At 38.4% G+C, this 63,482-nt stretch overlaps 1 protein-coding gene across 1 annotated transcript; it reads right to left on the minus strand.

Annotated features, from left to right (window-relative positions):
* Positions 1 to 16,151: 16,151 nt before the first annotated feature.
* LOC113480283 (cytochrome c oxidase assembly protein COX16 homolog, mitochondrial-like) lies at positions 16,152 to 60,694 on the minus strand. The gene is made up of 4 exons (XM_026848939.1): positions 60,596 to 60,694; positions 51,965 to 52,042; positions 30,782 to 30,844; positions 16,152 to 16,532 (listed from the first exon to the last, which is right to left on the minus strand). The coding sequence occupies exons 1-4, from the start codon at positions 60,659 to 60,661 to the stop codon at positions 16,416 to 16,418; spliced, it is 324 nt and encodes a 107-aa protein (XP_026704740.1). The 5' UTR covers positions 60,662 to 60,694; the 3' UTR covers positions 16,152 to 16,415.
* Positions 60,695 to 63,482: the final 2,788 nt, after the last annotated feature.

A 63,482-nucleotide genomic window follows, 5' to 3' on the forward strand; every position in this document is an offset into this window, starting at 1 on the left:
TCCCTAAAGCAAATGCTTATGTGTACACAGGGCTGCTCCCTAACTTGGCCAAGATTTGCTGGGGAGCTGGAGAGACCTGGCTTGGGTGGCATTGGGGATGCCGCTTTGGCAAGTCACCATACTGATGTACATGATGTACAAAGCCATGCCCCAAATTTGTACGGCAATCTCATCACTGAGAGAGCAATTCTGGATGAGAGTAACCCACTTTTAGTAGAAGAAGGGTAGATGTGGGGACAGCTGCAGGCTGAGGGCTGCCCAGCCCCATCCACACACTGCAGCAGGGAGCCCTAAAGCCTCCCCCAGCAACTCTGCACACCTCCAGCTGCCAAGCACTGCCCCAACAGCTGGCCAGCTTACCTCTGCTCAACCTGGCACAGCTGTGCCTCAAGAAATTTGTTGCACAAACCTGTCTACTTCTTAGTTTCACCATCTATAAAATTAGGTTAAAAATAGATATCGACCTTTAGAAAAATATCTGGAGATCCTTTAGGTGAATGCTGTGCAAATAGAAATTGTCATTGTTAACAACCGGGTAAGATGAAAAAAGAAGCTAGGGAAGGGAAGAGTTCTGCACTGAGCTTTTTGATGGATCTGAATTCTCTGGAGGGGGGAAATAGTCTATTAAAGCCACATTTACTCTTTAGAAAAATTTCCTTATCTCTGATCAGGCTAAAAAAAAAAAAAAAAAAAAAAAAAAAAATTGGCAAGGAACGCTGGGCAGGCAGCCTGACTGTGGCTGCCTCTGAACCCACACCCCTCCCCAGGTGTCAAAGAAATGTCACCTCATCCTGGGAGATGGGGCAGGGCACATATCTTGTCTCAGGAGCTCCAGGGGCAGCACAGTGGCTGCAGGACCAGGCTGCCTTCCCACCCAGGTCAGCTCCCTCCACTGGTGTTTGCTTGCTGTTCTCAAGGAGGCCCCCATACTTTAAGTGTGAAGTTTTCCATTTCTGCCTTCAGTCAAGTCATGAAGCTGTGTATCAAGTGAAAATACACAGGAAAGAGGAGAAAGTTACCACATGGCTTAATTAATCTTCCGGGTGGCTGTCATGCAGCAGGAGGTAGTGTAAACAAGAGACTAAAGTCTTGGCACACTGAAGAAACATCACATTTCTGCTGGTGCCAGTACAATGGAGAATGGATTTAATATAATGTTCAAGGGAAGAAGTAGAGGGAGGAAGGGGAAAGAAGTGAGGGCTGTCTGCAACTCTCAGGCACACAAAGGGGGCTCCAGGACAACAGGACCCATTTAAAAGATGACAGCAGTAATTGCACATCCGCCCTGCTCAGTAAGGAAGGTCACCTGCACCACAGATGGCACCTTCACCAAGGCACAGAGCGCTGCAGTGAACGGTCTGGCATGCAACAGTCAACCCTCCTGAAGTAATTGTATCCCTTCTGCTTCTTTACCTTCCAGGGGTGAAAACATCCCGCTTGGTGCCAAATGATGTGATGAAAAAACAGTGCAAACCACTCCTCCAATTCTCACAGCTGATGCCTGCATGCCCCCGCCGGAGCTGAGCTGGAGGTACAGGGTGAACAGCTACAAGTGACCTCTAACAGCTTGAGCTGCATGCTAACAGCACCATGGAATTTATCCACTGCAGAGGATCGTTATTCTGGGTCTTGTGTAAATTCAGAGAAACTAGGTTTTTGCTTTCTTACCAGCCTATGAAGGCTAGGCAAAGGGTGGGAACAACAGGGAGTTATTCCCTTTTCCTGGATGTAGCAGAGCAATGACATGATCTATCCATTATTACAGAAGGAGACTGTGACAGACCTTTTCTACCTCCTTAGAAATAAAGGACAATTTCTTTCAAGATCGGCATCAGTAATTTCTCCAAGGCCAATAGTCAGTTCAAAGTAGACAGCACAAATGCTCATTGGCATTTCAGAGGTGAACAGCAAATAAACATTCAATGTTGAACAGATGCCCTCCTCTCTTCCTCATGTTAGATCTGCTCTCTTTTTTAGGCAAAAAGATAAAGGAAAAAGGCATTGCTAAGTAGCTTTCATTAAGGCATGTAATGTCATGCCCTTGCAAGGGCTGCCTACCCCCTGAGCAGGACTGTAGGTGAACATCTCAAAGCATCTTGCATGTGCTGGGTTTTACTCCAGCTGGATATAGTTTGGAGGGTAGAAGAATCACCTGGGAAAAGATGCATGAGGAGACAACCAGTAGAGATGTATGAAGGAGGAAGCCAAATAAAACTGAGGAGATGGAAGTGGGAGGGAGTGTGCAGCAGGGAGGAGATGGGTCTACTCTGGCCAGCACCAGTATCAGTCAGTCAATGTGTGACTCAGTCAATCCACTCTGAGCATGACATTTCTCTTGGTAGAACATGTCCTCTCCCCAGTTTCTCTGCTCTAATGCACTGATGCTTTCATTTCAAAGGGTGACATGATTACAGGGGATGCTAAAAATACACATGGGCTTTCATTCCACTCCCCCGTCTCTGGTGGAACAGAATTTCCAGCTTTCCTCTTAGCCAACAAACAGTGATTTAATCAGAAAGATGTTGGCGGGGGAGGAGGCAGGGGGGACGGACACGACAAGACCACATCTTTCTTTTCATTATCTCCTTCCTGTATACAACATTTAACAACCAAGGCTCAAATTCACAGCCCAGTCCAGTTCTTTGGGTGACCGTCAGTTAGCACTCCCAAAGGAAAGAGAGCCTTTCTGCTGCACATCCTTCAATGTGCCAGCCCTTCAGCATGATTAAAGGTCTAGGCCAGTAATGCCCAAGTTTCCCATGCTGTTGGCAACCTTAGGTACTCCCTGAGTATACAACAAATACACAGAGCTGGGGTTCACCACACGTGCAGCAGCCAGATGGTCCCCTGAAACACAAGCCTTAAAGCAGATAGGCACCAACAAAGCTCTGCCAACTACCTGCCACTCCCGGGGGGCCCTGGGGGAGAGGAGCCTGGGGACAAGTACACAGGCTGGGTAAGTTGTCCTTCCAGCTCATGGATGCATAGATGAGGTACTCCAGTTCTCATTTCAGAGCAGAGATGAATGTCCAATCAGCCTCTACTGCACAGAGCCCACTGAGCATTTAAAACCAGGATGTTTTAGATAATAAAGAGTTAATTAAACAAATGTTAAACTTGTCTTGCTCCAAAGGCTCAATGTACTTCCAATTCTGCTAAAATAAAAGTGTATAAATTATATCAGACAGACTTTATGCAGGGAAGCTCTTCAAACTGGTGGGAAATTATTTAATAAAGTTACAGTTTATTCCTATAACATTAGGTCAGTATAAACTTTCTCTAGCTTTAAATGCTTTTAACTCACATCTGAAACATTTTCTTTTTCTGCTATGGTTTAAAAGACATAACCAAATACTAGGTTACAGTCATTCCTGCTTTTGCATTACGTATTCAAAATAGAGGTCTTAATTGCAAGTTGCAAATGCTATAAATGGCAGGCAATAAATCTCAACAACAGAGGATCAAAAGGGAAGAAAAACCAGTAACATGGTTATTTTTTTCCTAAAACCAGGACACATTAGTCTGGTTACAAGACCTCAGTTGTTAGAGGGAGAATTTTACCTCAAGTGACAGATTCTATGAAACAGTTCTGTATCGGGAAGATTAAGAAAATACAAACATTTCTACTCAGGATCATTGTCAGTATCCCAAAACTCAGGGACTGACATTGGCTTTTCATTGTCATTTCAGAAGAAAGTGCCCTTATGTCTCTGATCTGTACACACAAGAAGTGTGGGATATTAAAAGATACTTCATTTAATAAGCACTCCAATATTTTAATTTCAAAATTTCATAGAAGAAATAGATGACTGAAAGCATTTTAGCCACATCTTTTGTGGTCTCCAAATTTTTAATTCACTCAAAATCAGACATTTACCCTTACACATCAGAAAACCCTTTTGAGGTGGATGTTTTGTAGGAGCATGCAAGCCTCACAGAACAACTTAGTGGTGAGGTTAGATGAAGACAACATCTTTATGTACAAAATCATCACACACACTTTATGTTCTAGTTACTGATCAGAGATCACTTAAGTATAAAATTTGTATTAAGAACTAACGAATTACTCCTTTGGGAACATGGAAGCAAGTTCCTTAGGAAACGCAGAAACATGAGTTACCCCTCCAGAAGAGTTAAGCAGAGGGAAGATGGCCTTCTGTTTCAGTTACAAGATAGAAAAGTTCATTACTTTTTAAGGTGACTTTGATTTAAAGACACTTTCATATGTGCTTGGACCAACTGAAACAGTGAACTGGATATATATTTTATATGTTTTTGTATATGTATAAATAAATGCTAAGAGAGTTTCAAAACAATTCCAAAAACCTGCAGAGCTGCTGCCACGCAGCCAGGGCACCCTGCACTCTCTCTGCCCCCTGCTCATGGTGAAGGAGTCCTGCCAGGACCGAGGCACTGAGCTGTGGTGCCCGTGAGACACAGACAGCAACGCTGCCAGGCCCCCGGTGCATGGTATATTCCATTTCCTCAAAGACTTGGAGAAAGCAGATGTTTTTCTTCTGCTGAGCAACGGGCCGCGCTCTGCCCGCCCAGCACAGGGGCTCACCGTTGTGGCACTATGCCCACTCTCGCCGCTGCTCACCCCAGCCCACCTGCGGCCCTGCAGCCAGCCAGCACTGTGAAGTGGCGGCTTCCCAGGTCGGCACCATCTCCTGATGCGAAGACGTCCTCTGACCGCAGCATCAGGAGAAGCAAGAGGCTGGCAGACAGGGCCAGCAGCTAGCGTGACACTTCTCTAGCTCAGCTTCTAATGGGATAACGAAGTGCGATTTCAGGTAGTAACAGCTCCTGTTGGACATCGCAGGCCTGAGGCCATGTACTCACAGGGAGAAAGAAGCCACCCTCAGTAAACAGATTTCACTTGGACTGACAATTTTCAGTGTTTATTCGCTGATTTGTTTCAGGAAAGCTGTTTCAGTGGCTTCCCTGCCATTATTGATTCAAATACTTTTGCTAATTATTTGGAACACAGTTGAGATTTGCCCAGCTGCTGCAGTTATCTGGGATTTACCAAACCAGAGTCACCAACTGGTGAATGCGGTTTTTCTGTCAGAGAACTCATCAGATTACTTACACTGGAGCAAGGCTCACTGCCACATATGGAAATGAGAGTTTTGCTGTCCCCTAAGGAGAGCTCAAATGCTCCTAGATCTGTTCAAAGCTCTTCAAAGAGACACAGAGCCAGATATTGCCTTCAAAGTAACCACGGTTTGTTATTTATTTCTACCTTTTCCCTTTTTAGTAACAAAACAGTCATAATTAATAATCATTATTGTTTTGAGTGAATCTAATTGCAGTGTTCCCTAAAGCACAGCAACACTCCCTCCATGCCCAGCCAACTGAAATAGAAAAAACGCATCCCAAAAATAGCAGCAAGAGACAGCTAACAAAACCTGGCCTCCCACAGCTTGTGTCATTAGACCAGACAGATCTTTGAAACAAAAATCAGCTGAGACTAAGACTCTGGAAGACATTGCTGCCTTTCTACAAAAGCCAGACAGAGGTTTCCTGCAGCAGAAGCCTCCTACACCCCTCTCTATGCCAAGGGACGTAGAGCTGGCTGGTGCTGCCCCAAAAGTGGGTTTGGAGGGTACATGGGCAGACCTCCCTAGGTAGAGGGCAAATTCACAACATCCTCCATGTACCTTCTCTACAAAGGGTAACTGCAGAGACAAAGGTAGAGTTTTTAAGTGATCTCTGCCAATGTAAAGACTGGAAGATACCCTGTAGTTACTGGGTTTGATCTAGGAATGCTGGAGTGAAATTCCTTACGCATGAGTTACACGTGAGGTTCCGCTATATCGTTTTATGGTCTCTTCCAGAGATAACACATATGATTTCCTGTTTCATGAGTGACTTAGGCAAAAAAACCCCAAGCCCCTTGTGTCTCACGTAATCACACTGTTCCATAAAATCCCTGAAGCCAGTCCACTACAGAAAGCAAACCAGGGACTGCTCTGAAAAGAATCTGCCAGAAAAATGTGCACAGATCTCTAGCCAAAATCTGCTAGAGGAGAGCTCCTCACTTGGAGGTTAAACTGCTGCAGTTGCATCAGGGTGAAAAACAAACTGGGAAGGGACATGCCACCTGCATTGTATCACAGGCTCTAACAGAGGCACCCATCTCCTGTCATAGTAGTTAGAATGGGTCACAGCTCAGGAAAGCAAAGCAGGGAAAAACCCAGCATCCCAACAAAATCCCCAATAAAATAACATCCAAATGTTTTTATCTGGGACATCAGCATCTTTCCCTACCCCCATTCTGATTGCCCAACAAACTCTTTTTCATTGCAAATCAATAGATCTGTGTGTAAAAGCCAGGATTAGATGTGGTCTTCAGGCACTAAGGCTGGCTGGCAATTACAGTGTCCCTTGGGGATACTTAGCTTTGGATTTCAGAAGTTTACTTCTACCAAAACTATAAAAATATGGGTATGTTATCACAGTATTTTAAGGTCTTCCTATTCAAGATATGTTTTTTGTCTGATCCTAGAACCCCATTGATGCAGAGGTGCAAAGCTCTCAGAGGACTTACCGGTATCTTCCAAAATTTTCTGATTTATATTTCCTCTAAGCATTAAAGTAAATAAAAAAGGAAAGACTCTCCTGTTACAGATAAATGTTTTTTGTTGACCTTCAACAGACAAGAGCCAAACTTTCCAGCTATACTATAATTTCTCCTACTCCAGAAAGTGGAGGCCCACCTGCCTTTTGAAACAGAAGCAATTCAGGCCAATGCATCTCAGCTGTATTTGCAAGGCATGTTAAAGGGAACTTGACTACTAAAAGCTGCCAGGTCTCTTAAAGAGCAGGAATGAGGTATTCACAGACAAAAAAAGAGCTAGGAGGTCACTGAGCCCAGCCTGCTGCCAGGGCAGGTTACAGTCCCCAAAGACAGAACATGCCAAGACTTCAACTGATACTACACTTGGTCTTAGCCAAAAGGCCAAGAAGTGATAATGGGAAGGGGACTGAGGATAAAAGCGACTGGCAGCTGCCTCTACATGCTCTGCAGAGAAGATTCATGCAAACCTCTTTGGAGTAATACTTAGAATTTATCACATTAGGCAGATGGTATTTGACTTGCTGCTCTTAATACATAATCCTGAAAGGTCTGTGCCAGTTTGCTACTGTAATAATAATGCTGGTTTGCATGTTACAAGAAACCTTAAGCAGCATCAATAAAGTAGTCTCACAGGGCCAGTCTGCTGACACACTGTTCATGCCCTTGCTGTACACAAGGTTATCTTTAATGGCAGAAAATATCTTTTTATTGTTCCCTGTTGACTTGGAGGAGACTATAGATCCTGTGACCTTATTGCCCATACAACATGAGTTTTGGCTGAAAGATGGTCTAAGCAAAACTTTGCTTTTGAAGTAGGAAAGATGTATTCCCTTAGGTTATTTCATCCAGCAGACAGGACTGCATTCAGTCCTGGCTAAGAAAGCCTATAGTATGACTTCCCCTTATCCGTGCCATGATTTCCCTTGTCAGAAAGGTAGCTTAGATATGTTACCCCTGTAGTAGGCAATGCTGGCACTGTAATTTCTATCTAAACACCAGTGTGACAGAGTAAGGTATTTGCTGACCTTTGTAATAATTTGCTGAGATAATCTTTATTTAAGCTGTCAAGAAACTCAGCAGATTTTCAAGAGAAACAAGAAATAATACATTAAAAAAATTATGGCAATATCAGAGTTGCCCTAATTTCAAACTCATTCAGAGCCCTTAACCCTGTTCCAGAGAGTTCAGGGAGAGAAGCTTAAAGGTATTAGCAGAGGAACACAGGCCCTTGCTGTTTTTGCAAGCATCCATCTGAAGGTTTTCTCTTAACTTTCATGAACGCCGAAAGTGGAGCACCCCAGACTGCTTACTAAATGAGGAGACTTCTTGGGATCCAGCTCACCTTTATAAACTACCCTTAGAAAGGTAAGGTGATCAAACCTCAACTAAGTGCCTTCCAAGATCAGTGGAAGGGAAGAAGCAGTGGAGCACAATTGAACACCCACCTTGTCAGACCTTAAGGTATCATGTATTTTCCGAATTTCAGATCTTCCGCTACACCTCTTCACGCAAAGAAAGCAGAATGGTGAATCCTCCGAGGGCAAAAGAAACTTCTCCAGTGACAAAAGAACTAGGCACAGGAACACGTTGCTCGAGTGCTGCAGGGGTTCCTAGATCATAGTATCTCTGGGCAGAGAGCACAGGAGAGAAGTAACACCTGTTTTGCTAGCTGCTTGGCACTACCTGAACACACAGAAAGGGAAATGCAAAAAGACTGTATAGAATATGTGGCAGTTAAAGTGTTTGTCAGCAACAGAACTTAAAAACATTTTTTGAAGAAAATATCCTTTTTGGGAGAAAAATTATTGATGTTTTTAACCTGAGGAGCTATAGAAAATCCTGTACATCCTTCTACTACTAGTGAAGAAGACAGGGGGGAAACAATAGACACCTCAGGGATAAATAACTAGGAGACCCAGGTATGAAATGATACATGCAGAGGATGCTATCAAGTTAGTGAGGTTAATCTAAGGGTAGTAATGTGCAAATCTGGTTTCACCAGGAAATTATATCTGCACTTTTAAGATCATGTGCAGAATCTGTTAGAAAAATGGACCTTTCAGATAACATTGCATAACCCTGGGTAGCTTCAAGGGACAAAGACTGCTCAGTTTTTAATTTCTGTTGTGAATAATTCATTACAGGGGTAAGAAATCTTCATGGATAGATGAACGATAAGAGATAAAGGTCTCCTCCTCCTAAGCTGGGTCTGGCCATAGAAAGTGCAGCTTCCCATATCCAGCTTTTCTTGCAAAGTCTAAATAACCTGGACTAGTCAGAAACCTCAGTCCACTTAACAAAAAAGTACATGTTCTATGCTGGTCATGGGAGATACACTAAAATGGACATTCAAACAAGCATTTAAGACATTTACATTTGAGATTATTTAAAATATAGGGGGTTTATATAAACTGAAACATATCATGAATGTTCCCACTGTTCCTCTGCAATGACTTCCCTAAGTTGCAAAACACTATCTGTCATAATTCACTTTTAAAACTCCCCAAAAAAGCCCTTATCAGGGGCCAGGGTGAACTTTAAAAAATTTGATCAAACTGCATTCAAGTTCATCTTGATTTAAAGGATGATAGAAATAAAACATACGATTCTGATGTCTATTATTCCAGTACAGCCAATAAGGCTGTTGGCACTTCACAGGGAGCACACAGCCCAAAAGGCCCATTATAAGAAATGTGTAATCTCAGACTTTTGTACTGAAAATATGCGTTTCAACTTTAATCACGTCTACACCCAGTCAGGATGTTCACAAGCATCTGCTATGGGGTGGAAAGCCAAATAACGGTAAGACATGACTTCAAAATTGGATGGACTGTAGTCACTTCAAGTATATATGAACATGAGTAGGACTGGAGTCTCTCTGTCTTTGCCAGTCTGTTGCTAGACAGGTAAGTTAAAATGATGGGAACGCTAGACCTAACACTTAAACAGGGGTGCGGCCTTTTTTCAGACTGGGAAACATGTTGGGTTTCTTCTTCTTATATTATGTCATATGAGCATGCTGTTCAACTATCTAATGAAAAAAATGACATTATTTAAGATGAACTAAACAGAAATAAATTTAGGCTGTAGTATTAGCGACAGCTAATGTTGCTAGGGAGGAAGGGGATCTAGTTTTTAGAGGCAACTTCATTGTAAAAACAGTTTATGTAAAAGTTAGTGTCCTTACCTGGAATAGCAAAATAGTGGATGAAGTAAGGGGTAGGTCTTTTATTACCAGTTACTGAGTAGCAAAATCCTCTGTAAAATTGCAAGCATACAGCTTTCTGAATGCAGATGTGTGCATCTGATGGGAAGAAGGACGGTGTTGGCAGCCACAGAGGTGTGCACTCGCACACCCGCCAGCAAGCAGGATCAGCACTCACCAATTAACGAAGGAACTGACAAGTACAGTGATAAAGGGTCTTTCTCAATATTTGTCTTTTTTTAAATCTGGTTGACTGACATTTTGCAACCTGTTCACTGAGAGGGATCTATTTTGATAGATCTTTACTGTTATTGTGAACAATTTTTGTGAAAAGTTTTGGAAACTGTTGAAACATTTTATGCTGACAGTCTTTTAAGTGAAAAAGCATGCTTTTAAGATCAGAGGTGTTTTTTTGTTACCTGAGGAAAAAGAATCAAGAACTGGAAAAACACAAAAAGCAAACTAAAACACTGCAGTTCACCCAAACAAAAGTATTTCTAAAACCAGTAGCTTGCAAAATAGTATACTTGACTTTTCATTCTGACTTGAGACAAGTATTTTTGAGCTCAAAAGTTTTTCCTGAGACAGAAACAATTTTCCTCTCTACTCTATCCAGAGGGACCAGTCAGAAAGAACACTCTGTTTTCTATTATTATTTTTGTCCCTACGCTTTTTTCTTTCCACATTTCTTCTTTTCTCTTATTTCCTTTTTTTTTTTTTCTTTTTTCTTTTTCACTTTCATTTTCCTTCCTTTTCTTTCTTAGAATGCCCTATCTATTGCAAAACAGAAGAAACTTGAGTCTGGAACCCAAGACTCTTTGCTCTTGCTTTCCTCTTTGCCTCTGTTTATTCAGAAGGAGTATGAAAAGAACTATATTAAGCTGAAATTTTATTCTGCTGTCCTCTGTTCAACAGAAGATAGTCCACTAAAGCCACTAAATCACAGATAACACTTCTCTGTGCAACATTATTAGGAACTGACAGCTAGTGATGGATGAAGATCTCATCTTTTAAAGAAAAAAGTACATTTCATTTCCTTTGTACATAAAATAGAGAGCACAGCATTGTGTATCTAAAGATAAAAACAGACCCAGTGTATTCTGGGTGCCATACTTAAGGGGATATAATACTGGGTCTGTGTTTCTGGGCTTACATTTTACAGGATATCTTCAAATTAATTTAGAAACCGCTATTATTCAATTCATGGTAGACAATGAACTTTTAAAAAAAGAGGGTGACATTTTACAGCCAGCTCCATTAGGAAAGAGCAGCTCAGAGACTGAGCTGTTACTTTTTAGGAGGAACACTGGAAGAAAGGACAGAAATAGGAGGGAGAATGGATTTGTAGGGCAGAGACAGGTTTACCCCTGATCCTGCCTGGGATTAAGCCATATTCCTGGGAGCTACTGGGCCTCCTGAGGTTGATACCACAATGGATGTGGTACTGACCATGCACAATGGAGTTGGTATTGAACATCAAGGATCTCATCAACTACCTTGGAACAGACATGCTAAGTAAGTATGGTCATTTTTTTCCATCAACTGAAGCACAGCAAGCCAGACTCCAAGTATGCTGGGTGAAAGTCCATGAATTTCTTTTACAGAGGCACTGGCAATACACAGTATTCCCTTATTTCTGTTTTTTAGAGGTTTTAATTTTTTTTCTTTCTCAAATGACCTGTGACTATGACACATATACTACTTTTCACATTTGCAACGTATAAACATATTTAACACGTCCTTTCTGCAGCACTACCAGCTGTTGCTTTGGTTGAATCTAATTTTAACACACCTCCCAAGCAGCACAGAGATGGTGAGGGTGAAACTTTAATTGCTTGTCTGTGTTAAGCAACACAGTTAAACATGCACTTAAAGCACATGTCCAACAAGAAAATACAGTCGGTCCAATTCCTGTGGTATGAAAGACTGCTTTGAGCTCCTGGGGTGAGGACAAGTTTAAGAAAAACATGGAGGTTTTGTTTCTAAGTCTAGAGACTATTGTGTATTGGCTGGGTCTGGCTGCAAGTCCTTGTAGGAAAAGGCCTACCAGTGAGCAATTACCTTCGATTACAACCTTCTAGTTAGCTAGTCTAAAATAGAATGGGCATTTTTTGGTGAACCTTACTCCACTGAAGGATAAAAGGAGGTTTTCCACTGAAAACACTGACTAAAAGCAGCCTTTCTAACCATAGAATTTTATGGAAAATTCTTTGACCATCTTCATATAAAAATAGTTATTCAGTTTTCCCTAAGACTTCAGGTAATTCCCTCTTTTTTTTTTTTTTCCTTATTGGACACAAAGTAGTTATTACCAAAGTATAATATTAGGCTTTCCTATTTCTTGCAGAAAGAAAAGGTTCTGAAAAATACAAGATATAAAAATGAAAGTTGTCCTGAACTTGTACTGGAAATTCAAACATAGTGACTCAGAGCAAATAAAAGAATCACCAAGAAGTACAAGGGCTTATGTAGTTATTTCAGAAGGTGAAACCTACTGATTTAGGTTCCACCTATACACAGGCACATACAGTTAAACAAAAAGTGTTCATGTAAACCATCCAATGAACAGTGACCTCTAAATCACTCCAAGTTGCTGCTTCTCTGTGAAGAAATTGATTCCTTCCTTTGCTTTTTGGGATTGGTCCCCAACTGATGATGGGGTATATTTAAATTATTTTTCAAAAAGTTCTGCATTCTATATTCTGGTCTAAAACTTCCATCACTCATCTTTTATTATGCCATAACCTACCATTTTTTGGGGTAGCTGGAGCCATTTTCAAGACCATGGAGGATCACTATTGGCAAATTTGTTTTCTGCACCTTGATTCTAGAAGTTTTTAACACTCAGGTGCTCATCCAGATGCATTTAGGAGCTTTGAAATTCAACTGCTATGTTATTGAGCAGGTTTTGAAACCATTTTTTGACCATAGTACCTACAGCTTTCACTAAGCCTCTTTTATCTGTGTTATAAGATATTGAGCATTTTCTCTTTTTGGTCACCCATGAGTTTATAATTCAAAGTGCTATAGGAGAAACACACTCAATAAGCAGGATCCACAGGCTGATAATCATGAAAAGATCTTGTTAGTATTTTGGGTGGCAGATAGCTGTTGCTGGAAACCATCCAGCTGGATACCCACTGGTGCTGCACTGAGCTCTCCCTATCCCTGGGGACGGTGCCCCACATTCTCTTCACTTCTAGGCCCTACTGCTTTTCTTGTTACAGAAGATCCCAGAGACCAACCTTGCACAGTTTCTTTGAAAGAAAAACACTTTCTCCTTTATTGTCAAAACAGATATTTTGATTTTTAAGTCCACATACACCGAGAAACCTAGCCAAACTTCCTTCTTTTATTTCTAATTTCATCAACACTGGAATATCTGGCTTCTTCAGTCCTCTCTTTTACCCCTTTAATACTTCACACCTCTCACTAAAGCCTTGTTTTCATTCCCCTCAGACTGGTATACACCAGTTACCAAAGAGGATGCAAAAATGTCAATCAGTGTCTGAGACTCACAATTGCATTTATTTACCTCTGACACCACCACCACCCCACCACCCCACCCCCAGTCACAGATATTTAGAATAACAATTCAGGAATTCAGCAAGGTTGTCCGCAGGTGCCTTAGAGATAACCAGAATGCTGTATCATGGCTTTCAAAAGGATAGTTCAAATAAGGAGCCAAACTAAGCATGAGTCCTGAACCAATTTAAGTTTGCCTTTCTTGCTAGTGTTGTGAACAATAATTCTCCACATTTCTGGAGTGCCTTCTACTTTAGGACACATGACAACTTAAAGAGACTTTAACTGACTCTCAACACACTTTTTGTAAGTATTATTTCCAGTTCAGTGGCTACACAGCATAAACTGTGAAGCCATTGTCCACGTGCATGGCAAAAAAAGATAAATTGCTGAAACAGTTCTCCCCATTTTATGAAAAGTACAGCTTCTGTACCTGGCAAAAATTATTGCTGGTTTTTTTTTTTTTTTCCCTTCATAAATGAGTCAACAGCATTAAAAAAAAAAAGGATTTTTTTTTTTTTTTAGTGGAGTGTCAATTTCTTAAAAGGGAAGTTGAAGAAAAGGACAAGTTAAGAAGTTTTCCAACTGCATGTCAATGTTTCTCAGAGATGCTAAGATAAATCCATCTCTTTCCAGAGATGCCACTTCCAAGGTAGTTACAAATATGCCATCAGAAACTACAGGAAATTTAGTGCCTATGAAAAAGGAGGGGTGGGGGTCCCCACAACCAGCAAGCAACCAACTAAAACTGGGTCCTAAGTTATGACATAAAAAGTGTTCTTTATAGAAGTAATTATTTACAACTACACTCCAGCCCTGCTGAAGTAAGATGACCATTCCCAAAACAGCCCTTGTGGGATATCAAATTACTAAAAATACCCAGGATATTTCAGTGCTTTGTTCATCAAGAAAACTGATAAGCCCAAGGGCTTCGTGAAAGAGAAATATCTGTGCGTCTTCCCCTAGTGGTAGCGGTGGCTTTTCCTATACATGTTGTTCCTAGAATGCCACATGTTATTTCAGGGGTTGTGTTGGTCCATGCTGTGAGGCAACGCTGCAAGACTGGGAGCTGATCATGCCTCTCCATATGCAAAGCAATGGTAACCTCCCCTCTCCTTCAGTCAAGGCTGGGAAAAGGAAGATATGTATCCTCTGGAAAAGAGATAGTGAACTTGCAGAGTCCACACAAGATGGGTCTACACCAGGGAAAGTAACCAGAGAAACATTTCCAGTAGTCCAGCTAGTACTGCAACAGCAGCAGTGGTGCTGCAGGAGCCCTAACTCAGAGAATACTCTGTCAGTGTAGTCAATGCACTGGTGTCCTTTGAGCAATCAATTTTGCTGCTGTCGGTGGAAATGCACCAGGATTTGAATTTAAAAGTTGAAAAAAAATGCTAAGCAAGGTATGAAGTTCTAATTACTCCTTATTCGTCCTATTTTATATCTTATTTGCCTTGTAGGTAAAACTAATGACAAAACATTTAAACCAATTTCCTTCTTGTTTAGGTCTAGCACAGCTTAATGTCTCCATATTCTAGTTTTTCAGTTGTTTCCCTATAGCTTTTATGATTACCTTATTCTTTTATTGCTCCTCTTGTTCCTCTCCTGGTTCGTTGAATTTGATAATGCATTTATTTAGAACCAAAGACATATATGATATTGAACAGGGCAACACACAAATACACAGCTCCAACCTTGTTCCAGATAACATGCAACACTTTCTGATGGTTTTTGCAACTCTATCAGGAGAAAACATGCACAAAATATGGTTATTTCATGTAATGCTTTATGAATTGCTTTAAAACTCTCTCAAAATCAGCGTTGATTTTTTCTTCCTAAAAGATTGGACCTCATCACTGAGAAACTGAAGAAAATTAAGTGCCGAGGGAAGTTTTACCTGAGGGCAAGGAGGCTACCCTCAATAAAGTGTCCAAAAGGACATTTAGATTGAAACTGACTCTTGAAGAGAGGAGCAAGTCCACACCTCTTCTAAAAACAGTTCCAAAAAGATTTACATATAGGTGTCACTGAATGCTTTGAAACTAGAATCTACTGTTAATCTGTGCCCTGCTACTCCATTACTCTGAAGAGGAGCTCTACAAGTCTGTTCTAGCCCCTCATCAAAAGTTTCATTTCATTTGAAAAATCGACTAGGTGCTTCTCTTCACTGAACTGTCTCAGCAGAAGGGCCCTGAATTAGCATGGTTTCCTCTAACAGCAAATCATTGAGCACACAAAGACAAATATAAAAAGAAAAGCATTTCAGAAGAATTCATCAAAAGATAAAAATTTCTGTGCACGTGCACAAAGACACATGTAATAATACAGGTAAGATGAGCTTTGCCACTGTATAGTGGTTCAAGAAGATTCTGATACAATACTTACTGAGAAACAGCACAGTTCTAAGTGAGGAAGAATTCTTCCAATTTAAACTGAGAAGTTCCAATGCAAAGGTCCTGCCTGCACGAAGGTATGAAGAATCACAAAAATCTAATCACATCTAAACAAATCTCATTTGACCAGTTACCAGCTGACACTCTGTATATGCCTCTTGTACACTCAAGTTCCTGGAAATGAAACACAAGAATATTATTTGGCCAAATATGGACTCACTGTTCTGAACAGCTCATATGCCTCTGAAGTTCCTTCCAAGCTTAAGTCTGAAGTCACACAGGGGCTCCCTGAAGCAGCATTTAGCTGGTCACACACATCTAGATGACAGCACTGTTCTCATTACAACAACTTCTGGTACTGACAAGCGACTCCTGCAATGTTATTCCTTGCTGAAGCATCTCAGTTTTGAACAATAAGGATTGAAAAACAATGGGATATTCTCAGTAGAATAATCAGCTTTTTTTTTAATTGAGAATTCATATATACAGCCTCCATGGAACTCCGTGCAAATGAATGCAAACAAAGAGTTTCAAATAACACAGTGCATTTTGGTCTGATCTCACAGTTACTTAAATATACACCAGCATGAATTGCTCCGTGCAATATACCCCTCTCATGTCTATTCCTGATACTGGATTAAAAAATAAGGCAGTCCAGCCTGAGACTTCTTTTACTTTTTTGCAGAGGCACCAAAGTAGGCTTGCTCAGTCATTCTGTCTTGAGACGGATTGCCTCCCGCTGTTGCTTCTGAACAGTCCTGGAATCCTCCCACAGACGGGGTCCTCTGATGTTCTCCCAGTTATCCAAGTCAGACTTTTCCAGCTTCTGCAGATAAACAGCAAAAAGAAGTGTGTCACTTTGACAGCCCCATGGTTTAAAGTATGTATGATTCTGAATTGTTTTACTTTTGCACAAGAATCTCGGTATCACTATTGGGTTGATGAACTTTTATCTATCCTGCAACCAAAGTTCAACAGCAAGAAAAAGAAATGTAGCTGCATAAATGACTAAAGTGGGCATTACTGCATCTGCTTATCACCAGATATGACTGAAGAAATCTTGTATTCACTTTTTCTTTCTTCTCTCACGTTGTCTTCCAGATCTGTTTTTCAACTGCAACTCTGCCAAGTACTGAAGTAGTAGGAGTGATAAGCATTGGTATAGCTCAAACAGTGACCTGAAGTATCCTGTCAGCGCAGATACCAAAGCATACTGGAAAAGATGAATTATCTAGCATAAAGAAAGACGGTAATAATGCAATCCCCTTCAATCAATGTGGTTTTAACTTGAAAGGTATGCAGTGGTTTCTGCTGCCGAGTTTCTCATGGCACACAACCATCACAGATAGGTCTCTCACTGTCATACATGAGATATGCTAACGGGCTGAACTGTCAGATACTTAAAAACTATCTCAATTTTAATTACCTCCTTGCCTACTCCTATCATTCCCACTCAGAAGTACCAATGACTGCAGTATTTATCTAGCCTTAGATGGGCACAAAAACGAAGAACAGGTGCCCTCCTGAATCACCTACCAAGTGCTCAGTTGAAGACAAACATATACTGCATCTTCACAGTCCTACTGGCAGAGACATCGAAGCCCCTTCCCAGCAGACAAAGACCTCAAGTCTCACATACCAGCCTGCAGTCTGGAATGATACATCAGACATGATGGGGCTCTGCTGACAGGAGACTGAGGAGAGTGTCTGCACCACTGCCAGGAACAGGGCTATTCTACATGCTACTGAGCAGGGCAATACTGCATACCATTAATGACATGTACTGCAGTGGGATTTAAACCTCTGATTTGTGATCAGGGCCTCATCTCAGCAAATGCTGTAAAAATACACCAGAAAATACTTAACCCTGCCCTGAGCCTGTGGTCTAATTTGTCTGCCATCCATCATCCAAATAAATGGCAAATACTGAGGGACCTGAATAATAGTCACAGAATAATTCAACAGGACAGAACAGACCTGCTGCTATTAGTTCATGTTATGTAAAAATTTTCTGCCACTTCTACAATGGAGGAAATTGCAATGAGTTTAGTCAGATATCAAAAGAAATTAGGCAACATTCAACAGAAGATACATGAGAACACATGCACAAACACAGCAGACTTTCACAAGGTAGAAGCAACTGAATTTTTTATACAGTGGAGTTGGCATAGGTCTTTCTGAAGAATTGTCTCCACTACTTCATATGTTTTATGATTAGCTGGTACTTAATTTCAGCCGGAAAGGATCTGAGCTGACATGGAAGGAGAGAGGAGGGACGGCACCAATCATCCCACACAGCAGCAACTATCCACTCTGTCTGCAAATACAGAATTTAATGTCTGATGCTAATGGAAGCTTCAAGGAAACTACACTGAAAATAACCACGTGCTTTAACAAAAGGGAAGCATGCTGATTTTATTGAACACAAAGGTACCACACAGCTGTGAGGATCTAAACTATTCCCAAAGGCGCTCAGCTCCCAAAGCCTGAACAAGAATCAACATTTAAAATATATACAAAATCTGTAGTATCTAAAGACAGGCTACACTGATAACTCTATCAAAAGAGTCAGGTATACCAGAGATCTTTACTAAAAGTTCATGTTAATCTGCCCTGAAATTTCACAAAGGCTTTTCAGAGAGGTTTGTACAAAACAGGACATGTTTCAAAAACACGATCTAAACAAACCAGTACAAGAAAGTATTTTGGCAGTTTCCAACAGAAAGTGTAAGGTACGTGGGAAAACACACTGTGATATACTGACAGAATAAAACAACCAATGGTTATGTACAGCATTGCCTCAAACTACGGAACAGGTAAGATGTATTGACAGAGTTAATTTTTGTCAATTAAAGCATAAAGAATTAAAGATTCTAATGAATACACAGAAAGACTGTATTTTTATTTTTTATTCTCACTATATTTCTATAGATTGTTAACATTTTGTGTCATGTATAAAGATTGTGTTTGATACCTTGCTGCAATTCAAGAAGAAAGCACCTTCCCTACTGGCACGTGACAGTTTCTGCAAAAACCAGTGGCTTAACGGAGAGGTGGATGTTTAGTTGTCAGAAGGCAGCATGATTAGACAAACCAAATTTCTAAACTGATGCTATCAAGTATTGAAAGAATAAAGGACTTCTGTTGCATGTCGATAAGCATAAGAAGGAATATCACCAGTGAAAGAAGACCCAAAAATCTCTTCCACAATGATTTCCTACTGTACAGCACAAAACCTGTGCTGATTTTGGCTGGGATAGAGTTAATTTTCTTCACAGTAGTTAGTACGGGGCTATGTTTTGGATTTGTGCTGAAAACAGTGTTGATAAGACAGGGATGTTTTAGTTACCTTTGAACAGTGCTTATGCAGAGTCAAGGCCTTTTCTGCCTCTCACCCCACCTCACCAGTGAGTAGGCTGGGGGTGCACAAGAGTTTACGAGGGGACACAGCCAGGACAGCTGACCCTAACTGATCCAAGGGGTATACCACACCATATGGCTTCATGCTCAGCGTATACAGCTGAGGGAAGAAGAAGGGAGGGACGGACACTCAGTTATGGCGTTTGTCTTCTCAAGTCACCATTACACGTGATGGAGCCCTGCTTTCCTGGAGGTGGCTGAGCACCTGCCTGCCAACGGGAAGTGGTGAATTAATTCCTTGTTTCGTTTTGCCTGTGTGAGTGGCTTTTGCTTTACCTACTGTCTTTATCTCAACCCACGAGTTTTCTCACTTCTACCCTTCTGATTCTCTCCCCCATCCCACTGGAGGGGGAGTGAGCAAGCAGCTGTGTGGAGCCTAGTTGCCAGCTGGGGTTAAACCCCCAACACTACCTCAGGTACAATTAAACAAAACCTAACCTTTTGCTTGACCGCTGACATGAAAATTCTTACAACAGTAACACCCCAGAATAAATGGCTACATTAGATATAGGCCAAAGACACACATGTAGATGAGAATATGTCCTTCTATTGATTAGTTGCAGCACAAGCTAAAAAGTGACACAGCTCCTTCAGACTGCCTGAGCTGTACAGTGAGAATTCAGGCAAGCAGCTAGTTCTGTTCTCAGATGAAGTCAGCCTCTTTCACTCTGACTGTCTGGTTCTTTTTAATTTCTTATTTCTTTTTAGCCACCTGGACCCTGCATACCTAGCTTCATGGAGACATCATCAATACGGTAAACTACTTCCAGCTTTCACTAAACTGAAATCCATATGTACTGGCAATCTAAAAACCAAAAAGCTATTTCTTCCAATTCAAATGCACTAAATAGTCAATCACTGGAGACTACAATGAAATGTAATCAGATCAGACCAGCACCACTTTTCCTCCTTGTCTCAAATAGCCCAAAGGATACTGAATATTAGCTGTTTAAAGTAAGATCAGTGTAGTCCATTAAATCTACTGATTCACTTCCTAAATCAGCTAAACTGCCTCTTAAAAGTACAGGACTGACAGAAGCTGTAAACTCAAGAAAAAAAAATGCAGCTATGCAGACAGGCACAGGAAAGAAAAAAAAACAACAAACAAACAAACAAAAAACTTCAACTGTTTGCCACACACTTGTCTTTTGAGACTTTTGTTAAACAGCTTGCCTGGTGCAATAAGGTTGTATTGGTTAATTGCTGATTCAAATGCCTGGCTTGATATTAAGCAAATGTCTGGCTTGATATTAAGCAAAAGCCATAACCCTCTGAAGCCTTAAAATAAAATAAAATTTTAAAAGGAGTGTGAATTCTACTCTTGCAGGATAGTCTTCATGCCACAGTAAACAAACTGAAACCTACAGAAATTCATTCAGAGATACTGGTGCTCAGGATGAATTAATTCAAGGCAGGCACTTGCAAAAAATGTTTGACTTTAGTCTCTGTTTCCCGCATGTGAAAGGAGGGATAAAAAATCCTGTTTACTTTACAGATTGATGAAATAAATTCTGTGATGAGCACCACAGAAAGAAATTGCTCTAATTCAGAGACACAATTATTTCCCATCGTTACAGTAAGCAAACCCATCTGTGGATAAAACATGTGCCAGGGAAGAATATCCTCATCGCTGAAAGATGCAGCAAAAGAAATTCGTTTAACAAGTCTGTTTTTGCAAAGGTGTCAAAACCAGCTTGAAGATCATAACGGATATATTGAGGAACTCTATGATGATGTATAGATGCAGAGGTACAGAATTAAGGCTAACACTGAATCTGTTGTCTTGTGCGTGACTCAAAATCTTAACTTTAGCATCACACTTGTATAGTCTTACTGGGTTTTTTTACAACTCTTTCCCAGAGCCACCTTTTTGACATCTTATTTTCTTAATATAAACTTGGTGCTACTTGCTTTGTTTAGCATGTGATAAAATGTAATATCTACGACTAGTGATTTAATAGCCCATGATTAGTGATTTAATCCTCAGATTAAAAAGAAGTATTTTTTCCAACTAGAGAATGTCTAGTTTTTATGTTACTATATACAAACAAGTCAGCAAGCAGCATGCTATGGCCAGAGTAAGTTTTTTTTGTTCATTAAGGGAAGAAATGGGGCCATTTTTGCATGTAAGCATCCAAACTGCTGCTTCTATTTTTGCCTTTGCTGAAGACTGGCAAAACCAGAAATGATGAAACCAAGAGAGGTTTTGTTACTTACTTCAGTGGCATCCAATACCATGGCACAATAAATTAACCGATGGTGAACTGGTTTAAGAGACTCTTTCCCCATAGGTTATTTTCCCTTTAATTATGCCAATTCAACATGATGTGGGGCTGTGTCCCAAGTAGAAAAAAATAAATAGATTTGGAAAACAAATACATACTGTTTAGGAATGAATCCTATTTAAGCATAAGACTGTACAAACACCTGAACTGGCACAGCTGAAGGAATCACTGGGTGGAGAAAGAACAAAAACATCTTTAAATGGCCACGTTGTAAAAGATGTGTATCAAGGAACTGCACCAGCAATTTGTCTGGGCATCTTTTTTGCAATTTGAAGAATAAGAACAAGACTTACCTCCATCTCAGCAGTGTCACAGAGTTTAATTAATGTTCACAGAGTGTTCTCACAGTTTTGCGTGAAGATGCTACAGTGATACCAATTACTCAGTACAGCAAACAATTACAGCACTCAGTTAAAACTACATGATTACACAGCCTTCAATTTTTAAAGTAACAGAAAATACCATTAGGCAGATAGACTTCCACCTAGGAATTGGGGTTTGTCATGATTTCCTTCTAACTAACAAGCAGTTTCCCTTCTTAAAATGAAGAATGTCTTAAAAACCACATAAAATCTCAGAGTATAACCCAGTGCCATTTATACATTACACCTTCAGGTCACCCAAGATGGACTTCTCAGTCCAAAGGATTCACAAGCTCTATATGGGTAAAGTCAAGAGAACTCATGCATGGGTCATTTACTTTCAGCTTATCTTCTTCTCTTGAGCAAAAAATGAAACTCTGAAACATCCAACATAAAGAATAGCATGACTCCAACAGTACACCTTCAACATCAAACATTCAAAACTCTGCAAATTCCACTTTTAATTAAGCACTAAGTGGATTTAGGATAGTTTTCATTTCCCTTGTATATGGAACTTTTTTCAAGCTATGGTTAATGTGCCCCAGAAAGAGAAGTGGTGCTTATTATGGTTTATCTCAGAATTTATAGATTGGGAGACCAAACCAAGTTAATTGGACCAAGGAATCTCCCAAATTTGAGTGCTTGAACTTGCAAACTTTCTATCATATTAAGCTTTGTAAAGGTGTCCTAATTACTGCAGCACAACCCTTTAAAAGAGAAGCAGACGGGGACAGGCTTCTGGGATGTTTGCAGGATCTTTTTCAAATATACAAAGGTGAGCTTGGCTGAAGGGGATATGTGATCTTTTACAGTGCAAGGACTGCAGTAAAAACAAAAAAACATGACAGTTCTGTGGCTAGTAGGATGAGCATATAGATTTCCACAGCACATCCCTGTCTAGAGCCCACAAAAGCCTCCTGACACCACAGAGATTTATTTCAAACATCTTGCTAGGACTATGAATACACTTGGAAGTGTGGACAATTTTTTTACTTATATAAAATCTGTATTTAAAATGTATGTGAAATTTGGCATAGTATGTCCTTCTAATAATGATAAAAAGATACTCTAATCAAAAAAGAAAGAGGTGTATGAGGATCAAAATATATTAGACCCATGAGTCACACATGGTGTTTTTCCTTCTGAAGTGATCTGAAAAGTAAGTTTTTACATGTTTCTTATGTGAGAGGGAAAAGCTGTGATGAATATCACAATCAAGTGCTAAGAGATTACCACAACAAGAAATGATCAGTTGCCACTATGAAACTACTAACAGAAGTGTGTGGGCATAAGAAAAGAAAAAACTAGAGAAGGTTTACAACAGTAATGTTAAATTAAACTTAAATCCAGGCCATTAAATAACTACCTTAAAGTAACCACACTCCTTCAAATCAGCAGTCAACCTTATTAAGTAGTCAAACCTTCTGAACTGGCAAGTTAAATCTGCCTCTCACATGCTGCTCCTCTCTCCTGACCTCAGTTAGTTCAGGTAACAATCACAGAGAGTTAGTGCAATTTAGGACTATTTTCCTGCTGATTTTCAACTCACTTCTCTTCCACAACTTGTTCATCAACTTATATGCTGAAACAAAATGCTTTTCTCCATATAGAAACTATGTTTTTCACTAGATGCAAACAGAGTAACTTCAATCCTTTTAGCCATAAATAGTTTTTTTCAGTGACATCAATGGCTACTGTTTCATTTGTGCTGTTGGGCAAATTTGTCATAGGAAAAAATAAATCCTCCTGTTTCTTCTCTGTGGCTAACATCCCCTGTCTATTTGATGAAGACAGTAATGACTGTTAGTCCGCCGCTATATTGACAGTGACAGTAAAGCTATTTCTCAGCAATACTGCTGAATATACAGTACACAGATAACTTGTGATCAATCTACCTTTCATTCTATCAGAACCAACAGGTCTTCAAAATCAAATCAGAGAGACTTCTATCTGGAAAGGATCAAGGCATCTATATAAACTTTTACAAGAATGAAAAGGAAGTTTTAAGAAGTAAGGTCTGGGGTCTTTCTGTGGCTGAAGGATATTTTGGTTTTGAACCACCTTGTGCTTGAAGACTCTTTATTTTCAAGTTAGAGCTGTAAGATGGCACGGCGTGACACTGGGTCTCCAATGACTTGCTAGGAAGATGCTATGAACAAGATGGAGTATGACATATTTAATTGCCAACCGCATTTCCCCCAGCCTCTGAACTTCTCAGTGATGTCTCCCAGCTATACTTGGGCAAAACTCATCTTACCAGATGTACAATGAAGTCAGGGGTTGAAATAGGGAACTTTGCTATTCATTTTAAAAAATTTGATTATTTAGTTAAAAAGTGTGCAAACTCCACGGTCAGTCTCCACCATCATCTCGCATGTCATCTTTCCATTTGACCAGTAAGCCTCTTAGGACAGAGAGTGACTCACTCCCTGACAGTAACTTGCTACTGCAGAGTACATTTGTACAGTACACTTTTAGGATTAAATAAAGATGGGTAACAATAATTTGAGAAGTAAAGAACATGCAAGAATCGTATAACAATCTTTTAAAGTATTTCACATTTAGTCAGAGTGTTCATGCAGGCATCATCTGGAAGTATGCTGGCAGTCATAGAATAATCCAGATAGTGTTTATGAAATTGGCCAAAAAAAATTAAAAAAGCTAAGCAAAACAAACAGGAGAATATTCTTCCAATAAGTCACTTTGCCTGGCTGCTGAAACAAGAACTTCCTTCAAAACTATCTGCTTTGCTGTATCCTCTTCAGAGGCAATCAATGAGAGGAATGTATACAGCCTCAGCTGTGTAGCCAAATTTCCATACACTATACTAAAGTTCCTTCAGAAATATTTCCATACCAAAGATCCAGCAATTCCCCACTGGGGGCCCATTACTATGACAGAAGTGCTTAACCTTTCCACCTAGTCAGATGCATAAGGAAATGTTCCAAATTCTGCTGGGTGGAAGCTAGCAGCCATGCTAGTGGATGCCACTCTCCCTACTCAAACTTTTCTGTGGCTGAGACAACACACTGTGTTGGCCCTAACATGGTAAGAGTCGGTTCCTCTGGGATTAAAAAAAAGCACCCAGGGGGTGCAAGCAGGTACAAAGGATTCTATTTTGAAGAGAAGAGAAAGGGTGATGAGATTATTTAAAACAGGCATTTGTACATCCTGACCACTTCTGCTGTCTGATTGAACTGTTAATTGCCTCAATTTGTTTTCCATCCATGAGAAATCAGTGTCTTCTTGTGGGATAAGAAAAGTGCAAATGCAACACACATGAAAGAAACAGCTCACAGTTAAGAAAAATCCTGTTCAAAGAGATATTTTATAAACATGACCAAGAAATAATTTACAGGACTATTTAATAGAGATGAATTTCAGAAAGAGCAGTAAAAAGCAATACCCTGTGAACTTTTCTCTGGAGGCTAAGTATCTTTCTTCCTGCAAGGAGGGTTTCCCATCAGAACTCCTCCTGTGCCATACCCATCACCAAATCCCATGTCTCTCTGATCACATTTTGAACTATGGCACACAAGACTTTTGAGACGTCAAGAAGAAAAGGAGCAAACTATAGATATTGTCTATGGATTTTACATCCACTCAGAATAAAACACTGAGCACAAACTATTTTAACTAAAAGCCTTTCCCAGGGCAGTTTCCATTAATGATAAACTAACACCACTTCATCCTTATCTACAAAACATTAAGTGATGAAGACAGTGAAATAAAAACTCTCAAGACCATTTTACATGTGAATAAACTGAAATGCAAGAAACTCCACTTGTCCCAAACACAACCTAGAGGATAGTCGGAATATAATGGCTAGGCTGGACACACACCTACAAAGAAGCGAGCATGGAAGGGATGGAGTGATTGAAAGGAGAAAGAACAGTATCTCCACCTCATATAGTGTCACAACAGTTACTAATGAGGGATTTTTTTCCCAACATCTTAGTAATCTCTCAGACAGCTCAAGGTATTTAGCCACTAGTATCTTCACAGATATGGAAGCAAATCAATTCAATACGCTAATCTGTTAATTCTTAAACAATAAAATCAGTAATCCTCTGGTACTGATAATGGCAGCAACAAGATATCTGCAGATTTCAACTACTGATGTTCAGGAATTACCTTCCTTCTAGAGTAGTCCTCATGTCCACACACTTCAATGCATCCATTTAATACCATAAATTACTACATTACTGCAATGTCCTTTCCTCAAAAAGATGTTTCATCCATTCTGTTGGCACTACCAATCCCCGAAGTTAAGTTAAATGAGCATTAAGTGGCTTGAATCATTTTTAGAGGAGCTTATTCAAATTATTCTTTCAACTGTCCTGCATAAACATTTTAATACTGCAGTTACAATAATGTAGTTCTCAGGACAAACAGCTACATAACTTTTGTCCAGAGCTAATGTTGACCTTTTGTGATTTATCAAATTATCAGGAACAAAAACTGCTCAATATTCATAAACTTTAAGAAAGCAGCGTTCTCTAGATTGACTGTTCGCAGACCAGCATATTCCCGTGTTTATGCCAAGCTTAGTCCAATAGCTGGCAACCAGTTGAAGGAAAACTTTAAAAAGAATTACAGTTTTGGTATTCTGAAAGACAGAGAACCCATTTTCTTTCTGTTGTGTTCAAATGATGTTCTCACATATTAATAATGGACCCTACTTCTAATTTTAATATCTTTGCTGAAATTTAAAAAAATCTTCAATAGCTAGAACTTTCTTCTTCTGAAGGTATGTATATATAACATTCTTTTCTGTACCTTCAAAAACAATTAAATCTCTAAGTTTCTTTCAAGCCCTAAGTTAATATATTCAGCCTGTTTTGCAACCTATCCCATTTTTAAAGCCCTGTCCAAAATGTGGACAGCAGAAGTAGATCCAGTGTTTCAGTGTCACACTCAGAAGTAAAATCACCTGTTCCTACCATCTGCCATTCCTGTTTATATTCACAGACTGAATTAGCTCTTTGTGCCACAGCATCACAGCAGAATATCAATCTGAATTATATATTCAGTGACCCCTAAATCTTTTCCCAAGTTGCTACTTTCCATAATGCAGTCTACTCTGGCCTGCATTTCCACATTTTAAATGAATAAGTGGCTACTTTAAAAGGTACTTTGCTCATTTAATAGGCCCAGCTTATCAAGTAATACAAACAGCTGTCTGTTCCTTCCTTGACATACTTTTACTATTTCAATACCTTCTTGTCACTTGCACATCGGTAACAATTTCATAATTTCTTCTGTATCACTGAAGAAAGTGCTCAATATTGCCCAAATATGTCCCAAATCTCACAGAACACTAAAACATATCACCTTCCTACCCAGTAATGATTCCCAGAGAACCATCGTTCCCTGACTGAGATTTTCAGGAGCCACTGAAGTCTTTCAAGCATTTTCTTGGAACTCAGCTATAAACCATCAGAGCCTAATAGATATTAATAACAACTTGTTTGGTTATTAAGAGGTTTGGAACTATATCCCTTGTCTCTTCTGGTTTGAATACAAAGGACTTTTGTCTCTAAAAAAAATACACATACATTTTTTGACTGTTGCTACTTTGCCAATGATCATGATTTTACATCCTTGTTATTTTGTTCTTAAGTTGCCGCAACAGCATCTTCTTACCCATATCCTTGTCAGCTTTTCTATCAGACAACTCTCTGATGTCCTTAGCATCTTTTATCAATCTTCTCTGCTTTATAACTTCTCATTTACTGTTTCCATAGCAATCCTTCACACTTTTTACTTATTATGATTTTTTTTTCCCTCTGCCTTCAATTGCCATTGGTTCCCATTGGATATCACATATTTAACTCAAGCTTAACTGATTTTCCATTGTAAAATGTTAATAAATTCTTCTTAAAGATGTTTTTATTTGCTTGAAAAACCCTAAACATCAATATTTTGGGGTCTGATGTAACTGACTGAGGTCAGATTTTTTTAGTGTGTACTAGACCATTAATTTCACAGATGTACAGAAATCAAGTGCTAGAATAAGGAATGTTACTCTGACATTGCATTTAAACAAATGAAAAGGAATGTACTGTGATTGTTAAACATACTTGAGAATGTTTTTCACTCATCACATTTATCAGGTTGTTTATCCCCCTCTTTCAAACAGTATTTTTGCGCTTTCAAATAAAATACTGTAGGCTTTTGTCACAGGTCAAACACTCGACATTTTTTACAGTGTGTTCTACAAGGCCCAGCTCAGCAGCAGAACTATATTCACATTAGTACCAGTGTCACTACTGGACAGAACTATGATTTATTAAGCAAAGGGGAGCAGCAAGGACTAATTGGCCATATGAGGACACATAAGCTTGTGAGAGGAATGGATAAACAACAGAGGATGCATGCAGAGGTAGCTTGCTCCTCTGGCATGTCCCGAGGCACAAGATAAATGGCATTATTAACAGATCTGAGGTATATAAAAAATGTAGTACAAATGACACATGTAAATTCTTTCTTCCTCAAAATAGTATCCTGGCCAGAAATACTCCTATACAAAATAAAGTAAATTTTGTATAGCTTGAGAAGATATAATTTAGTAAATTAGAAGGTGAGAAAATATCTTTATGTTAATTTCCTCACAGTAAATTGATTAAATCTGTGATTACAACTTTCTTCATCACTACCACCACATTGGAGACAAAATACAGACTTCAACATGTCTGAAATAGTGGGCATGTCTTTATCTTTTCCAATATGCCTATAAAGGTGCATGCTAATAATAGAAATGGTGACATTCTAAAAGAATTCAGTATGTATTCAATATGTATATTTCTATAAGGACAATAAGATATTTTAAAAGTCTTTGGGAGGGCCAGTGGATATTTGCATGCATCAGGCAACCATGCTTCAAAAGAGCTGGCTTGGTATCCTCAGTAACAGCTGCAGATATAATGCTAATAATATTGTAAAATAAGGCTTTACATATCAAAACAGCAAATTTTTTTAAACTGCCCTTGATCTCTTATCATACTATATTTAGCAACAGACACTAGTGCAACCCTTCAATGTGACCTATATATAGAATTAGAAGATGTTCTTAAGAGCTGTATTTTTGACAAGTAAAAAAATAAAGGGGAAAAAAAACCACCCAAACCCTTCTAGCCTGGAACATGTGGGGTCAACAACAAAAAAAAAAATCACTCTCCTAAATGTCAGCTGTAACACTCTGATTGGTTAGATTTTGTCCACCAAAATATAGAGGTAACATTGACTAAAATAGTCACACATTCAGTGTGGATCCTGCAAAGTATGTGCCTGATGGATGGTTGCAAAGTATGTGTATGATGTTCCACGAGTTTCACTAAAGTAAGAAATGAATATGCCTAGTGCTTGCAAGTTGGTGCCCATAGTAAAGAATATATTGAGAGTAGAGTTCAAAACAATAATCTGAATCTATTTTCATTATGTGAAAATGCAAATACATTTTTTTGTTGAATGGGTCTGCCCTCTATAACACACAAACACTACTGTGGAAGAATCTCTGCCTGGGAACACTCTGCAGTTTAGATTAAGAAAAGAGTAAGATTAATTCTGTCATTCCTGTCCATCAGGAAGGAGACCTAATACCCAAGTAGGCTTGTAATATGTTGTTATGATACTTGTATTTTATTACCATTGATTTATCCATAAAGCTAATGCAATTATGGCTACTTAAATATTATCCTTCAACTATTTACTTACCTTCTGGAGAGAAAGCAAGACATATATGAATACAGATCAGTTGATTTTGAGGTTAGGCAGTGAGTTAAACAGAGATGTGGTTCTTTTTACTGCTTGTGGTTCTTCTACGTAAATAAATCAGAGCAGCCTTACAGTAAATTCTGTGGGAAGTGGGAGACACAATAATCCCAGCAATAACCAGAATTTAATGGATTTTTACATTTTGAGTTTCCATTAGAGCTTTCCATATGTACTCAGGGATCAAATCTTTTTATTCCCTACACCATAAACCACAGTTCTTTATAGAAGGGGGCGGCCCATAACTGTTTGCAATAATGGTAAAACACTGTCACGAACCTGGCAGGTAGGCAGATGTTCCATGAAATTAGAGATGTAAAAATACAAAAGTTAAGTTTTATTTTTATTTCAGACAAATCACAAAAGAGTAATATAAAATAGAAATTTTTTATTAGCAAGACCATGTACTGCCATTTGGACACCTTAGTATGAGAGCTATGGGTGCAATCAAGCTCCTCAAAGGCATGTGACAGAAATGTGGTATAGGAAGAAAAAGAAAACCTGTGTTCAGCATAAAGACTATAAAGATCATATTAGATAGACATTTGATCCAAGTAATTTTAAAACATTAAAAATTATCTTAAATAGCTTTATATCCTTTGTTTCTGGATACAGGGAAGCTTTTTCCAGTTTTTCTAACGTGGATTTTTGCAGACATGAAGATTTATGAAACTCTGGATATTAAATGGGCAAAACAGCCATCTTGGAGGTCAGTAATGTTTGAAGAAAATGCATTGTTGAGGAAAGAGTGAAATATTTCTCTATAAAAACTTCTGAAATAGTGAAAAAGGAACAGCTGTTGTTTGAAAGATACACACAATTTTCAGAAGCAAGAAATAACAGAACGCACATTGTTCTGCAATTGCAAACACATTGTTCTGCAATTTGGTCTAAAGATCATCAAAATTCATGCAGTAGAAGTGTTGACATTTACACATACACTTTCTCAGGCCAACATCAGCCCTACATTTATAGACTAGGTTAACCACAGAAATACTGGAATGTATTTGTACCACTGTACTTGGCACCTGGACATCAAAGTAAAGCTGTGTTCAGAAAGAAGCACTCCATGTTCAAAAACCTTTCTTTACATAAAACTTTATTTTTATTGGACATCACTGAATCAAAGGCAGATGGCTGATCTAATTTTAGTTAGGGACAGATACAACCCACCAGTGGCCAGGGTAATCACGGGTAGCCAAGGTTATGAGCCTCAAGCAACAAATTTATTTTACCTCATACTCAGATTCCAGTGTCACAGTGTTCTGTTTTAATTTTTCTTTAAAAGCTGGATCAACCTGCAAGACAAACAAAAATACAGCAAAAATGTTTGCATTGAAGAATTTTTTTAAGAAGAAACTTAACCTCAAATAAACTAAATATTGGTACACACAAACCCTCCTCTCCTCTAAATGAGTTTATGTGCTATTTGTTCAGACACCAGGATGAGGAACACAACAATTGGGCTGAAAAGAGACAGGTTAACAGCCAAACTTTTCAAATCAAAAAGGAAGCACATTTGTAACTAGCCCTGCACTTGCATTAACCTAGACACTTAAATCCATAACTGTTTAGTTTGAAACTGTCATACTAAACAAAGCCTTAAAGGAATGAAACAAGAAAGACCAAGAAAGTGAAAACTGTGATTATGTCTTTTACTCCTGAATGTTGTGTTGAATGGATATACAATATATTCTGATTTTCAAAGTCTAAGGATAAGTCAAACTTCCAATTTTCTGGTGAACACACAGCTCTCTTCAGATTCTGCCCCAAGACAAGTGCCTGATCCTGAGGTACTTAAAATACACAACTACTATCTGTATTGATGGGAACTGCTCTGAGGAATTTCCCTAGGCCATAGTGTTCCCCATGATTACAGACACTGCCTGCTAGCTAGTATGCGGCCTGTGAGACCTCAGCTTCTACAGATGCTCAGACAGGCAAGTCTAACGCCATCTGTGCATGGCCAGAGGTTTGATTTCCCTATCTGATCAGAGCTCTGGCTACAGAAATACATGCATTCACAACCTCCAGACTCATCACACTTGGGAACTAAGCCAAAACATCTAAAATGATTAAAGTTTGTACAGGATACAGCTCCCACCTTCTTTGTAATATTAAAAAAACTTGTAAAACAAGGTACTGTCTCTGCGCTGACCCTCTACATCAAATAAAAAATGAAATGCTACATCTCTGTCTTGGCATTCAAGGCCTCCACAGCACTGTCCCTCATTAAAGATGGATTGCCTCTCTCCTCCTGTGACCACAACCTCCAACAACAGCCATGCTTCATTAGAACAATAAACCCATCCATCACACATGCAGAAATGTGAACTCTTTGGGCAGCCAGACAGGCTTTGGAGCTTGCTTTCACCGAGATAAGAGTGATCATGGACCTCACTGTATTCAGAACTAAATGCAAACACTATTTGTTATGCTTGGTGTTCTCCCAAGACACATATGGACAAGGGGAAATAAATGCTCCAGCAAGTAAAGAAGCAAGAGAGTTTTATTTCCTCCTGTGTTTTCCCTTCATTTAACAGTAACGCACTCGTGATAACATGGTTGGAGCAGCATTTTTACTTGATTAACCACAGACAGAATTTAACTTACAAAGACAGCTCAATATCCCCATTATCGAGTTTTATTTTAGCAATTTTTAGCATGGTTTTTTAATGTGTGGTGGTTGCATGGCCACATTTGTGTAAGGTAAAGGGAAACAAGCAGTGACGTTACTGCTGTTTCTCCTCCCTTCCAAGGCCTTTCGTCCTCAGACCTCCTCAGATATTCATTCTCCTCGACCTGCACAAAGGGAGAAGACTAGCTAAAACTGAAACACAGCATCCCAATACTCATAACTGTTTGATGTTGTAGCTTTAATACTGACAAAACCCACAGAAATTAAGAAGGCTAGTTGAATTTTCTCAGAAAAAAAATATTATCCTGTAAATGAGAAATTAAAAGAAACTCCTTCTTTAGAAGCAGGAATTTTATTCAGTAAATTAACTTACAAAAAAAGAATAATTAAACCCTGTTTAGCACATCTTGGCAAGCTCCTTATATTTAACATACAGGCACATGAAAGGCTTAAGTCCACTCTGCAAAACATGTTATTTTGCTCAAAGTTCTACCAAAAAAAAAGAAGGGAGCGAGTATGTCTTTCCTCCTATCTTTACCTTTTTTGTTCCCTACATACTTACCCACATAGAGTAATTCAAACATACTTGACTGCACACAGAAATTGCGTCATCTGCACGTTCTAAAGCTTTGACTGCAAACCCCTGCTTTTCAGTTGCCAAATGGAGACAGACAGGTTTCAAATTGTTTTCAGAACTAATATGGCAGTTGAGAAAAAGTGTATTACAAAGTTCTGTTTCCACAGTGTTTGTACCATGCTGCACTACCTTTGCAACGTCACAAGAACCAAAAAAAAAAAAAACCAAAACAGAATGGTGCTATTTTCATTCTAAAAAGGCAGATAAACATCAATATGAGCCACGATCACAGATCATAACCAGGGAATGCTTAAAATGTGGGCAGAGCCAGGAAAGAGGCCCTGCCAAAGTGGTAGCTCCTTTATATTACACATCTGCCACAAGATCCAAATACAAACACATACATTTTGCTTCTATGATGACTGCTATGCCAACACACATATTGCCAAATGAGCTGAAAGTATTCAGCTATGTACTGGCAAATGAATCATGAGCTAAATTATGAATACAAATCCCTATTAGTAAATATGATGGGGGAAGCAGACAAAGCCCAAATGCCGTTACAGCCTGGCAGTGTCCTCTGCAACATTATTTAGGAGGCAGGAAGAAACAGAAGACAATATCCTTTTACACTGGAGGACGACTCCTTGTCAGGCAAAATCTCAGATTTAACTTCCATTTAAATTCAAGCTTTGTATCTAAATATGGAATTCAGAGATGTGTGGACTTCTAATTACAGCATAACTTCACATTAAATTCTTACTGAAAAACTATTTAAATACTTGATGTGAGTATTAAAGACAGCTTTCATGAGAAGCTGTCTGCAAAGCTTCAAAACCAATACTATAAATATAATTTTTCTAGGCTTTACTATTTTTTATTCTGGGGCGTTGGAGTTTTTTGCCTTTGTAGCACTTGCAGCAAAAATGAATGAAACATTCTCAGAGTATTTTGCATTATACAGGCTTATTTCATATTACATCAATTCAAAGTGCAAGGACAGGTATATAGATAAACATCAAAAAAGGTTTAAGAACAAAGTTTTCAAATTAAAATTTTGTCCCATTTCACACCCCACTGTTCCTTCAGATTTACCCTTACTAAACTTCAAAAGGTTTCTAAAGAGGAAGACTTAAAAAATATTCTTAGATGGCTAAAAGTAATAGGGGTTAAGCACAAAATTATTCTCAGAAATCTTCATAGTAGCTATTTGGGGCTAAAATCGTATTAAAATCTGCGTGCCACTTCTCATTTTAAGGCTGACATTTCAGATTTTCAATTAGAACCTGGGCAGAATTTCAACATGGAAAAAAAGATGTACCTCAAGGTACAGACAAGGGGCATCACTTCAGAGCAAAGCAAGAATACCTGGTGCTTGTAGCCCCTACCAAACCAGGGACTCCTCCAGTGCACTGTGATAAACTGTTGGCCTCTCCACACTCTTTTCAGTAAAGGGAAATTTTTGTCTTTAACACAAACATTTCTAGTACAGTTATAAACCTACATGTGCTGCTACTGAAAAAATTCTCTAGCTAACAATTTCACACTGATCCTCTGTGACCACAGTTCATTTCAGTTCAGAAGCAAATAATACAGACAGAGAATGGATGTGAAAGTCACATATGTCACTAACTTTTCCTCCAGGATATGGAAAGAATAGCTCTTCCAGAAAGGAACCTAAAGAACACCATCACTATCCCCTCTTTATGTTCAGAGGGATGGAGCACCTCTCCCATGAGGACAGGCTGAGAGAGCTGCGATTGTTCAGCCTGGAGAAGGCTCCAGGGAGACCTTCCAGTACTTAAAGGGGGCTACAGGAAAGCTGGGGAGGGACTACTGATCAGGGTGTGTAGGGATAGGATGAGGGGTAATGATTTTAAACTGAAAGAGGGTAGATTGGGATTAGATATAAGAAATTCTTTACTGTGAGGGTGGTGAGACACAGAACAGGTTGCCCAGAGAGGTGGTAGATGCCCCCTCCCTGGCAGTGTTCAAGGCCAGGTTGGACGGGGCTTTGAGCAGCCTGATGCAGTGGAAGGTGATCCTGCCCATGGCAGAGGGGTTGGAACTGGATGATCCTTAAGGTCCCTTCCAACCCAAGCCAATCTGTGATTCTATGAAATGTTGGAATACAAAGCAGATTAGCGATGTCCCTCCTGTTCAGCATTAAGAGAGGAGGAGCAAGTTGATTCACGTTCTGTTTTTCAGGGTAGCATCCCAGTCACCCGCAATACACGTATACCTGGATCTGTAATTTAAATAGTCCCCTTTCACAAGCAGGCTCTCTCTCAGCTATAACCATTATTATTTGTTTGTCCACTTGCTATTTCTGGCCATGGGTTTTAGCACAAACCAAGTCTCGAATATATTACATCTTCTAAAATTAAGGGTTCAATTAATACACAAGGAAACTGTCAGGAGACAACCATGTCATGAGAAGAGGACTGTGCTTTTAACAGTCTCCTCTCACATAAGTCAGTGCAGTAAGTTGTATACTTGAGTCCAGAGACTGGAATGTACTGACCAAATATCTGTACACCAACATCTTACACAACCTTCCATCTAGCAAGCGTTTCCAGAAGGCAGTAGATGATGTTTCCACCCTAAAACCATTTAGTTATTTTTACTAAAACACAAGCATCCTTTCGTACCCTATCGTCCATAAAATAATATGCCACTGAGAAAGATTTCAGCTTTTACTTTGGAAATAGGGAACAGCAATGGCTTGAATGTAATGAACATGAATAAAGTTGTTTGTTTTTTTTTTTTCCATCTGCTCACACCACCATAAATAGATGGGACACAATTCTTCTGCAGTATCCACAACGCAGAGAGTCCACAAAATGAATGTTTACATGAAATTCTTTTTGTTCTCCCCACCCATTTTTTAAACTTAAGAGTAAGCCAGAACCGCTGGTTCTGCCTCTCCCAGTAAATTATCTTTGAAAACATTTATCATATGCCTAACTCCTCTAAATGGAAAATCAGCAATCTTGCATGGATCAGTCAACTTTAATTTTCCTTGAGAAGAAAAGACTCCAACAAATTGTTACAAAAGTCTGTGTCATAAATATTCCAAATTGTGGTTTATGAGCAGAGCGAGAAGTTGTAGACAAGAGAGGATAAATCCCAGGACTCAGGAAGTACAGTGTAAACTACAACCAAGCTGACTGCCGTTCTACTTAAGGAATTAAAGGAACAAAGCTTGTAAAGGTTGTAAAGTAAAACAAAGGTTGTTCTTATGCCAAACTCTTTGGCATACAGTCTTTGGTAACAGAGAAGGGCAAGCCAAAACATACCATTTTGTGCAATTTCATTCACAACATTCTTTATCTACATTATTTATAATATTTAATACATGAAAAACACTTTGGTAAAGCTACTGCATACACTTGGATAGGAATACTTCTGAACACTGGGGAGACAGCTGAGACTCAATGCAAAACCTGGCATTATGTCCTTTGACCCTTTCCTAAAATCTGCATAGAACAGAGACAGTTAAACAGAAAAGCATTTCTTCCAGCCTCTGACAGAAATCAATGCAGACATTTCCAAAGCAGCAATATAAAATGTTATTACAGCAGTAGTTCCCAGAGTTACAGTACATGGTGCACCAGTGACTCTCAAAATCCAAATCTTTGGCTTGCTTCCAGATGCATCAAAAAAAGACCCACAATCCCAAACTCTGGACCATACATTTTCACATTATAATGCCATGGAAAATGCAAATAAGTTAAAGGCTAATATGATGACCAAATCATCCCATACTTCAGCAAGCACTTAAGCATATCTAGATTTCTCATATGCAAAGTCATCAAAACCAATAAGAATTCTATAGCTTTCAGTTCCAAGAAGATAGTACTCAAGCATTTAATCAATGATTTTTATGCTTTTGCATCCAGCTTGATTTGCAGGTGCACATTTATTTATTTGATTTATAAAACATAAATTAGTGCCTTAAACCTTGGCTCTGAGAATGCTAGCATAAGTTTCATTTCACAGTAAAATTCAGTCTAAAAACTGTTAATTCCAGTACAAAATAAAATATTCTAACAGGAAAAATCCCCACAAGTCTGAACTAACAGTAAGACCCTTGGTGGTTTTTTTGAAAGGTCCCTGCAAAGAAAATCAAATTTTGCTGCATGCATAAAGATGAACCAGTTCTAAGTATAGACCCAACCACACCTCTCATCTTGAGGTCAGAATGGCAGAGCTCTCCAATACAGGATCTCAAAGCTGGCATTCCTGGGCTTCGTTACATTTTGGTTTCCCTGAAACCCAGCAGTACAAAGGGAGGAACTAGCAAAATATTCTGTGCAGTTTTTTCCCAAATGTCCTTTTTACTTTCTCCTAGACAAGAAACAAAAGCGTAAGCCCTCCCAGGTGAAATGGATAGAACATGCTGAAGATCCATGGTGTAAACTATGCAAGAAAGGCATGAGTGGTTCAGCCTAATTTACTATCAGAGGATTTAATGCATCTTTTTTTTTCATCACAGAAAGGGGTGAAAAGTAAGGCAATAGCATGTTCTTTCCTGTGGGCCAAAATGTAGACCACTGGTCACAAAAAAAGATTCTTACCCTGAAAAAACAGTTGCAGAATTTGTGGAGTCAGCCATCACAAAACACTGACAGAGAAAACAGCAAGAGTCACATTTTAACAATATTAAAAGACAGTTTCTCAAGGTGCTTTGTAAAGTCTCTTCAGTATGCTTTACCTGTCCTTCTGCAGCCACTTAAACATTGTGAAGTACAGGACATAACTAAACACCCTTAAGGTATCAGTTCAGAGAAAGGAAATGTTACATAAAGAAGTACTTTAAAATTTCCTTTTCTTCTTCTCCTGAACCTGGGGGTATGATTTTTGAAAGATTAATGAAATCTACTAAAAAATTTTAAGTTTTTAAATATCGGTTTCATCATACCTTAACTTACAAGTGAGCTCTTTGCAATGTTTTAACAAATCTCTCAAAGTTTCTTATAATGTGTCTACTGTTAATATATATATATATTTGACATTTACATTTTCAAATGCGTTTTCAGCATATTTCAGTTACCCCATCACCCTGTTACTTACTATTAGTACAGCATTAACCAATATATGCAAAAGGAAAGTCCAGTTCCAATATGAAAAATGTTGAACTCCAGCATTCATAATCATGTGACCTTTACTGACAAAAGCAAAAGCTTTTACTATGAAGAAAAGTTGAACAAACACAGAAAGAACTTTAATAAGAGTTCCTGAATATTTACTAAACAATGATTTGCTGTATCCAAATTATAGGGTTAATTGATTCCATCTTCATTAACTTTCTGAGACTAACAGACATGCTACTGAAAGCACCCCTAAGGTATATGGAAAGACTCAGACAGAGGTATGAGAATTTGTAATGCCAGTATTAAGGCAAAAAAAAACCCTTTTTGCCTCTAAATAGAAAATACTTAATAGCTAGAAATAATAAATACAAAATACAACTTTTGGATGCAAATCCTGCAGGGTCAACATTTTTAATCGTATTTTTAAAAGATTGCTTTTCAATGGCTATGTACCTACTAAGCAAAGTTAAAGATGGAAAATCAGTGCATATCCTAACTCTGGACAGGATCAACATCTTTGTGCTAACTCTGAAAAACAGAAAAGTCACTTAAGTTTCTGTTAAAAGCAAGTAACTTCAAGAGAGAAATTATGAATTGGCAGTTGAAGTTAGCATGCAAGCAGGCTGTGTTCCTCTCGTCTTAATCTTTTCACTGCTGTAATAGCAGACAGAATAGAATTGGAGAGGGTGTCGTCTTCAGTTCTGTACTTCAGCAGAAATACCTGTGTTCAGGTGTTCACTGACACTTCAGCTAGGCTTGTCCTGGTAAACTAGTCCAGGTAGCAGCTTACTCTAACAATGTAGCAAAACCAAAAGGACCATACAATATCTAAACCACCACCTTTCACTGGGTGTATCACTTCAGAAACATAAAATAAGTTATTTAAAGGGAAAAGTCAAACTATCTCACAGGAGACCAAATCTTAAAGCTTCAATAAAAGCATTGAAGCTTCAATAAAACAACAAAAAAACCTCAAAAAACTCCAACTCATGGAGGAACAGAGATAGTCTGATTCTTCAAAGACCATATAAACACAATACAGTTAAAAGAATGCACAAGCACACTTGAAGATTAGGAATACTTTCCTTAACCAAACTTAAAAATATATAAAGATATATGCATTTTTTTTTAAAATGTGTAAGCTAATGCCTAAACACTGTCTTGAGCCATGTGAAAAATATACTTGGTACCCTCATGCAAACAAATTCAGTTTTCACAAACCAACAGCAAGAAAGTATGTTAAAATTTTTGCTGACTCAAATCAACAATACATAACAAAACCAAAAAGTCTGGTTTTTGAACCCTAATAATTATTTTTAATTACGTTTTTAAATGTAATTTTGATTTATAATACAAATCTCAACTTTCTGTAAGTACCGAAACAATTTTTTACTTTATGTCTATTTTAACAGAAACAATTTCCAGACCCCAGTGTGAACTTAGAAGAATTGCTTTCGTTGTTCTGAAACCGCACTTCTACAAATTATATACTGAGAAACCCCCCAAGTACCAAATTCTAATAACTGCCATCCTAAATATGCATGTGTTAAAGGAATAAACACTTCTCACCCTGCAGTTCACATAGCATTTAAGTAAAAATACTTTCCACACTGACATCTAGTGAAGTTTTAGAGTAAAAAGTCTATTCACATACTTTGTACTTAGAGAAAGTCTTTCATCTTCCAAATTACCTATATTTTAGATTACTAGAATTTGCAATGCATTTGTACATCCCACGCTATTTTCTTTTGAAAGACAGTTTGTCACTTTTAACAAATAACACGTCTACCTGTCACAAAGGCTCAGACATTCTGATGGGTACATTAGAGAAAGTTATAATGGTAAGATCTGGAGTAATTAAATTTAAAACATGAGTAGCAAAGTTACTGTTTTCCTATTGTTCCAGATGTACTTATAAGGGCTAAATATCCAACATTAACAAAACAACTCTACTAAATTCAGTGGGTATTATGAATGCAGAAGGTTTAATTCATACATTTTAGATAGTAATAAGACAAGTCATCTCTCTATGCAGCATCCAGAAAGCTTGCATTCCTAAATTCTCTCTGTAACCAATGAAGACAGAAAGGTTCCTCTAGGAATACCTAAATTAGCATCCCGCTCGGAATCACCCCAGAGCTCACTCTTGGTAGGCTTTACGAACAGCACACATCATCTTCAAGGGTGCAGAAGTGGAGGGACTTTAAGGGAGAGCTGGTGAATTTCTTGACCCCATAGCTGCCCATCTACTCCCACAGGGACAACATATACAATCTCAGATACCTTCTACCCTCCTTGAGCTGTGCTCCAGGGAGGCAAGACATGATGTTGTACCAGCTACAACACTAATTTCAGCACTCATTAAGGTTTTAAAGGCAAAAGTCTCATTTTTATGTCTCATAAAAAAAAAAAAAGGCAGTTAAGCACTGCCTGACACAACATACAGAAGGTTCAGTGGCAACTCTGGGGAAAACGTACCACCTATTGAATCACAAGCAAACCTGTAAATGCCTTTTGTAGTGACAAATACTTGAAGAGAGACAGATTATGCATTCTCCCCTCTCATTAGTGGTTGTACTCCAGACATGAGTTTGGACTCTGCTTTTTCAGACTGCTGCATAGCTGTAGTTTGCAACAGAGCTAATTGACTTGAGTTTTTCTAGTCTCAAAACACAAAGGAGAAGAAAGGGACGGTCCATTTAGAAAGAGATAACACTTAAAATGGAAACATTCCTGGGCAAAGGGTTTTCAACAATTTATTGGAAAAAACTGTAGTGATCTACAAGTCTAGAAGTACAGAAAATCCTGATCTAGGGACTGGGACCCCAGTAGATCTGTTGAGCTTCAATCTGCTGACACCATGGCTATTGGCTTCACAAGATGAGTCTGGAAGGCTAGATGTTTTCTGGTGTTTGAGGGAGGTGAGGGGAAAAACAGCTGGATATTAAATCATGTTTTGGCTAAAAGCTGCCTGAAGCTAAATTACACACTTGTAATCACTTCAATTGCAAGGCAAAAATACTAGTAATTAATTGTGGCAATGTGACAGGATTTAAAGCATCCAAACAGAATTCTTGGTAGTATATAAAATGTAAAAATCTGAAAGCTATCAACATTTTACGTACTGAAATTAGTTCCACTTGCAATAGCATCAGAATGAGTTTCTCTAGTTAATAACCTTCTCTTCATTTGAATCTAATCTTGAAAACAGAAACACCATCAAGAATTATGAAATGGAAAAATGGCTTCTGTTTAAAACAAGGATCTTTTAATACTTCCACTCTATTTTTTATTTCATCACAGAGAAGCTCAATAATCTGAGGTAAAGCTGCCAGATGTCCACGTTTCTCCAGACACAGCCCTTTTTTTCCACACAGAAATTCTGTCCTGGCAAAAAAAAAAGGACAAATTTGGCCATTTGCCTGGAAATTCCAGATGATGGTCAGCATAGTCAGGTAGTAGCTCTAATGTGGCTTGGAAATCCCGGACAATGTATATCCACTGGGACTTTTAAGCATCTAGACAGTTACCTTGTATGGAGAACATACCTAGCATGCTCCCTTTACTGTCCAAATAAGACATGCCAGATAGGACCCAAATTCAGTCCTGAATTTCTCAGACATAAATATGAGAGCCCTCACATGAGGCACTCTAAGTCAATTTTCTAAGTGCATCCACAACTTGCATACACCTGGAAGAATGCATAGGGGCACCAAGGTATTTACTAGTTCAAGATAGGTAAATAGCAATGGGCACATATGTGTTAGTACACACATCTGAAGATTCAGAACTAGATTTACAGTGACCGAGCACCTGGTTGTGTAGCAAAATCCACAGCCTGAATTAAGATTTCTGGAATTTAAAAAAAAAAAAAAGCAAGATAATATTTAGATGCTTAGAAAAGGGATACCCATTGGGCAGCAATTAGAGCAGCAGTAACTACAGACAAGAGGAAAGGCTGAAGGGTTTGTAAATACTAGACAACTTGTGCTGAGATTCAAGAAGATACCTCCTTCCAGTTAGGATTTATAGTCTTTAGCCATCTCAGAGTGAGGAGGACCAGGTTTTGTTTGTTGTAAAGAAAAAAACCAAATCCCTCATTTCAGAGAAAGAACAGTGCCCTGACAAAAGGGAGCCCAGCTTCAAGATGCTTAATATCAAATACTCATTTGATAAAAATATAGAAATGCTAAATGGCATGGGAATTAAAAAACAGATTTCCCCTACCTCACATATATAATCTAACCACTAGCTCACAATCATATCTCCTCCCTTATTCTTCCAATTTCTTAACTGTTCCATACAGAGATGAGTATTAAAAAAGAAAGTTGATACTGCCTGCAAGTCCAGGCAACCCACACATTTACAGTTATTGCATGCTTCCCAGAGAAAGGAGATGTGCCTTTAAAGTCTCATCCATATCCTGGGTACCTGCCCTCTGGCTGAACCAGCAGGTCAGGAAGCAGGATCCCTCTGCTTTTACAGCCATTTTGTGTGAAGCCTCACAAGTTGTACTCAACAGCTCGCTTAGTGCTCACATCTCAGCTAACACAGCCTGAGGAATATCTATTTAATGGAGCCTAAAAGGTTTTCTATATATTTAATAGGTGCCAAGCTATGCAGCACCATGAAAACTATGGTACTAGACAGCTTGACCCAAAGCAGAATTTTAGGCATGTAAAGGATCTTCAGTCCAAAAGCAATACACATCCAGGTAGCCACAGAATGGAAGCTTTAAGAATCAAAACTTTAGATCTATACAGATATTAAGCCCCTGAAACTTTAAGTCAAATTTTCCATTCTTTATAAAAGGCACAAGACCTCTCTGCCTGTCAGAGACCTGCAATTTTTGACTCAATGTTTATTAATGTATCCTTACACAGAGGATATAGCATGACATCCTAGCATGGATGGCAGACAAACCCTGCTATTTCTACAGTAGTAGTAACCACTGCATACATGGAAACTGATAAGTAAGGGCTTTTCTTCATTAAAAAAACTTATTAAAAAAGCTTGACAAAGATTCAGTGAAACACTTTACCATGGAAATCCTGAATACTATCTTTTTAGGGTCTCTGGCCAAACTCAGTATCATTAACAATAGCTTTTCATATTCATTGACAAAAAATTAAGCTGGCACAATATTACAAGATTGAAACTAAAGATTCTTTTAAAAACCAGATATTTCAAAGTTAAAAATTAGTAAAGCTTTACTTCACCAGTGAACACACATATCACCAAAATAATCTCTGCATTACTATTATTAACATCATCCCATCCAGCTTTAATGTGACTGTCCCAACTTTTAATAACCATATAGTGATTTTGAGAGCCCATACCTGTTTCAGGTTATTAATAGAAGTGTTCTGGTATGGACAGGTCTGCTGGTTTCATCAGAACAGACTAGATGGCTTTCGTCTCATTTTTATTTCAACTTGCCACAAGATGGTATGAAATGGCAGGTACAGGCAATACCCTATCTCCAGGTTGTCTTACAGTGCTTTAAGCTGTTTGTGGTGACAATAAGCAGTGGGTCTAGGTAGATAAAATCACTGGAAACTATTCAAAAGCATACACACAGTGTCAGCCTCAGAATGGGGCAACAAAAATCTTACTGAATCCCAGATTGACTACATATTTGCCTTTTACAAAAAATGGTGGTTAATATGCTAAACCAAAAAATCTGAAACATAAAACCATTAAAAATCTGAAAAATGAAAACATACACCTCTGTCTGGTATCACAGCAAATTCAGTAAGCAGCTGTTTAGAGACAGCAGGGAAGTCATCTGAGCTCAAGCAAAATGGATTAGCTTTTGCTGAAATCAATGCAAAAATATGAACCCAATGCTAGCAGCTGAACCTCAAAGTCTTGAAGAATAGCATGGATAAAGAGCTCATTTCTATACAGTCCCTCTGGACTGAACTGAAACAAGAAAGAAAACTGACGTCTGAACATCTGGTACCACCACAATACAGAGTATGAAAAGCTCTGCTACCCTTTCATTTCTGTGCCACATTGCAGGACTGAAATTACTACCCTGGATGATTCTGAACCATGGTCAAAAGATGTAACAAGTTCCAAATTCCCCCTGCCAACAGAAACAAAGACACTATAAGGGCACCTGCTTTGCCATCAATCAGGAGCCAGGCTGCCTCACTTAACATCCAATTCTAAAACCCTCCACTAAGCAGGCCATGCTTGAAAGCAAAGTCTCCTTTAAATTTAGTAAAATGCACTTCATTACATAAATGACTGACAAAGATATCTTTTTTTTTTTTTTCTCCTCTAAGCAATCATAAATGTATGCCTCTCACATTCTCTAAAGCACCCAACAACATTTCAATGTATTATCTTCTTAATCATTGAAGGACTTGGGGCCAAGCTCATTAATGAATTTAGTCTTTGAAAATCAACTAAATCTACTTACACAAGGAAATTAGCCAAAGTTTGTCTTTATTAGACTTGAGACCAGGCCAACCTGACCTGCTTAAAGAAAAAAGAAGAAAACAATAACTACTAACATCAATCCCTTGCCACACTGTAGTTGTATAATTAGCTTACTGAAACCAATTAAACACATTAAGATGCATTTATAAATAAATAAATGCTAAAATGCTAGATGAGAAGACTTAATTATTCTAAAATGCTAAAATGATTCTACATTCCCTTGCTGACAAGCTTAGAAAAGATACCTGTCCTATGTAGAAAATTCCACCAGACACCAATTAAAGATATTCTGATTTTGATCACACTCAAATCAAACAGGATGTTTTTAACACAACCTCTTAGGAAATCATGGAGGAAACTCTCCAGAATCAAAGAACGCCTCAGACATAAATGACGGATTAAATAAGAGTTCCGCTACCTTCAAGCCATCTGCTAGTTTGCCAATGAAGCTCCAGGGGAAGAATATTTAGGACAGGCTTCATGTCACTTAATTTTATCCATCTAAACTTTTGACTTGAAGCATAAAGTCTCTATGCTCCTCTTACAGTCAGCTGAATAGAGATGAGCATTGCTAGAAAAAAATAAATCCCCCTTTAAGATGGGTGTCCAAAAACCTAACCTGTCTGCCCCTGAAGTCAGGCAGAGGTTTACCTCACCTAGCATTCACTTGTGAAATATATTCATACACCAAGGATGGTACTCATCTCACTGAAATGTGGCAATATAATAAAGTGTTGAGCTCAATCTCTCTACTTTTCCCATCGGTCCAAAGAGAACAACACATTTTTCAAACATCTATTTTAAAACTGAATGAAGCATATTATGGGGGCATTTCTCTCTCAGACTATCTATATGGGCTGCCTGGATAGCTATCTCAAACTCGGCATTTCATTTAAGACAATGGAAACATGAATGAGATGAATCTCTGCCTCAGTGCACAGCATCACAAACATACATTTAGATTTAGCCGAGCAGATATTAAGTGTTTAAATTTAACTTTCCTAACTCTAATATTACAAGTAACCCATTTAGAGTATTTTGAGTTAATTTAAATTGACCTTAGCATTGGTAGGGGGTGTTGGCACACCAGGAAGTCTAGAGGATGAGTCTAAATCCATTTGGAACAAAATCAAGCAGAAAGCCTGTAGAACACAGAAGATAACTGAGTGCATGGAAAGGCCTGGGCTGGCAGAAATAGCGTTAACTCCATTAGTTGTCATTAGAACAAACTACACCACCACGGGCTTTGCCAGTCTAGTCCAATCACAATGACTTGGCCTATCCAGATTACACCTTGAAATGGTGAAGTCACGTCAAGTTTTGGTCAGACTTATGATCTCTGGGAACACCAAGGTGTAATACGATTTCAAGCATCAATGCTTATACATTAAGAACTGCAATGAAAATAGCTTTCCATTTTCAGTCAATTGAACAATTTGAGGGAAGTGAAAAATACTCCTTTACATCCTGCTACAATACAGTTTGCTACCTCAGTTAAATTCTTAGTATCTTTGATACCTTTGCAAATAGAGCAAATACTGTTTTCTAACACAGATGCAGGTCCTCAAATAAGATAGCTTGCAGTAAAGCAGCTCTACCTAGTACTAGTAGCTCACAATACGTTTAATGATGGGGACAATCTGCTGACAGCCCACAACTATAAGTAAAAAATAGCATTATTTGTGTAATTTTAAATGCTGCAGACATATTCAGAAGTTTAGGTGATTTTCTTTTAAAATCTCCATCTCATAAAACACATTGTTTAAAGGAGTAAAATGATGCAACATAGGGAAACACAACAGATTGTTCAGAAACCATACTAACTTTATGATAACCTTTCAAATTACATTTAATTCTGTAATTCTTCTTTTTCAGAAAAAAAGAAAAAAAAGAAAGAAAAAACCACAACAAACCAAAAAAACAAAACAAACCTGCTGAGGCGCAGAAGTCCTATCCAGGTGGAGTTCATAGGCAGGTAAAATAGAAGCAAAAACCACTGGTCAATTTTAGTTATAATACTTCCGGATATGCCGATGTGTGCAACTCCTGTAGATATACCTGAGTTGGTTTACATAATGGCAGCAATATGAACGTGTCAGCCAGCAAGTCTGGCCCAGTCACTTGCAGATTTATTCCCCTTTTTGGGTGGATGTTGTAACCTCATTTAAACACTGTGCTGCTGCAGCTGTCACCATCTCAACTCATCAGTTTGAAACAAACTGCAGTATGTCTGTGAACCAGAGTAATATTTAGAATGCAACACAAAAGCATTCTAATAGGTAGATACCAGTTACTTCCCAAGTATCTACTTAATAATGACAAAATGCTGGACTGATTTCCTGGACCTTCCTGAGGCAAATGCCAGTTATGTTCTCCCCTGATATAAAAGCCTTGTGGAAACTGGTCAGTCCTCTGCCCTCTGCTTCTGATTCCTCCTACAGTATTTCTCCCTGACCAAAACACTTGAATTAATGGACATCACCTAAAGAAATATTTTTTTAAATACTCTTTCGAATTTAAGTAATTTCTTCTCTTTGAATTAATTAACTTTCCTGTTCCCTACATAAAGTAGAGCAGCAATAATTAGCTCCCTTTTACAGACTGAGCAAGTGAAACTCACTAAAATTCAGTGACTTACTCATAGGCAGAGAGGAGCTCCATGGTAGAGGAGGGAACTGAAGCAAGAACCTGAACAAGATGGAAATAAAATTTCCAGTGAGATCAGTGGAAGTTATTTAAATTGCATGCTGCTGTGAGTTTCCTGACAGCCATTCATGAGCTTCAAGACATGATGTTAAAGGACAACACCAGGGACCCACCAACAATATTCTAAAACTGTAATACTGAGTATAATCAATCAGACAGTCAACACACTTAAATCACTATCAAACCCAATCACAAGATCAGCTGTAAAGTAATAAAATGTCAAGAGTGTCATAAGTGATTGTACTAGCTTTCTCTTCCACTCCTCATTCTTTTATTTTTGAAAGGACAGCAAGGCTTACAGGATAATCCTCTATGCACCATATGTGCTCTTCTTTCCAACTCCAAGGTCTATGACTCTAAAACGAAAGCTGAGATCCTCACAGTTATATCATTTCACGAGTTAGGACTTCAAAACACCAAGTAAATGCAATCAATGAGAACTGATAGTGGCAACACTAACACCTTGCAGGTGTCTAAGCAGTGTCTCATGGGTAATTACATGCCAGACAATTGGTCAAAAAGATTAACTAAGGAGCTCAAAACACTGCCATTCTCTTTACAGAAATTTTAAAGGCAATCTACTCAGTCTGAATAAAGAAAGCTTTACGATCCTAGCATGGTTACTAATGAGTATGCTTCACAGCACCACCATCACTCCTTTAATACTCTTTCTGGGTTTATAGTTTTATTGCTCAGAGGATGGCATTCTAAAAGAACAGGTCAAGTATTTTCATTTTCACCTGGATTTTAACTCCCAGAGTGCCACACAATGGTCATACATATTTTAATGCACAACAGCCAATTCAAGGGCAAAATTCATGTAAGGGGGAAAGATTGAACTTGTGTCGACTCTTCACTGCCTGTATTTTCTGCCTCAGTAAGACAGAAAACACTATTATTCTCATTTATTAGCATTCTACTTCTGAGGTGAACTCACTTTGCATAGGACAAAGGAAAATTGAACAGAATCTACATATCTTGTAAACACTAATGAGATCAGTACAGTAACACTATCATACATAATCCACAGCAGGAACCATCTGCACACTTCAAAAGCTAACTGATGTTTTGTTTCCTGACAAAATGACCTAGAGATTCTAGCTTTCCTAAGAAGTGTTCCTGTTGCATGTTACCCTGGAGGAACTTGTTCAGTCCTATCCCCTGCCCATACTCTGAGAACCTGTCTTGCAATAACACTTCTTCAACAAAGCAGTTTTGGAGCTTAAACACTCTTATTAGTCTAAATGGTTTGCTGATGGTCTGAAAGCCTAGATTTTCCCAGGTAGTTAATATGTTGCTACTCTTCAACCCTCTACAGTAGCAATCAGTCAACAGTACAAATCATTCCACATGTCCATGATTCTTATATCCAAAATTAGATCTGAATCAGCACGCCTCTACCATGCCCTGAATGACAACAATGGGAACACAGTAAATAAAAATATTTTATTATTATGTAGTTGAAAGGAAGCATCTTCTGCGTATTTAATAGAAGTCATGTTTTCTGTAAAAAACCTCTTTAAATAAACATCTCTATTCAATTACATACACAACGAGAAATAAGACAAAGAAAGGGCCTAGTTTTCCATTTGAGAATAAAGGGGTTTGGAACAATGCCTACACAAACCTACTTACTCCTTCTCCATTAATTCCACATGATTTTCCTGTAAGCGTACCTGGTTTAATAAAACCAATTTTGACTTGCATAAATTCTTCTCAGAAAATAAACAATTACCTAACCTAATGATTTCTCCATTAATGGACATTTTGGCAACAATAGATAACAGAGAAATCCTTGATTAGTTTCAGGAGAATTCTGACTAGCATAAACAAGCATTTACATCAATAAGAGTTTCAGTGTAAATTCACTTTAAATGCAGAACATTCAGTGTGCTGAAGGAATATGACTAACCTGGGTATCCTGAGGAAATTAAGGGGTACCCAAATTATTTTTTTTTTTACTTTTGCAAGAAACAGGCATATACAAAGCCCTGATATCCAAAGATACAATACCAAATGGATAAAATATCTGTTCATGAGATGCTAATAGCCCTCTTCAACTACATCTCTAGGCTCTGTCTTTCCACCCTACATACCGGCTAAGCCTCAGCCCAAGATCCTAAGTCACTGCCCAAATGAACAAGACAACAGAATTCCTTTTTCAGTCCCTTCCCAGGCCCACTCCAGATACAGCTCTAGGCTCTGTCTCTCTCCCAACACTAATCCTAGGCCCAGTCCAATGCATCACCCTCAACCCATACTCCCTCACAAATCCAAACCAGCATTTTCTCTTGAATTTTAACGCCTTTATCAAGGACCATTCTTCAAAAGCCAGTTTGACATTAATAGCACAGGCATTATCACTAATGCAGCTTTTGCTCATTAAGCCACCAGAACACAAAGTGGCATTTAACCCCTCAGTCACTGAAACAGAGACACTAGTTCTACTATAAAGTTTCTTTCGAAATACAATTTTCAACTTAGAACTTGCCTACTAATGTCGTTTCCCTCTCAACACAAAGAGAATGGTTAGACTGAAAAAGGAAAAGGACAAATACTTTTGAAGGGAAGGGATCATAGTTTATCATTTGAAACATAGTAGAGATATACCATGAAAGGATTGTCTAAATTCTGTCTATCTAGCAGCTGAATTAGCAAGAAGAAAAGTTTGGGAAGTCATGCTTCCCGAAGTCAGGGGGCATGTATAGTTTGCACATCCTTAAAACATGATCAAGAAAGATGGGCACTCAGGTATTACAAATCCTAGTATACTTTTGTATTTGTTTCTTAACTTCTTGCAACCTCTTGTTTTTTCAGCAGCAAAATGGAAATAATAATCCTGCCTTTTCTGACAGTAAGGCTATGAAGCTTAATTCATTTAAATTCTGTTAAAGTCTTTTGAGGTCCTGGTATGAAAAGTGTTATTTAATTAAACAGTTATTATTCCAAAAGAACAACTGTAAAAAAAAAAAAAAAAAAAAAAAGAAAATCTATATATGTTATTGCCTATTTGATTTGCATATAACTGTCCAAGCCTCCAAAAGGAACTCTTGTCCCTGTTCTGATAAGGACTTATACTAGTCAAAGTATGTTATATGAGAAAAGCATATTCTATTCAAACACAAAAACATTTTAACCAGTGACAAATTAAACAGATATTACCATCAAGATTTTTAAGTTTTAAAATTATTTAGATTAATGTTCTTTTCCTGAATTTCATGTACATTTTAAACTAGGTTTCTTTATCAGATAAAATATATTCTAATCTCTTTGGCTGTCTTAACGAACTAGAATGGTTCTTAACTCTATTTTTATGGACACAGAAATAGAAATTCATGGGACATATTGCTTTGACTTGCCTGTCTACAAATGAGCCCAAAGTTGGTGTTGCTAGCTCTCAGCCAATACTGCACTGTTCTTTATTTAAATTTCATCTATTCCTAAATAAAATCATAATGAAAAGAAAAAGAAAGCACCAAAGAGATGCTGCAGCCTTAAGTAATACCAGTTAGCACAGAATGCAGATGTCCTCTTTCAGCTATTCAGAGCTTAGGAACTCCAGGGTGTAGTAGCTTCACCTCAGAGCTTTCATGTACTACTGTCTAATTCAATGATGCTTTCCTTGATTATAAATGCTGGGACAAGGAGTCTCATAGATCTGAATGAGCACACCTATTACTGGGTTTTTAATCTGGGCTGTAGTCACAGTGCAGATCATGAAGGCCAAATATAATTCACTGAGTATGAATCTGACCAAAACCTTACAGAAACACAACAGGCAAATTCTTGCCCCTGATATGATCCCCATCTGGCTGGCAAAAAACAAAGGCTATAACTGGTCTTAAAAACCCAGGACTAATTGAAAATAACTACTCAGAAGATATCACTGGAGGAAAGATCTGTAAGATTACTCTCCCCTGTCTATGGGCTATGTCAAATACAGGACTGAACAAGAGTGGACCACATGGTGCTTCAAAGGCTGCAGCTAGGTATGCAACACAAGGAACAGTGAGAAAGATTAAAGTAATTTAGATGGCCCACAATCATAAGACAAAACAAGGGGGTCTCCCAACTCTCAACAGCTCAGGATCTCAAAGATTTGGCCACAGTAGAAAGCCACAGAATCCTGAGTCTTATACAAAAATTTTTTATATAAAGTGCCATATAGTCTTTAAAAAAGCTTCATGCCACCCGCAAGTCAGCAGCATTGAGACCAGAAAGCCTCTGCACTGCAATGGCAGAACTGTGCCTTACAAAGTTATGGAAAGCAAGCCATTTTTATTTTTTGCTGAACTGCCATGCTCCTTTCAGATCGTATCATATACAATTTGGAACTAGTGCTACACTTGGAGATGTAAGCAGCACTAATAAGCAAGCCACTTCCCTCATTCACAAGGTTTCCAGTTCTTTTAAAGAAAGGCTTCCTCCATATAGTATATTCTGACATACTGAGTAAAGACTAGCTACTGTTTCTTTTATGGAGTTTAAAGAACAGGATGTAGCACAATGTTAAAGTTATCTGCTTATCTCTGTCACCACAAAGCCAAGCCCTCAAAACCATCTCACATTCTATGCTCAATTCCAAATGTTGTTTGAAAACAAACTTTTTAAAATATCAATTTTCTTAGTCTAAAACAGATACAATATCTCTGTAATAACCTCCTCCTAGTTATGCTACACTTCTTCCTCAGGATTCAGAACTGCCACTTACAATCAACCCACAGAAGAAAATTTTTCAATTATTTATGTTGATCCACTTCACAGACAGTAAAAAGATTCATCACCATGTCAGCCCCTTTGTTGTTACCTACAATACTCACTGCCTAAGAGCCTCAGCTGCAGTCCAGGGCCCAGTGGTGAAAGGCAAATTCCCGTTCTATCAATCCTTTAGAAGACAGTACGTACACAAAATGAAATCAAAAGGAAAAGTGAAGAAAATAATTTCAACTACCTTGCCATGTAGTTTGTGGACATCATATCTTATTTGAGCAAATTCACGGAGTGCAAAAGATCCTCCAACAAGATACAGCTAAAAAACAAGAAAATTAAAACAGGTATGTTAAGACTCTTATGAAAAAGAACACTTTGCACACTTGCAGAGAACACTTTGCCAAGGGACCCTACTATTATTCCAACAGAAACACAAGGAACTAAAGACAGTAATCAGTTTATGTATAGGAGAAGAGGGAGTATATGTAAAGTCAGAGCCTTCTTTCACTCTCTGAGACTGGATTTCACGTATTTCCTCCTTCATACAAAGACAGCTGCTTCATGACTCACATTTTCTAGGGAATTCCTCTCCTCTTACCCCTTCTTTTCCCTCCCATATGGCTTCCTGACATAACTGCAGCAAAGGAACATTTACCTTACTACCACAGGATTTATTCTCATTGCCAAACTCTATGGGGAAGTAACAATGCCACACTGACTTAGTCTGATGTCTGTGTGTAACAGATCTAATTAAGCTTCTGAACAGACCATCTGACTGGAGCTGTAGTTCAATGATACATTATCACATAGGCTAAGAAATTATATCCAGAGCACCTGCACTTTTATTATTGCCTCCTTGGTTGTCTTGCAATTCCCTCCACACCTGTGAAGCTTATGAATAAGAATAACAGAGGGAGAAAAGGGGGAACGAACAACTTCACAGCCACATAAGGAAATCATTAAATTATTCTTTCTTATGACAGAAGGATATCATAAAACTGTGTATGTATTTTTACCATTACAAATGGACAGACCAAACAAAAGATCAAGTATTGTTAACAAACACCATTAAGGAATTGAAAATTAGATTTCTAGCTACTTTGTGGAAGAAACGGGCCTCTTGCTCCTGCTCTGACCTGACAGACTCTGTCTGCTGTTCTCTATTAAGGCAGATGCATAGAAGGTCAAAAGGTTTCATATCTAGAGATGTACATCTAAGGAAGGTGGAAGCATGAGGAAGCTCTAAGGAACTGAGTAGGGAAAACAAACAAACAAACAAACAAAACACCAAAAAACCCAAACCTAAACCCCAACACCAACCTATTTTATCACACTGCATTGCTGTTACAGTCCTTCATTACAGGCTGTTGCAGCACTGGTAACCCTTTTCTAGACAATGCTGGTTGATTTCTTGCTACATATTAGCTTTGCAGCAATGGCCTGTGTCCAAGAATTGTTAAAATTATGTTGCACAGGTAGTCAAAATGTATGCTCTTTCCAAAAAGTATGTTATCCAAAGTTCAGGTCACTGAGGCCACAAAGCCATATTCATTCAATTTAAAAGATCTTTCTACATTCATTCCTTCTGAAAGTTGCAGGACTACATGATTTCCCATCAAGCAGGTAAAACTACTCACAACCACATGAACACACTCCACACACACCCTTAGATGCTGCTAAGTTACAGACTGGTACCCAGGAACTAACATGCTCTGTTCACATCACAGGGAACCCTTCATCAATAGCCAGGCATTAAAGGCTCCACAGTCTCTTTCTGGCCTGGCCCTTTCAATAGGTCGAAGAATCTAGCTGATAATCAGAAACAAATAGGCCAAAATTTTTGGTCTACCCAGCTGCTAGGCCACAGAACTCAAATTTCAGAAAGCCAATCAGAAAATCATCATGTGGTAGCAACTAGAAATATGACCCACCAAAAACTGGATGGGACCATACTTGTAACTATTCAAGAAACTGATGATGCTCTTGCAAATACTGAATCATCAAAATACAGAACAGAAAAAATGGTATTCATATAAAGGGGAAAAAATAAAAAGTCTTCCTCGTGTCAGTATTCTGGTAAGAAAGAATAACAGGAAACAGAAAGTAAAGTACTCAAACGGTTAAAAAGAACCTGAACATTATTCAAAATTTAGTCAAAGCACAAGATTTGTCATCTGAAGATAGGGTAACACATTAATGTTGAAGGACTCAAGAATAAGACTATAATTTAATTTCAATATGGTTGACACCTCAGCATAAATTCCTTAACTCCTAACAGGTATTATGCTAATTAACAGCTAATGAGTTAATTTAACAAACTTTATGAGTCTAATGAATGGAAATCACAAGTGCTATAGACAAGTTTATGGCTGTTACAAACCACAGCTTATTGCGCCTCTGTGTATATTAGTATGTTGACAAAGAGTGGCTATGCCGAGGCAAAAGCAACTCCACTAGAAATGGTTCAGTACACAACTGTTAAACCAGGCAGAAAGTAGCAATTACTTGTGATATCAATTAAATATTAGTTTGCCCAACAGCAAACCTGCATGAAGTATATATCGTTATGAGATGCAATATGAACAAGTACAAGACCTTTAACTGGCCTGTTCCTCGTAACACAACTATTGTTTAACATAATGAAAAGGTACACTGCAGCTTACAAAGCCATGCTCCAAGATAAAAAAGAAACATTACATTCTTTAGTTCTGATCATTTAAAACTATGTAATGTACACTGTAACTAAGGAAAATCAAGTAGAAGGTTGTTGCATGACATGTCATGTGCTACTCACTTTGTCTCACCACATCCTATCACTCCTTTGACAGCAACCATCTATCATACGGTGCATTTTACATTTGGAGCTATACAAATGATAAAGAAGTTGATACACACACATCAGTTTCCTTAGACAGGTTTTGACCCAAGACTAATTTTACTCATCTCACCTTTATACTACTAAAAGGAAAAAAACACTTGGTTTCTGATGTACTTTTCATCCAGCATAAGCAACATAACTAGCCTAGCAAGTTGGCCCATGTCGCTTATCAGCCATTACTAGTATAGTTGCCCTTACACTTCCAATACTGCAATGGTTGATTTATCTTATGATGAAACATCAGTTAGGCTGTGTCAAAGTACATAGATGCTGTAAGAAATTACAAATGTCACTGAAATATTACACAGTGTAATGCTTGAAGGTTAGGATGGAGATTAAATAATCTTCAGAAGCACAGAATACACACAAAAATGTTTTCAAGTTTACTTGACCAATGTTCTAAAGAACAAAACATGATGTCTAAGACTTTACTGCAAAACCAGACCAGAAATCAGTCATATTCAACACCTATTTAATCAACCAACAGTGTGTCAATACAGTTAGCTGACAGCCCTAGGCATGAATTGCCTTGATCCACAAAAGCCAGAGCAGCAATGGACAGCTATTCAGTTGATCAGATTTTTGAAAACCATGTTCAAAAGCCAATAAAAGAAGGTATAAATGAATTTATGCAACTATAATAGCAATAAAGATAGTAAAGGACTCAGTGACTGACAATGCACTGAGTGGAAATATTCTTGGTTTCACTTGGTTTAAGTGTTTCCTTTCTCTTTTTTTGCATTATTAAGAAAGATGTCCTCACTATCTTCAATGCATACATACAAACAACAATGAAGCATCAAAAGTCACCAGTCAAAATAATTATAAGTGGGATAAGACTCAAGTTAAAGATTCCAGCAACATTATCAGCTTGTTGGCTTTGTATATCTGTATGCCTAGCATACATTTCTAGTTGCCCAATTTGTAAAATAGAGATAATCCCTACATTCCTTGCAAAACACTCTTCAGTTAAAAAAGCACTACAACGGACAAATTTGCTCAATGTAAGCCAAGGGCAACAGTGAAGTCCAGTCTGTTCTATCCACTAGTCCAGACATAAGATAGACAGGAGAAGTTATTCACGGTGCCATATAAACAAAAGTTAGGTTGACAACATTCTAATGGAAGTCAAGCTCAAGTTCACTCTCCAGTTAAGTGAAAGGGGAAAAGTAATGCCACATATAATGAAAATTAAGATATCTTTATCTTCATTTCATTTTTAGAATCATACAGATATTTAACTTGCATCATAAAATGTTAAGGCACTGGCATATGAAGTGTACTCAAGCTGGAAAGTTCAAATACACCTGTATTCTTTCATTGAGAGGCAACTATTCATTTTATATGCTTCAGAATGTGGAGCAAAAAGTGTTATTATATATTAAATATCATCTGTCTAGTTACTCGAATGCATTCAACAGATTGATGACTTATGAACTTCTCACTTTTTCCTTTACACCTGAAGTTTACCTTAAGAAGCCAAAAATCATAAAGCATACTAGTCAGCCAGCACTTAATATCAAAGCAAACAGCTTAACAGCACTGCTAGCACAACCCCCCATTAAAGATCTCACATTGGATTATTCCTTTATGTTTCAGTGAGTACACCAAAGAAACCCTACAATGTTGTAATGCAATTATGCATGCATGGACGACTTGCATGTTCCAAAACAAAATGAAAGATAGGATGTGACATAAGAGCACCATCTGTCACATATACTCAGAAACCTCAATAAATGTTTTATGTAAAAAAATGACACAAAATTCTCTTTAATAACACTCTTTTAAAAATTCTATTTGTTCACTTCTCCACTGGGAAGTATGTTATGCAATCAGTTATGGATGGCAACAGACTGATCCCTTGAACCACATCTTGGGATGAGAAATACTTGTATTTGTCACCAGCTACAGCAAGATGGTCACTGAAAACTAATAACAGCAGAACTTACCGCAGATCGCTACTTTTTTTAGTTTCCTACATAGTCTAAAGCAGCCATCTTCAGCTCCTTGTGTTCACAAAATAACAAGTAACTATTTATCTGACAGCACCAGCTACTAGCCATAGTATAGGCTTCCCTGTTGTTAGAGAAAGCCATTCCTGCTATAGTACCAAATATGAAAGCCAGATGACAAAATTACATGTCATAAACCCCTAAATTGACCAAATCATAATATTTAGTGTTGGCAACACAGATTATGGAGTGGTGGAAAACGTTATGATACATATCACTGGAGAAGGAACATGATAGTTTTCTAAGCTCTTCTTCAAGACTGCTGCTGCAAGACCCTCCAGCTATTCACCAGGAGCTTCAAAACTAGAACAGCCATGTGAATCATTTTATTTTAGTCTGCAGTGATCACAGTATAAAGGATTTTGGAGTTTTCTCTTTAAAGAACTGTCATATGTGCAGTGCAAGACTGGTGAAAGATGGCAATCTGACAGCCCAGAAGACTGAAGTCTCCTTTTTGCTCCCTAAATAAAGTAGCAGGGCAAACTGCCAGTCCCAGAAAAGACCCAGGCAAGTCATCTTAACCTGAAGCGCCCCCCTCTGCCAGATCTCTCTCTCAGGAGTGTGTTTTCCACAGCCACAACAGCACTTGGCTCTAACGTTGAAACTGCAGAGAAGAGAGAAAAACAGTGCAGTCTTTTCAGAAGCTTCCTAAATCCTCTCCTCGCCCTCAATGGGAGCACAAGAGGGTCCACCTTTTCTTCTTGTCTGCAACAAATGGAAATAATTTTTATTTCAGATCAGAGACCTCCTTTGGGGGGAAAACAAACCCCAAAATTATACGTGCCTTAGTAGTTATTTCATTCAAAAGTACAAGAATGCACCGACTTAATATGTATACTAGAATTCTCAAATTGCAGAAAGACTGAACTGCATTACATTCAAAAATGGATAAAATATGCCAGCAGATGACCCCATGGATAACATGCTGACAACCCAGGAGAGCAGCTGGTATAAACTGGAGCCAACCATAGCTGACTGATAAAGCAGAGGAGTGTAGTTTTCACAGTATGTAGAACTCTGTGCAGAGCATTAAACTTGACCCAAGGTCTCAGGCTAATTGGCTTGACACAGAGTATGTTCAAAGCAGTGATTTTTCAGGATTGCAAATATGAATGGCTACAGGCCAAAGTACTACAAAACCTGTCCCTATCCTTTCAATGCTACCATACTACATCTTAGAAAGAAAACAAAACCTCTGTTTATTAAAATGTCTGTTTAATATGGACATTTTCATAACATGTTGGAAAACACAGGAAGTGCATTTAATAGAAACCAATCTAAGAACAACACAGGAGACATAAACCTGTATGTTCCTTAGCGTGAGCATTAGAAAAAAAAGGGCATTTTTAGCCACAGCATTGTCATTTTGCATTACAAACATTGCTTGGGCTGGTTGGATGACAGGGAATTTCACTCAGCAGTTACAACTGTTTGAAAACCAAGGCTGCCATGGTGGTCAAGCTGCAGTTTCTCCTAGAAATGGTGCAGTTTGCACCATCTTCTCTTTCTCCATAAGCTTCTAAAAGCCAAAATTTCAATTTCTTATCCCATTGCTCACAGGTTCAAATCTAACTAAGGTACACTACAATGAGAAACTTTACATCCCACAGCAACCTGGTGTTCTCGTGATGTGTCAGACACAGCTCAAAACAGCAATAAACTGAAATCTTCAAGTAAAGAACATAAAAAGAAACCACTGCTGGTCAAGTAATACTTCCCTACTGACAACACTGGATAGGGGATGAAGATTAAATATATATTAAATATACTCTATAATAAATACTAATCTTACATCTTTATTTTCACCACCCCTCAAAGAAGGTGGAGACTTAGAGCAGGACTAAACACACAGAGAAAATGGGCCAGTCTGTATTTATGTTACTGTTCTGAGGCTCAACACAGAACCTCAGCTCCCAAGTGCCAGATTAGTCCATTGGAACAGCATTTTCCATATTTCTCAGCATTCTTATCTTTCATGGACAGATCCTCCATACCTCAGGACACAGAATTTAGGAGCTTTTTATGAAACTGTATTTAAAAAAATCTTTGGAAACTTAAGTTATTTAAACGGTAAAAAAAGTTTCCCTACTCATTAACCCTGTAAAACTTTCAGTGACTCACAGCACAATAAAATACCACTTCACAATGTTTGCAAAACATTTCCAAGCGTCAGTCCAGACAACCCTGACTTCACCAGTGAACAAAACTAATCCACAGACGTGTAATTTCATGTCCTGATGTCTGGGAAAAGTTGTCTGTTAAAAAGGTTGACAGACAACTGGTTCATTAACAAGGCCCTAAGATGTCACTGACCCTCTCCAAGGGTGCCTGAAAGAACAGACCACATTGCTGCAGCATTGTTAGGGACTCTCTCTAAGCTCATCTTTCTTCTTGTCCTGTACATAACATGTATTCTTGGTGTCTCTTGATGAAGTGTTTATCAGAGTAAACTTGCACTGTTCAAGGCAGCAATGTAGATGGCATTGTAGTACAGTCTGTGTGCATAAACACTGATGGAAATATATTTTAGAATCATGTTTAATCACAGAAAAAACTTTTAGTCTTCCAAACTACCCACATCCTCTCTTTTGGCAAAACTAGGCACAGCACATAAAACACCAAAGACAAGATCTAGAAGGAGAAGCAAGGACCTTGTACAGTCATTACAGCATGAGGAAAAAACACAGAAAAATGAAAATAAGTCAGGATCTACAACTGTAGATACAGAGAATGTTGCAACACGCTGCAGATTTGAAACTTGCAGCACTACATGTATAGTGCAATATACTTATTTTAGGTATGCAATAAAAATCATCAAATGAGCCACAGGCTATATTTTCTGTCTGCTAAGATGCTACTTCAGATCCTCAGAACTTAATTCTTCCCTTGTAACACGTTGACAGCAGAACTGGAAATGCATCTATACATTCATTTTGCAACTTAGATCCTTGTCTAAAATAGGAGAAACAGAATGACAAATGCAAGTTTTAGAAAGTGGTGAAATGAAATATTTTTTTTAACATGTATTTTAAAACTATTGCTGCTTTGCAGTCTTTAAATCCAAACATGTTTCCTCCATGATCTAGAATCACCATTCATACTTGTCTGGAAAAAATAACTTCCAGCAACCTTCAAACATTCTGACTGCACTAAAGAAGTAACCTTACATGTTCAGTGTCTCATAAGAAAGGTATGACACTGGATCCACCAGCTGTAACACTGAGAACCTTGTTCTCTCAAGGTCTTACAGAAGCGTCACAGCAGCAATAGAACACATAGACAGACCCATCTCTTTTGGTCAGGTAAAGTTGAATTTGGAATGTAAAGCAGCAGTGACTGAAGCTCTTCTGCAACAGAACTGAATATCCTGAAGAATCGTAAGTTAAGCTTCCTGTGATAAGAGTTCCCATTATCATGACAGGAAACAGAGATGTCAACATAGCTGACAAAGATGTTTAAGTTACCACAGAGGTGGCACAGCCCTCCATTGTAACAGCAAAATCTGTAAGGGTGCTGGAGCTTACCCCAATCTACACAGATGTTACCATTTTTATCAGTGCTTTAGGACTATTCACCCTGTAGCGCTCAAGCTGTTAAAATATTCCATGCCAGGCTACACCACTCTCTCCTGCATGCTTACTATTTTATGCCATGCAGAGATCTCTTATCTGCAAAGTTTAGAGTTAAAGGAAACATTCACAAATCAAGGTTTCCTGCAGGTTTAATTCCTACCTCCTACAGTTTTTTTGGTGCTCACAAAGAAACATTATCTTCTGAGAAAGTATGACTGAAAACTGTGATTTACACATCTTACTCTGGAAGCTGTTGTCTGTTTGAGGTTAAAAGAGCAGCCAAGAAAATTCCTTCTGCACTGAAATATTCTAACAGCCCCCAACTGAAAAGAACAAAGGATCAAGATAATTTACACTAAAAAGAAATTTTATATACATTTGTGCATGCATGTGTATAATGAGACACGCACCTTCCTTTGAATTATATTATCTTTAACCTTGGAGCCTTTAGAAAAAGTGGCACAGGGATTTTTCATTCAAATATGCAGTGTAAGAAGGGAAGATATGAAAGAGTTTGATTTTTTTTTTCCTGTAAAAAAAGCAAATATGGTACTGAAAAAATCCAGCAGTACTGAATAATAAAGTCCTGTACCTGTCTAGTGAAAAATATGATGTACAGGATGCAAGAATCTAACAGAAGCCTTTGGTTTCAGTATTATCAACAAATTCAGAAGAATTTAAAGGGTTACGAAGGCATGCTCCTGATTCTGTGCATAGATTCACTGTCTTTTCTGCTGCAATTGATCTCTTAGCACAATTTTGTTCAGCTTCAGAGATGCTTTCAGAGTTCAATAGACAGCTGGGGAACTGACAAGAATTGCATGACTTTTTTTTTAATTCCTTGGGAAGACTTTGGGCAGCAACACAGAAACTTTCTAAAGTATTCACAGGAGATAATAATTTTAGTCAGGGAGACATGAAACCCTGGAAAAAAATATAATAAAATATTTCTCTATATAATATTGTCTCTGGAGGAAAGAGCTCTGCAGTAACAGAAATGGAATGAAATCATGCAGTTCAAAGTCAAAGAAACCAGTCTCAAAAATTTCTGCTATGACATGTGGCAAAAACACTCAGAGGGCCAAAAGGACAACCACAGGTCTATCTTGGCCTGGGAAGCCAAAGCCCTACCTCCACAACTGAGGAAGCAGAACTTAGAAAATCTATACTATTGCTGCCAGATGGTTGTTTAACCTCTCCTTAAAAACCCTAAGGATGTATCACGAGTGCTCCATCCTTACAAAGATTAGTATTTTCCTAACATCTGATCTAAAGCTCAATTTATTTTGGTACTTCTTTCCCAAGCTATGAAAAGTAATTGCCACTCTCAATATATGATGTACAGAACTTTTCACACTTTTCTAAAATAAACTAAGTCAATTCCTTCAAGTAATCTTCAACAGTGAAATGTCTGCTGTATCTTTTATGTTGTTCTCCTCTAGACTTTACAGTTTTTCTGCATCATCTCTACAATGGCATCACAAAGCTGAAAAATTACTCCAGCTGAGGACTCTGAGTAGACTGGAAGAGTCCTATTCCATGTTTTACTTTACTTTTGAAAAGTTTCTGTGTCTTGCAGGACCCACCCACCTAAGATACCTTTCAGTTTGGAAGGCATCTGATAACTACATTTTCTAGTATTTCCTCAATCCTTTGAGAACACAAATTATAAGAAGCGTATCTGTTGTGCGTTCTATAATGTGCAGTTCTCACTGCGAAGGTAATGGAGGAAGCTTTACCACAGTCAAGATCTTGTGTATCAATATCATCTCCTCACCTACTATACCAGTTAACCTATCAAATAATCTGACATATTTATTGCTGAAAAGCTGTGGTGACTTTTTTCTCTACAGGTCACCACCTGTAAATATCTACAATTTAATCACATAGCATTTTCCCCAAACCTTTTATGGAATTAAAACTGAGCTGGAGTGTAGAAAACTGACTGGGCCCCTCATTTTGAAAGAGAAGTTGCAAACCTCAAGTAATTACATAAACAATAGGAATGTGACCAAAAACTATATGCAACCTTAAACATCTAAAAAAAAAAGTGTTATTAAACTAAAGAATAATGTCAGAGCACTCATAAAATGACATTAAAAAGTAAAGAGCAAAATAAATTCTGTCTAGGCATGAAAGCACCAAAGTTCTAAACAGCTGTTAACGCTAAACTCTATCACTTTATACAAGGTGCTACACAAAGAGATTGTCTTCAGTATCAGGGAGTAAGGTTGCTGATGCAAATGATTCATACAGTTGTATTATCATATTAGTTTGCTGGTTTGGGGTTTTTTAAATGTTTTAATTTCTTACAAAAGTCTTCATCAGTATTTTGATAAAAAATACTTCAGTGTATTCAACTGAATTAATATTTACACTTAAAGTCCAGAACCTCCATATTGTCACGTCAAAATAAATGGCCTTAAAACTTTTTTACCTCTGACAAGTGTCACTGTCCTTTTTGGACCTCTCCATTTTTCTGAGGCATCCTGCTGAAGATATGAGGAGGATTACACTAATTTCTTCAGTAGTATTATAAAAACGTTGGAATGATCCTTTGCCCAACTCTTTATCCACCTAGAAATTAGCTTACTTTTTCTAAACCAATTGTATATATGGAAAAATCAGGCATGAACACGAACCATGCTCTCCTGGCTACTGCTTGCGTCTTTCTTCCCGAGTTTTTATCCGTAAGTGTGTCTGAGTTGTTTAATTTTTCCTCTAGTGTGCACAGGTACTCAGGATAGGCAAGTGCAATCTATTAAACTGTGTGTCCTAGAAATTGTATTCCTTTGACTTTATTGATCTTTTCTAGTCTTGACTATTCCGAATAGTTCTCCCTTTGAGCAGAATTGTGTTAACCTATCAGCTCATTTAACTCAAATTCTTTCCGTTTATTTAGACGTACAGATCATCAGTCCGACGCTGGTGCTGTAGTTTAAAATCCGCTGAAAAGCTAAAGAAAGTTAGACAAGCACATAAGCAGGGCTTTAAAGAAACACCGAGATGCATTATTTTCCTCACCTTGCCGTTAGGAGTATCTTGAAGAGCATGCTTCCGAGCCCTCCCCCTGCCCCCAGAGGCCGCCACTGCAGCTGCAGGCAGAGCGGGACACGCGCCGCCCGCCGCCTCCTCCTCTCCGGGCACACGCCAGTCCCCTACCGGCGCTAACACGCCCGGGCGACACGAGCACCGTCCACCGGGCGACACAAGCACCGTCCACCGGGCGACAGGAGCCGCCGGCCCCGCGCACGGCGGGAGGGAGCCCCTGGGCCGCGCCTCGTGGAGCCGGACCCC

The sequence above is a fragment of the Athene cunicularia genome (assembly GCF_003259725.1).
Source record: "Athene cunicularia isolate RWA chromosome 5 unlocalized genomic scaffold, athCun1 chr5_part1, whole genome shotgun sequence".
In the NCBI taxonomy this organism is placed as follows: Eukaryota; Metazoa; Chordata; class Aves; order Strigiformes; family Strigidae; genus Athene; species Athene cunicularia.

Bases quoted from the DNA above. Each gene is read 5' to 3' on its own strand.
- LOC113480283 (XM_026848939.1), bottom strand. From the start codon at position 60,661: ATGAAAAATCCCTGTGCCACTTTTTCTAAAGGCTCCAAGGTTAAAGAT. The intron at 52,043-60,595 runs GTGCGTGTCTCA...CTTGTTTTTTAG, and splicing joins ATAATATAATTCAAAGGAAG to CTGTATCTTGTTGGAGGATC. The intron at 30,845-51,964 runs GTAGTTGAAATT...TTTGTCTTGCAG, and splicing joins TCCACAAACTACATGGCAAG to GTTGATCCAGCTTTTAAAGA.